Here is a 72,089-nt window from a genome sequence, read left to right as displayed (position 1 = left end):
AGTATCTGGACAAATTGTTGTGGATTTCGGGTGAAATTTAAGCAAAAATCACCGTGAAAGTGGTTTTGGAGAAAAGCACAATCTTCCTGTTCGGCAAATGCATCCAATGTCATGTTTACAGAAAGAAATATCATGTTTTCTCAGGTTTCTGAAGCTTTCTTCCTAGAAAACTCGAATGTGTGGAGGATTTGACTCCAGGTGGAACCAATTAGCGTTAGCCAGCAGAAAACAAAAAGGGTCCTGCGAAAATGCATTCAAAACCTTAAAGTCCATAGAGAATATCCAGAAAACACAAACACACACAGAGGCTGTAGCAAGTACTGGGATTGAGATAGCTACAAATCACCAGATAGTTTTGTTTTCATCCAGGAGTATCTGGACAAATTGTTGTGGATTTTGGGTGAAATTTAACCAAAAATCACCGTGAAAGTGGTTTTGGAGAAAAGCACAATCTTCCTGTTCGGCAAATGCATCCAATGTCATGTTTACAGAAAGAAATATCATGTTTTCTCAGGATTCTGAAGCTTTCTTCCTAGAAAACTCGAATGTGTGGCGTATTAGACTCCAGGTGGAACCAATTAGCGTTTGCCAGCAGAAAACAAAAAGGCTCCTGCTAAAATGCATTCAAAACCGTAAAGTCCATAGAGAATGTCCAGAAAACACAAACACACACAGAGGCTGTAGCAAGATCTGGGATTGAGATAGCCACAACACACCAGAGAGTTTTGTTTTCATCCAGGAGTATCTGGACAAATTGTTGTGGATTTCGGGTGAAATTTAAGCAAAAATCACCGTGAAAGTGGTTTTGGAGAAAAGCACAATCTTCCTGTTCGGCAAATGCATCCAATGTCATGTTTACAGAAAGAAATATCATGTTTTCTCAGGTTTCTTAAGCTGTCTTCCTAGAAAACTCCAATGTGTGGAGGATTTGACTCCAGGTGGAACCAATTAGCGTTTGCCAGCAGAAAACAAAAAGGGTCCTGCTAAAATGCATTCAAAACCGTAAAGTCCGTAGAGAATGTCCAGAAAACACAAACACACACAGAGGCTGTAGCAAGATCTGGGATTGAGATAGCTACAAATCGCCAGATAGTTTTGTTTTCATCCAGGAGTATCTGGACCAATTGTTGTGGATTTCGGGTGAAATTTAAGCAAAAATCACCGTGAAAGTGGTTTTGGAGAAAAGCACAATCTTCCTGTTCGGCAAATGCATCCAATGTCATGTTTACAGAAAGAAATATCATGTTTTCTCAGGTTTCTGAAGCTTTCTTCCTAGAAAACTCGAATGTGTGGAGGATTTGACTCCAGGTGGAACCAATTAGCGTTAGCCAGCAGAAAACAAAAAGGGTCCTGCGAAAATGCATTCAAAACCTTAAAGTCCATAGAGAATATCCAGAAAACACAAACACACACAGAGGCTGTAGCAAGTACTGGGATTGAGATAGCTACAAATCACCAGATAGTTTTGTTTTCATCCAGGAGTATCTGGACAAATTGTTGTGGATTTTGGGTGAAATTTAACCAAAAATCACCGTGAAAGTGGTTTTGGAGAAAAGCACAATCTTCCTGTTCGGCAAATGCATCCAATGTCATGTTTACAGAAAGAAATATCATGTTTTCTCAGGATTCTGAAGCTTTCTTCCTAGAAAACTCGAATGTGTGGAGGATTTGACTCCAGGTGGAACCAATTAGCGTTTGCCAGCAGAAAACAAAAAGGCTCCTGCTAAAATGCATTCAAAACCGTAAAGTCCATAGAGAATGTCCAGAAAACACAAACACACACAGAGGCTGTAGCAAGATCTGGGATTGAGATAGCCACAACACACCAGAGAGTTTTGTTTTCATCCAGGAGTATCTGGACAAATTGTTGTGGATTTCGGGTGAAATTTAAGCAAAAATCACCGTGAAAGTGGTTTTGGAGAAAAGCACAATCTTCCTGTTCGGCAAATGCATCCAATGTCATGTTTACAGAAAGAAATATCATGTTTTCTCAGGTTTCTTAAGCTGTCTTCCTAGAAAACTCCAATGTGTGGAGGATTTGACTCCAGGTGGAACCAATTAGCGTTTGCCAGCAGAAAACAAAAAGGGTCCTGCTAAAATGCATTCAAAACCGTAAAGTCCGTAGAGAATGTCCAGAAAACACAAACACACACAGAGGCTGTAGCAAGATCTGGGATTGAGATAGCTACAAATCACCAGATAGTTTTGTTTTCATCCAGGAGTATCTGGACAAATTGTTGTGGATTTCGGGTGAAATTTAAGCAAAAATCACCGTGAAAGTGGTTTTGGAGAAAAGCACAATCTTCCTGTTCGGCAAATGCATCCAATGTCATGTTTACAGAAAGAAATATCATGTTTTCTCAGGTTTCTGAAGCTTTCTTCCTAGAAAACTCGAATGTGTGGAGGATTTGACTCCAGGTGGAACCAATTAGCGTTAGCCAGCAGAAAACAAAAAGGGTCCTGCGAAAATGCATTCAAAACCTTAAAGTCCATAGAGAATATCCAGAAAACACAAACACACACAGAGGCTGTAGCAAGTACTGGGATTGAGATAGCTACAAATCACCAGATAGTTTTGTTTTCATCCAGGAGTATCTGGACAAATTGTTGTGGATTTTGGGTGAAATTTAACCAAAAATCACCGTGAAAGTGGTTTTGGAGAAAAGCACAATCTTCCTGTTCGGCAAATGCATCCAATGTCATGTTTACAGAAAGAAATATCATGTTTTCTCAGGATTCTGAAGCTTTCTTCCTAGAAAACTCGAATGTGTGGAGGATTTGACTCCAGGTGGAACCAATTAGCGTTTGCCAGCAGAAAACAAAAAGGCTCCTGCTAAAATGCATTCAAAACCGTAAAGTCCATAGAGAATGTCCAGAAAACACAAACACACACAGAGGCTGTAGCAAGATCTGGGATTGAGATAGCCACAACACACCAGAGAGTTTTGTTTTCATCCAGGAGTATCTGGACAAATTGTTGTGGATTTCGGGTGAAATTTAAGCAAAAATCACCGTGAAAGTGGTTTTGGAGAAAAGCACAATCTTCCTGTTCGGCAAATGCATCCAATGTCATGTTTACAGAAAGAAATATCATGTTTTCTCAGGTTTCTTAAGCTGTCTTCCTAGAAAACTCCAATGTGTGGAGTATTTGACTCCAGGTGGAACCAATTAGCGTTAGCCAGCAGAAAACAAAAAGGCTCCTGCTAAAATGCATTCAAAACCTTAAAGTCCATAGAGAATGTCCAGAAAACACAAACACACACAGAGGCTGTAGCAAGATCTGGGATTGAGATAGCTACAAATCACCAGATAGTTTTGTTTTCATCCAGGAGTATCTGGACCAATTGTTGTGGATTTCGGGTGAAATTTAAGCAAAAATCACCGTGAAAGTGGTTTTGGAGAAAAGCACAATCTTCCTGTTCGGCAAATGCATCCAATGTCATGTTTACAGAAAGAAATATCATGTTTTCTCAGGTTTATGAAGCTTTCTTCCTAGAAAACTCGAATGTGTGGAGGATTTGACTCCAGGTGGAACCAATTAGCGTTTGCCAGCAGAAAACAAAAAGGGTCCTGCTAAAATGCATTCAAAACCCTAAAGTCCATAGAGAATGTCCAGAAAACACAAACACACACAGAGGCTGTAGCAAGATCTGGGATTGAGATAGCTACAAATCACCAGATAGTTTTGTTTTCATCCAGGAGTATCTGGACAAATTGTTGTGGATTTCGGGTGAAATTTAACCAAAAATCACCGTGAAAGTGGTTTTGGAGAAAAGCTCAATCTTCCTGTTCGGCAAATGCATCCAATGTCATGTTTACAGAAAGAAATATCATGTTTTATCAGGTTTCTGGAGCTTTCTTCCTAGAAAACTCGAATGTGTGGAGGATTTGACTCCAGGTGGAACCAATTAGCGTTTGGCAGCTAAAAACAAAAACTTACATGCTAAAATGCATTCAAAACCGTAAAGTCCATAGAGAATATCCAGAAAACACAAACACACACAGAGGCTGTAGCAAGATCTGGGATTGAGATAGCTACAAATCACCAGATAGTTTTGTTTTCATCCAGGAGTATCTGGACCAATTGTTGTGGATTTCGGGTGAAATTTAACCAAAAATCACGGTGAAAGTGGTTTTAGAGAAAAGCACAATCTTTCTGTTCAGCAAATGAATCCAAAGTCATGTTTACAAATACAAATATCAAGTTTTCTCAGGTTTCTGGATCTTTCTTCCTAGAAAACTCGAATGTGTGGAGGATTTGACTCCAGGTGGAACCAATTAGCGTTTGCCAGCAGAAAACAAAAAGGCTCCTGCTAAAATGCATTCAAAACCTTAAAGTCCATAGAGAATTCCAGAAAACACAAACACACACAGAGGCTGTAGCAAGATCTGGGATTGAGATAGCTACAAATCACCAGATAGTTTTGTTTTCATCCAGGAGTATCTGGACAAATTGTTTGAATTTCGGTTGAAATTTAAGCAAAAATCACCGTGAAAGTGGTTTTGGAGAAAAGCACAATCTTCCTGTTCGGCAAATGCATCCAACGTCGTGTTTACAGAAAGAAATAACATGTTTTCTCAGGTTTCTGAAGCTTTCTTCCTAGAAAACTCGATTGTGTGCAGTATTTGACTCCATGTGGAACCAATTAGCGTTTGCCAGCAGAAAACAAAAAGGGTCCTGCTAAAATGCATTCAAAACCGTAAAGTCCATAGAGAATGTCCAGAAAACACAAACACACACAGAGGCTGTAGCAAGATCTGGGATTGAGATAGCTACAAATCACCAGATAGTTTTGTTTTCATCCAGGAGTATCTGGACCAATTGTTGTGGATTTCGGGTGAAATTTAAGCAAAAATCACCGTGAAAGTGGTTTTGGAGAAAAGCACAATCTTCCTGTTCGGCAAATGCATCCAATGTCATGTTTACAGAAAGAAATATCATGTTTTCTCAGGTTTATGAAGCTTTCTTCCTAGAAAACTCGAATGTGTGGAGGATTTGACTCCAGGTGGAACCAATTAGCGTTTGCCAGCCGAAAACAAAAAGGGTCCTGCTAAAATGCATTCAAAACCGTAAAGTCCATAGAGAATGTCCAGAAAACACAAACACACACAGAGGCTGTAGCAAGATCTGGGATTGAGATAGCTACAAATCACCAGATAGTTTTGTTTTCATCCAGGAGTATCTGGACAAATTGTTGTAGTTTGGAAGTCAAATTTTACCAAAAAATCACCGTGAAAGTGGTTTTGGAGAAAAGCACAATCTTTCTGTTCAGCAAATGAAGCCAATATTATGTTTACAAATGGAAATATCATGTTTTCTCAGGTTTCTGGAGCCTTCTTCCTAGAAAACTCGAATGTGTGGAGGATTTGACTCCAGGTGGAACCAATTAGCGTTTGCCAGCAGAAAACAAAAAGGGTCCTGCTAAAATGCATTCAAAACCTTAAAGTCCATAGAGAATATCCAGAAAACACAAACACACACAGAGGCTGTAGCAAGATCTGGGATTGAGATAGCTACAAATCACCAGATAGTTTTGTTTTCATCCAGGAATATCTGGACCAATTGTTGTGGATTTCGTGTGAAATTTAACCAAAAATCACCGTGAAAGTGGTTTTGGAGAAAAGCACAATCTTCCTGTTCGGCAAATGCATCCAATGTCATGTTTACAGAAAGAAATATCATGTTTTATCAGGTTTCTGGAGCTTTCTTCCTAGAAAACTCGAATGTGTGGAGGATTTGACTCCAGGTGGAACCAATTAGCGTTTGGCAGCTAAAAACAAAAACTTACATGCTAAAATGCATTCAAAACCGTAAAGTCCATAGAGAATATCCAGAAAACACAAACACACACAGAGGCTGTAGCAAGATCTGGGATTGAGATAGCTACAAATCACCAGATAGTTTTGTTTTCATCCAGGAGTATCTGGACCAATTGTTGTGGATTTCGGGTGAAATTTAACCAAAAATCACGGTGAAAGTGGTTTTAGAGAAAAGCACAATCTTTCTGTTCAGCAAATGAATCCAAAGTCATGTTTACAAATACAAATATCAAGTTTTCTCAGGATTCTGGATCTTTCTTCCTAGAAAACTCGAATGTGTGGAGTATTTGACTCCAGGTGGAACCAATTAGCGTTTGCCAGCAGAAAACAAAAAGGCTCCTGCTAAAATGCATTCAAAACCTTAAAGTCCATAAAGAATGTCCAGAAAACACAAACACACACAGAGGCTGTAGCAAGATCTGGGATTGAGATAGCTACAAATCACCAGATAGTTTTGTTTTCATCCAGGAGTATCTGGACAAATTGTTGTGGATTTCGGGTGAAATTTAACCAAAAATCACCGTGAAAGTGGTTTTGGAGAAAAGCTCAATCTTCCTGTTCGGCAAATGCATCCAATGTCATGTTTACAGAAAGAAATATCATGTTTTCTCAGATTTCTGGAGCTTTCTTCCTAGAAAACTCGAATGTGTGGAGGATTTGACTCCAGGTGGAACCAATTAGCGTTTGCCAGCCGAAAACAAAAAGGGTCCTGCTAAAATGCATTCAAAACCGTAAAGTCCATAGAGAATGTCCAGAAAACACAAACACACACAGAGGCTGTAGCAAGATCTGGGATTGAGATAGCTACAAATCACCAGATAGTTTTGTTTTCATCCAGGAGTATCTGGACCAATTGTTGTGGATTTCGGGTGAAATTTAACCAAAAATCACCGTGAAAGTGGTTTTGGAGAAAAGCACAATCTTCCTGTTCGGCAAATGCATCCAATGTCATGTTTACAGAAAGAAATATCATGTTTTCTCAGGTTTCTGGATCTTTTTTCCTAGAAAACTCGAATGTGTGGAGCATTTGACTCCAGGTGGAACCAATTAGCGTTAGCCAGCAGAAAACAAAAAGGGTCCTGCTAAAATGCATTCAAAACCTTAAATTCCATAGAGAATATCCAGAAAACACAAACACACACAGAGGCTGTAGCAAGATCTGGGATCGAGATAGCTACAAATCACCAGATAGTTTTGTTTTCATCCAGGAATATCTGGACCAATTGTTGTGGATTTCGTGTGAAATTTAACCAAAAATCACCGTGAAAGTGGTTTTGGAGAAAAGCACAATCTTCCTGTTCGGCAAATGCATCCAATGTCATGTTTACAGAAAGAAATATCATGTTTTCTCAGGTTTCTGGAGCTTTCTTCCTAGAAAACTCGAATGTGTGGAGTATTTGACTCCAGGTGTAACCAATTAGCGTTTGGCAGCTAAAAACAAAAACTTACATGCTAAAATGCATTCAAAACCGTAAAGTCCATAGAGAATATCCAGAAAACACAAACACACACAGAGGCTGTAGCAAGATCTGGGATTGAGATAGCTACAAATCACCAGATAGTTTTGTTTTCATCCAGGAGTATCTGGACAAATTGTTGTGGATTTCGGGTGAAATTTAACCAAAAATCACGGTGAAAGTGGTTTTAGAGAAAAGCACAATCTTTCTGTTCAGCAAATGAATCCAAAGTCATGTTTACAAATACAAATATCAAGTTTTCTCAGGATTCTGGATCTTTCTTCCTAGAAAACTCGAATGTGTGGAGTATTTGACTCCAGGTGGAAACAATTAGCGTTTGCCAGCAGAAAACAAAAAGGGTCCTGCTAAAATGCATTCAAAACCTTAAAGTCCATAAAGAATGTCCAGAAAACACAAACACACACAGAGGCTGTAGCAAGATCTGGGATTGAGATAGCTACAAATCACCAGATAGTTTTGTTTTCATCCAGGAGTATCTGGACAAATTGTTGTGGATTTCGGGTGAAATTTAACCAAAAATCACCGTGAAAGTGGTTTTGGAGAAAAGCTCAATCTTCCTGTTCGGCAAATGCATCCAATGTCATGTTTACAGAAAGAAATATCATGTTTTCTCAGGTTTCTGAAGCTTTCTTCCTAGAAAACTCGAATGTGTGGAGGATTTGACTCCAGGTGGAACCAATTAGCGTTTGGCAGCTAAAAACAAAAACTTACATGCTAAAATGCATTCAAAACCGTAAAGTCCATTGAGAATATCCAGAAAACACAAACACACACAGAGGCTGTAGCAAGATCTGGGATTGAGATAGCTACAAATCACCAGATAGTTTTGTTTTCATCCAGGAGTATCTGGACAAATTGTTTGGATTTCGGGTAAAATTTAAGCAAAAATCACCGTGAAAGTGGTTTTGGAGAAAAGCACAATCTTCCTGTTCGGCAAATGCATCCAATCTCATGTTTACAGAAAGAAATATCATGTTTTCTCAGGTTTCTTAAGCTGTCTTCCTAGAAAACTCGAATGTGTGGAGTATTTGACTCCAGGTGGAACCAATTAGCGTTTGCCAGCAGAAAACAAAAAGGGTCCTGCTAAAATGCATTCAAAACCCTAAAGTCCATAGAGAATGTCCAGAAAAAACAAACACACACAGAGGCTGTAGCAAGATCTGGGATCGAGATAGCTACAAATCACCAGATAGTTTTGTTTTCATCCAGGAATATCTGGACAAATTGTTGTGGATTTCGTGTGAAATTTAAGCAAAACTCACCGTGAAAGTGGTTTTGGAGAAAAGCACAATCTTCCTGTTCGGCAAATGCATCCAATGTCATGTTTACAGAAAGAAATATCATGTTTTCTCAGGTTTCTGGATCTTTCTTCCTAGAAAACTCGAATGTGTGGAGTATTTGACTCCAGGTGGAACCAATTAGCGTTTGGCAGCTAAAAACAAAAACTTACATGCTAAAATGCATTCAAAACCGTAAAGTCCATAGAGAATATCCAGAAAACACAAACACACACAGAGGCTGTAGCAAGATCTGGGATTGAGATAGCTACAAATCACCAGATAGTTTTGTTTTCATCCAGGAGTATCTGGACCAATTGTTGTGGATTTCGGGTGAAATTTAACCAAAAATCACGGTGAAAGTGGTTTTAGAGAAAAGCACAATCTTTCTGTTCAGCAAATGAATCCAAAGTCATGTTTACAAATACAAATATCAAGTTTTCTCAGGATTCTGGATCTTTCTTCCTAGAAAACTCGAATGTGTGGAGTATTTGACTCCAGGTGGAACCAATTAGCGTTTGCCAGCAGAAAACAAAAAGGCTCCTGCTAAAATGCATTCAAAACCTTAAAGTCCATAAAGAATGTCCAGAAAACACAAACACACACAGAGGCTGTAGCAAGATCTGGGATTGAGATAGCTACAAATCACCAGATAGTTTTGTTTTCATCCAGGAGTATCTGGACCAATTGTTTGAATTTCGGGTAAAATTTAACCAAAAATCACCGTGAAAGTGGTTTTGGAGCAAAGCTCAATCTTCCTGTTCGGCAAATGCATCCAATGTCATGTTTACAGAAAGAAATATCATGTTTTCTCAGGTTTCTGAAGCTTTCTTCCTAGAAAACTCGAATGTGTGGAGGATTTGACTCCAGGTGGAACCAATTAGCGTTTGGCAGCTAAAAACAAAAACTTACATGCTAAAATGCATTCAAAACCGTAAAGTCCATTGAGAATATCCAGAAAACACAAACACACACAGAGGCTGTAGCAAGATCTGGGATTGAGATAGCTACAAATCACCAGATAGTTTTGTTTTCATCCAGGAGTATCTGGACAAATTGTTTGGATTTCGGGTAAAATTTAAGCAAAAATCACCGTGAAAGTGGTTTTGGAGAAAAGCACAATCTTCCTGTTCGGCAAATGCATCCAATCTCATGTTTACAGAAAGAAATATCATGTTTTCTCAGCTTTCTTACGCTGTATTCCTAGAAAACTCGAATGTGTGGAGTATTTGACTCCAGGTGGAACCAATTAGCGTTTGCCAGCAGAAAACAAAAAGGGTCCTGCTAAAATGCATTCAAAACCTTAAATTCCATAGAGAATATCCAGAAAAAACAAACACACACAGAGGCTGTAGCAAGATCTGGGATCGAGATAGCTACAAATCACCAGATAGTTTTGTTTTCATCCAGGAATATCTGGACCAATTGTTGTGGATTTCGTGTGAAATTTAAGCAAAACTCACCGTGAAAGTGGTTTTGGAGAAAAGCACAATCTTCCTGTTCGGCAAATGCATCCAATGTCATGTTTACAGAAAGAAATATCATGTTTTCTCAGGTTTCTGGAGCTTTCTTCCTAGAAAACTCGAATGTGTGGAGTATTTGACTCCAGGTGGAACCAATTAGCGTTTGGCAGCTAAAAACAAAAACTTACATGCTAAAATGCATTCAAAACCGTAAAGTCCATAGAGAATATCCAGAAAACACAAACACACACAGAGGCTGTAGCAAGATCTGGGATTGAGATAGCTACAAATCACCAGATAGTTTTGTTTTCATCCAGGAGTATCTGGACCAATTGTTGTGGATTTCGGGTGAAATTTAACCAAAAATCACGGTGAAAGTGGTTTTAGAGAAAAGCACAATCTTTCTGTTCAGCAAATGAATCCAAAGTCATGTTTACAAATACAAATATCAAGTTTTCTCAGGATTCTGGATCTTTCTTCCTAGAAAACTCGAATGTGTGGAGTATTTGACTCCAGGTGGAACCAATTAGCGTTTGCCAGCAGAAAACAAAAAGGGTCCTGCTAAAATGCATTCAAAACCTTAAAGTCCATAAAGAATGTCCAGAAAACACAAACACACACAGAGGCTGTAGCAAGATCTGGGATTGAGATAGCTACAAATCACCAGATAGTTTTGTTTTCATCCAGGAGTATCTGGACAAATTGTTGTGGATTTCGGGTGAAATTTAACCAAAAATCACCGTGAAAGTGGTTTTGGAGAAAAGCTCAATCTTCCTGTTCGGCAAATGCATCCAATGTCATGTTTACAGAAAGAAATATCATGTTTTCTCAGGTTTCTGGAGCTTTCTTCCTAGAAAACTCGAATGTGTGGAGGATTTGACTCCAGGTGGAACCAATTAGCGTTTGGCAGCTAAAAACAAAACCTTACATGCTAAAATGCATTCAAAACCGTAAACTCCATTGAGAATATCCAGAAAACACAAACACACACAGAGGCTGTAGCAAGATCTGGGATTGAGATAGCTACAAATCACCAGATAGTTTTGTTTTCATCCAGGAGTATCTGGACAAATTGTTTGGATTTCGGGTAAAATTTAAGCAAAAATCACCGTGAAAGTGGTTTTGGAGAAAAGCACAATCTTCCTGTTCGGCAAATGCATCCAATGTCATGTTTACAGAAAGAAATATCATGTTTTCTCAGCTTTCTTACGCTGTATTCCTAGAAAACTCGAATGTGTGGAGTATTTGACTCCAGGTGGAACCAATTAGCATTTGGCAGCTAAAAACAAAATCGTACATGCTAAAATGCATTCAAAACCGTAAAGTCCATAGAGAATGTCCAGAAAACACAAACACACACAGAGGCTGTAGCAAGATCTGGGATTGAGATAGCTACAAATCACCAGATAGTTTCGTTTTCATCCAGGAGTATCTGGACAAATTGTTGTGGATTTCGGGTGAAATTTAACCAAAAATCACCGTGAAAGTCGTTTTGGAGAAAAGCACAATCTTCCTGTTCGGCAAATGCATCCAATGTCATGTTTACAGAAAGAAATATCATTTTTCTCAGGTTTCTGAAGCTTTCTTCCTAGAAAACTCGATTGTGTGCAGTATTTGACTCCAGGTGGAACCAATTAGCGTTTGCCAGCAGAAAACAAAAAGGGTCCTGCTAAAATGCATTCAAAACCTTAAATTCCATAGAGAATATCCAGAAAACACAAACACACACAGAGGCTGTAGCAAGATCTGGGATTGAGATAGCTACAAATCACCAGATAGTTTTGTTTTCATCCAGGCATATCTGGACCAATTGTTGTGGATTTCGTGTGAAATTTAACCAAAAATCACCGTGAAAGTGGTTTTGGAGAAAAGCACAATCTTCCTGTTCGGCAAATGCATCCAATGTCATGTTTACAGAAAGAAATATCATGTTTTCTCAGGTTTCTGGAGCTTTCTTCCTAGAAAACTCGAATGTGTGGAGTATTTGACTCCAGGTGGAACCAATTAGCATTTGCCAGCAGAAAACAAAAAGGGTCCTGCTAAAATGCATTCAAAACCTTAAATTCCATAGAGAATATCCAGAAAACACAAACACACACAGAGGCTGTAGCAAGATCTGGGATCGAGATAGCTACAAATCACCAGATAGTTTTGTTTTCATCCAGGAATATCTGGACCAATTGTTGTGGATTTCGGGTGAAATTTAACCAAAAATCACCGTGAATGTGGTTTTGGAGAAAAGCACAATCTCCCTGTTCGACAAATGCATCCAATGTCATGTTTACAGAAAGAAATATCATGTTTTCTCAGGTTTCTGGAGCTTTCTTCCTAGAAAACTCGAATGTGTGGAGGATTTGACTCCAGGTGGAACCAATTAGCGTTTGGCAGCTAAAAACAAAAACATACATGCTAAAATGCATTCAAAACCGTAAAGTCCATAGAGAATATCCAGAAAACACAAACACACACAGAGGCTGTAGCAAGATCTGGGATTGAGATAGCTACAAATCACCAGATAGTTTTGTTTTCATCCAGGAGTATCTGGACCAATTGTTGTGGATTTCGGGTGAAATTTAACCAAAAATCACGGTGAAAGTGGTTTTAGAGAAAAGCACAATCTTTCTGTTCAGCAAATGAATCCAAAGTCATGTTTACAAATACAAATATCAAGTTTTCTCAGGTTTCTGAAGCTTTCTTCCTAGAAAACTCGAATGTGTGGAGTATTTGACTCCAGGAGGAACCAATTAGCGTTTGCCAGCAGAAAACAAAAAGGCTCCTGCTAAAATGCATTCAAAACCTTAAAGTCCATAGAGAATGTCCAGAAAACACAAACACACACAGAGGCTGTAGCAAGATCTGGGATTGAGATAGCTACAAATCACCAGATAGTTTTGTTTTCATCCAGGAGTATCTGGACAAATTGTTGTGGATTTCGGGTGAAATTTAACCAAAAATCAACGTGAAAGTGGTTTTGGAGAAAAGCACAATCTTCCTGTTCGGCAAATGCATCCAATGTCATGTTTACAGAAAGAAATATCATTTTTCTCAGGTTTCTGAAGCTTTCTTCCTAGAAAACTCGAATGTGTGGAGGATTTGACTCCAGGTGGAACCAATTAGCGTTTGCCAGCAGAAAACAAAAAGGGTCCTGCTAAAATGCATTCAAAACCTTAAAGTCCATAGAGAATATCCAGAAAACACAAACACACACAGAGGCTGTAGCAAGATCTGGGATTGAGATACCTACAAATCACCAGATAGTTTTGTTTTCATCCAGGAGTATCTGGACAAATTGTTTGGATTTCGGGTAAAATTTAAGCAAAAATCACCGTGAAAGTGGTTTTGGAGAAAAGCACAATCTTCCTGTTCGGCAAATGCATCCAATGTCATGTTTACAGAAAGAAATATCATGTTTTCTCAGCTTTCTTACGCTGTATTCGTAGAAAACTCGAATGTGTGGAGTATTTGACTCCAGGTGGAACCAATTAGCATTTGGCAGCTAAAAACAAAAACTTACATGCTAAAATGCATTCAAAACCGTAAAGTCCATAGAGAATGTGCAGAAAACACAAACACACACAGAGGCTGTAGCAAGATCTGGGATTGAGATAGCTACAAATCACCAGATAGTTTTGTTTTCATCCAGGAGTATCTGGACAAATTGTTTGGATTTCGGGTGAAATTTAAGCAAAAATCACCGTGAAAGTGGTTTTGGAGAAAAGCACAATCTTCCTGTTCGGCAAATGCATCCAATGTCATGTTTACAGAAAGAAATATCATTTTTCTCAGGTTTCTGAAGCTTTCTTCCTAGAAAACTCGAATGTGTGGAGGATTTGACTCCAGGTGGAACCAATTAGCGTTTGCCAGCAGAAAACAAAAAGGGTCCTGCTAAAATGCATTCAAAACCGTAAAGTCCATAGAGAATATCCAGAAAACACAAACACACACAGAGGCTGTAGCAAGATCTGGGATTGAGATACCTACAAATCACCAGATAGTTTTGTTTTCATCCAGGAGTATCTGGACAAATTGTTTGGATTTCGGGTAAAATTTAAGCAAAAATCACCGTGAAAGTGGTTTTGGAGAAAAGCACAATCTTCCTGTTCGGCAAATGCATCCAATGTCATGTTTACAGAAAGAAATATCATGTTTTCTCAGCTTTCTTACGCTGTATTCCTAGAAAACTCGAATGTGTGGAGTATTTGACTCCAGGTGGAACCAATTAGCATTTGGCAGCTAAAAACAAAAACTTACATGCTAAAATGCATTCAAAACCGTAAAGTCCATAGAGAATGTGCAGAAAACACAAACACACACAGAGGCTGTAGCAAGATCTGGGATTGAGATAGCTACAAATCACCAGATAGTTTTGTTTTCATCCAGGAGTATCTGGACAAATTGTTTGGATTTCGGGTGAAATTTAAGCAAAAATCACCGTGAAAGTGGTTTTGGAGAAAAGCACAATCTTCCTGTTCGGCAAATGCATCCAATGTCATGTTTACAGAAAGAAATATCATTTTTCTCAGGTTTCTGAAGCTTTCTTCCTAGAAAACTCGAATGTGTGGAGGATTTGACTCCAGGTGGAACCAATTAGCGTTTGCCAGCAGAAAACAAAAAGGGTCCTGCTAAAATGCATTCAAAACCGTAAAGTCCATAGAGAATTCCAGAAAACACAAACACACACAGAGGCTGTAGCAAGATCTGGGATTGAGATAGCTACAAATCACCAGATAGTTTTGTTTTCATCCAGGAGTATCTGGACAAATTGTTTGAATTTCGGGTAAAATTTAACCAAAAATCACCGTGAAAGTGGTTTTGGAGAAAAGCACAGACTTCCTGTTCGGCAAATGCATCCAATGTCATGTTTACAGAAAGAAATATCATGTTTTCTCACGTTTCTGAAGCTTTCTTCCTAGAAAACTCGAATGTGTGGAGGATTTGACTCCAGGTGGAACCAATTAGCGTTTGCCAGCAGAAAACAAAAAGGGTCCTGCTAAAATGCATTCAAAACCGTAAAGTCCATAGAGAATGTCCAGAAAACACAAACACACACAGAGGCTGTAGCAAGATCTGGGATTGAGATAGCTACAAATCACCAGATAGTTTTGTTTTCATCCAGGAGTATCTGGACAAATTGTTTGGATTTCGGGTGAAATTTAACCAAAAATCACCGTGAAAGTGGTTTTGGAGAAAAGCACAATCTTCCTGTTCGGCAAATGCATCCAATGTCATGTTTACAGAAAGAAATATCATGTTTTCTCAGGTTTCTGGAGCTTTCTTCCTAGAAAACTCGAATGTGTGGAGTATTTGACTCCAGGTGGAACCAATTAGCGTTAGCCAGCAGAAAACAAAAAGGGTCCTGCGAAAATGCATTCAAAACCTTAAAGTCCATAGAGAATATCCAGAAAACACAAACACACACAGAGGCTGTAGCAAGATCTGGGATCGAGATAGCTACAAATCACCAGATAGTTTTGTTTTCATCCAGGAGTATCTGGACAAATTGTTGTAGTATCCTGGGGAAATTTAACCAGAAATCACCGTGAAAGTGGTTTTGGAGAAAAGCACAATCTTCCTGTTCGGCAAATGCATCCAATGTCATGTTTACAGAAAGAAATATCATGTTTTCTCAGGTTTCTTAAGCTGTCTTCCTAGAAAACTCCAATGTGTGGAGTATTTCACTCCAGGTGGAACCAATTAGCGTTTGCCAGCAGAAAACAAAAAGGGTCCTGCTAAAATGCATTCAAAACCTTAAATTCCATAGAGAATATCCAGAAAACACAAACACACACAGAGGCTGTAGAAAGATCTGGGATCGAGATAGCTACAAATCACCAGATAGTTTTGTTTTCATCCAGGAATATCTGGACCAATTGTTGCGGATTTCGGGTGAAATTTAACCAAAAATCACCGTGAAAGTGGTTTTGGAGAAAAGCACAATCTCCCTGTTCGACAAATGCATCCAATGTCATGTTTACAGAAAGAAATATCATGTTTTCTCAGGTTTCTGGAGCTTTCTTCCTAGAAAACTCGAATGTGTGGAGGATTTGACTCCAGGTGGAACCAATTAGCGTTTGGCAGCTAAAAACAAAAACTTGCATGTTAAAATGCATTCAAAACCGTAAAGTCCATAGAGAATATCCAGAAAACACAAACACACACAGAGGCTGTAGCAAGATCTGGGATTGAGATAGCTACAAATCACCAGATAGTTTTGTTTTCATCCAGGAGTATCTGGACCAATTGTTGTGGATTTCGGGTGAAATTTAACCAAAAATCACGGTGAAAGTGGTTTTAGAGAAAAGCACAATCTTTCTGTTCAGCAAATGAATCCAAAGTCATGTTTACAAATACAAATATCAAGTTTTCTCAGGTTTCTGGATCTTTCTTCCTAGAAAACTCGAATGTGTGGAGTATTTGACTCCAGGTGGAACCAATTAGCGTTTGCCAGCAGAAAACAAAAAGGGTCCTGCTAAAATGCATTCAAAACCTTAAAGTCCATAGAGAATATCCAGAAAACACAAACACACACAGAGGCTGTAGCAAGATCTGGGATTGAGATAGCTACAAATCACCAGATAGTTTTGTTTTCATCCAGGAGTATCTGGACAAATTGTTGTGGATTTCGGGTGAAATTTAACCAAAAATCTCCGTGAAAGTGGTTTTGGAGAAAAGCGCAATCTTCCTGTTCGGCAAATGCATCCAATGTCATGTTTACAGAAAGAAATATCATGTTTTCTCAGGTTTCTGAAGCTTTCTTCCTAGAAAACTCGAATGTGTGGAGGATTTGACTCCAGGTGGAACCAATTAGCGTTTGCCAGCAGAAAACAAAAAGGGTCCTGCTAAAATGCATTCAAAACCGTAAAGTCCATAGAGAATGTCCAGAAAACACAAACACACACAGAGGCTGTAGCAAGATCTGGGATTGAGATAGCTACAAATCACCAGATAGTTTTGTTTTCATCCAGGAGTATCTGGACAAATTGTTTGGATTTCGGGTAAACTTTAAGCAAAAATCACCGTGAAAGTGGTTTTGGAGAAAAGCACAATCTTCCTGTTCGGCAAATGCATCCAATGTCATGTTTACAGAAAGAAATATCATGTTTTCTCAGGTTTCTTAAGCTGTCTTCCTAGAAAACTCCAATGTGTGGAGTATTTGACTCCAGGTGGAACCAATTAGCATTTGGCAGCTAAAAACAAATACTTACATGATAAAATGCATTCAAAACCGTAAAGTCCATAGAGAATGTCCAGAAAACACAAACACACACAGAGGCTGTAGCAAGATCTGGGATTGAGATAGCTACAAATCACCAGATAGTTTTGTTTTCATCCAGGAGTATCTGGACAAATTGTTGTGGATTTCGGGTGAAATTTAACCGAAAATCTCCGTGAAAGTGGTTTTGGAGAAAAGCACAATCTTCCTGTTCGGCAAATGCATCCAATGTCATGTTTACAGAAAGAAATATCATGTTTTATCAAGTTTTTGAATCTTTCTTCCTAGAAAACTCGAATGTGTGGAGTATTTGACTCCAGGAGGAACCAATTAGCGTTTGCCAGCAGAAAACAAAAGGGGTCCTGCTAAAATGCATTCAAAACTTTAAAGTCCATAGAGACTATCCAGAAAACACAAACACACACAGAGGCTGTAGCAAGATCTGGGATTGAGATAGCTACAAATCACCAGATAGTTTTGTTTTCATCCAGGAGTATATGGACGAATTGTTGTGGATTTCGGGTGAAATTTAACCAAAAATCACCGTGAAAGTGGTTTTGGAGAAAAGCACAATCTTCCTGTTCGGCAAATGCATCCAATGTCATGTTTACAGAAAGAAATATCATGTTTTCTCAGGTTTCTGAAGCTTTCTTCCTAGAAAACTCGAATGTGTGGAGGATTTGACTGCAGGTGGAACCAATTAGCGTTAGCCAGTAGAAAACAAAAAGGGTCCTGCGAAAATGCATTCAAAACCTTAAAGTCCATAGAGAATATCCAGAAAACACAAACACACACAGAGGCTGTAGCAAGTACTGGGATTGAGATAGCTACAAATCACCAGATAGTTTTGTTTTCATCCAGGAGTATCTGGACAAATTGTTGTGGATTTTGGGTGAAATTTAACCAAAAATCACCGTGAAAGTGGTTTTGGAGAAAAGCACAATCTTCCTGTTCGGCAAATGCATCCAATGTCATGTTTACAGAAAGAAATATCATGTTTTCTCAGGATTCTGAAGCTTTCTTCCTAGAAAACTCGAATGTGTGGAGGATTTGACTCCAGGTGGATCCAATTAGCGTTTGCCAGCAGAAAACAAAAAGGGTCCTGCTAAAATGCATTCAAAACCGTAAAGTCCATAGAGAATGTCCAGAAAACACAAACACACACAGAGGCTGTAGCAAGATCTGGGATTGAGATAGCTACAAATCACCAGATAGTTTTGTTTTCATCCAGGAGTATCTGGACAAATTGTTGTGGATTTCGGGTGAAATTTAACCAAAAATCACCGTGAAAGTGGTTTTGGAGAAAAGCACAATCTTCCTTTTCGGCAAATGCATCCAATGTCATGTTTACAGAAAGAAATATCATGTTTTCTCAGGTTTCTTAAGCAGTCTTCCTAGAAAACTCATTTGTGTGGAGGATTTGACTCCAGGTGGAACCAATTAGCGTTTGCCAGCAGAAAACAAAAAGTGTCCTGCTAAAATGCATTCAAAACCGTAAAGTCCATAGAGAATGTCCAGAAAACACAAACACACACAGAGGCTGTAGCAAGATCTGGGATTGAGATAGCTACAAATCACCAGATAGTTTTGTTTTCATGCAGGAGTATCTGGACAAATTGTTGTGGATTTCGGGTAAACTTTAAGCAAAAATCACCGTGAAAGTGGTTTTGGAGAAAAGCACAATCTTCCTGTTCGGCAAATGCATCCAATGTCATGTTTACAGAAAGAAATATCATGTTTTCTCAGGTTTCTTAAGCTGTCTTCCTAGAAAACTCCAATGTGTGGAGTATTTGACTCCAGGTGGAACCAATTAGCGTTTGGCAGCTAAAAACAAAAACTTACATGCTAAAATGCATTCAAAACCGTAAAGTCCATAGAGAATGTCCAGAAAACACAAACACACACAGAGGCTGTAGCAAGATCTGGGATTGAGATAGCTACAAATCACCAGATAGTTTTGTTTTCATCCAGGAGTATCTGGACAAATTGTTGTGGATTTCGGGTGAAATTTAAGCAAAAATCACCGTGAAAGTGGTTTTGGAGAAAAGCACAATCTTCCTGTTCGGCAAATGCATCCAATGTCATGTTTACAGAAAGAAATATCATGTTTTATCAAGTTTTTGAATCTTTCTTCCTAGAAAACTCGAATGTGTGGAGTATTTGACTCCAGGAGGAACCAATTAGCGTTTGCCAGCAGAAAACAAAAAGGGTCCTGCTAAAATGCATTCAAAACCTTAAAGTCCATAGAGAATATCCAGAAAACACAAACACACACAGAGGCTGTAGCAAGATCTGGGATCGAGATAGCTACAAATCACCAGATAGTTTTGTTTTCATCCAGGAGTATCTGGACAAATTGTTGTAGTATCCTGGGGAAATTTAACCAGAAATCACCGTGAAAGTGGTTTTGGAGAAAAGCACAATCTTCCTGTTCGGCAAATGCATCCAATGTCATGTTTACAGAAAGAAATATCATGTTTTCTCAGGTTTCTTAAGCTGTCTTCCTAGAAAACTCCAATGTGTGGAGTATTTCACTCCAGGTGGAACCAATTAGCGTTTGCCAGCAGAAAACAAAAAGGGTCCTGCTAAAATGCATTCAAAACCTTAAATTCCATAGAGAATATCCAGAAAACACAAACACACACAGAGGCTGTAGAAAGATCTGGGATCGAGATAGCTACAAATCACCAGATAGTTTTGTTTTCATCCAGGAATATCTGGACCAATTGTTGCGGATTTCGGGTGAAATTTAACCAAAAATCACCGTGAAAGTGGTTTTGGAGAAAAGCACAATCTCCCTGTTCGACAAATGCATCCAATGTCATGTTTACAGAAAGAAATATCATGTTTTCTCAGGTTTCTGGAGCTTTCTTCCTAGAAAACTCGAATGTGTGGAGGATTTGACTCCAGGTGGAACCAATTAGCGTTTGGCAGCTAAAAACAAAAACTTACATGCTAAAATGCATTCAAAACCGTAAAGTCCATAGAGAATATCCAGAAAACACAAACACACACAGAGGCTGTAGCAAGATCTGGGATTGAGATAGCTACAAATCACCAGATAGTTTTGTTTTCATCCAGGAGTATCTGGACCAATTGTTGTGGATTTCGGGTGAAATTTAACCAAAAATCACGGTGAAAGTGGTTTTAGAGAAAAGCACAATCTTTCTGTTCAGCAAATGAATCCAAAGTCATGTTTACAAATACAAATATCAAGTTTTCTCAGGATTCTGGATCTTTCTTCCTAGAAAACTCAAATGTGTGGAGTATTTGACTCCAGGTGGAACCAATTAGCGTTTGCCAGCAGAAAACAAAAAGGGTCCTGCTAAAATGCATTCAAAACCTTAAAGTCCATAGAGAATATCCAGAAAACACAAACACACACAGAGGCTGTAGCAAGATCTGGGATTGAGATAGCTACAAATCACCAGATAGTTTTGTTTTCATCCAGGAGTATCTGGACAAATTGTTTGGATTTCGGGTAAACTTTAAGCAAAAATCACCGTGAAAGTGGTTTTGGAGAAAAGCACAATCTTCCTGTTCGGCAAATGCATCCAATGTCATGTTTACAGAAAGAAATATCATGTTTTCTCAGGTTTCTTAAGCTGTCTTCCTAGAAAACTCCAATGTGTGGAGTATTTGACTCCAGGTGGAACCAATTAGCGTTAGGCAGCTAAAAACAAAAACTTACATGCTAAAATGCATTCAAAACCGTAAAGTCCATAGAGAATGTCCAGAAAACACAAACACACACAGAGGCTGTAGCAAGATCTGGGATTGAGATAGCTACAAATCACCAGATAGTTTTGTTTTCATCCAGGAGTATCTGGACAAATTGTTGTGGATTTCGGGTGAAATTTAACCAAAAATCACCGTGAAAGTGGTTTTGGAGAAAAGCACAATCTTCCTGTTCGGCAAATGCATCCAATGTCATGTTTACAGAAAGAAATATCATGTTTTATCAAGTTTTTGAATCTTTCTTTCTAGAAAACTCGAATGTGTGGAGTATTTGACTCCAGGAGGAACCAATTAGCGTTTGCCAGCAGAAAACAAAAGGGGTCCTGCTAAAATGCATTCAAAACTTTAAAGTCCATAGAGACTATCCAGAAAACACAAACACACACAGAGGCTGTAGCAAGATCTGGGATTGAGATAGCTACAAATCACCAGATAGTTTTGTTTTCATCCAGGAGTATATGGACGAATTGTTGTGGATTTCGGGTGAAATTTAACCAAAAATCACCGTGAAAGTGGTTTTGGAGAAAAGCACAATCTTCCTGTTCGGCAAATGCATCCAATGTCATGTTTACAGAAAGAAATATCATGTTTTCTCAGGTTTCTGAAGCTTTCTTCCTAGAAAACTCGAATGTGTGGAGGATTTGACTCCAGGTGGAACCAATTAGCGTTAGCCAGCAGAAAACAAAAAGGGTCCTGCGAAAATGCATTCAAAACCTTAAAGTCCATAGAGAATATCCAGAAAACACAAACACACACAGAGGCTGTAGCAAGTACTGGGATTGAGATAGCTACAAATCACCAGATAGTTTTGTTTTCATCCAGGAGTATCTGGACAAATTGTTGTGGATTTCGGGTGAAATTTAACCAAAAATCACCGTGAAAGTGGTTTTGGAGAAAAGCACAATCTTCCTGTTCGGCAAATGCATCCAATGTCATGTTTACAGAAAGAAATATCATGTTTTCTCAGGATTCTGAAGCTTTCTTCCTAGAAAACTCGAATGTGTGGAGGATTTGACTCCAGGTGGATCCAATTAGCGTTTGCCAGCAGAAAACAAAAAGGGTCCTGCTAAAATGCATTCAAAACCGTAAAGTCCATAGAGAATGTCCAGAAAACACAAACACACACAGAGGCTGTAGCAAGATCTGGGATTGAGATAGCTACAAATCACCAGATAGTTTTGTTTTCATCCAGGAGTATCTGGACAAATTGTTGTGGATTTCGGGTGAAATTTAACCAAAAATCACCGTGAAAGTGGTTTTGGAGAAAAGCACAATCTTCCTGTTCGGCAAATGCATCCAATGTCATGTTTACAGAAAGAAATATCATGTTTTCTCAGGTTTCTTAAGCAGTCTTCCTAGAAAACTCATTTGTGTGGAGGATTTGACTCCAGGTGGAACCAATTAGCGTTTGCCAGCAGAAAACAAAAAGGGTCCTGCTAAAATGCATTCAAAACCGTAAAGTCCATAGAGAATGTCCAGAAAACACAAACACACACAGAGGCTGTAGCAAGATCTGGGATTGAGATAGCTACAAATCACCAGATAGTTTTGTTTTCATGCAGGAGTATCTGGACAAATTGTTGTGGATTTCGGGTAAACTTTAAGCAAAAATCACCGTGAAAGTGGTTTTGGAGAAAAGCACAATCTTCCTGTTCGGCAAATGCATCCAATGTCATGTTTACAGAAAGAAATATCATGTTTTCTCAGGTTTCTTAAGCTGTCTTCCTAGAAAACTCCAATGTGTGGAGTAGTTGACTCCAGGTGGAACCAATTAGCGTTTGGCAGCTAAAAACAAAAACTTACATGCTAAAATGCATTCAAAACCGTAAAGTCCATAGAGAATGTCCAGAAAACACAAACACACACAGAGGCTGTAGCAAGATCTGGGATTGAGATAGCTACAAATCACCAGATAGTTTTGTTTTCATCCAGGAGTATCTGGACCAATTGTTGTGGATTTCGGGTGAAATTTAACCAAAAATCACCGTGAAAGTGGTTTTGGAGAAAAGCACAATCTTCCTGTTCAGAAAATGCATCCAATGTCATGTTTACAGAAAGAAATATCATGTTTTCTCAGGTTTCTGAAGCTTTCTTCCTAGAAAACTCGAATGTGTGGAGGATTTGACTCCAGGTGGAACCAATTAGCGTTTGCCAGCAGAAAACAAAAAGGGTCCTGCTAAAATGCATTCAAAACCGTAAAGTCCATAGAGAATGTCCAGAAAACACAAACACACACAGAGGCTGTAGCAAGATCTGGGATCGAGATAGCTACAAATCACCAGATAGTTTTGTTTTCATCCAGGAGTATCTGGACAAATTGTTTGGATTTCGGGTAAACTTTAAGCAAAAATCACCGTGAAAGTGGTTTTGGAGAAAAGCACAATCTTCCTGTTCGGCAAATGCATCCAATGTCATGTTTACAGAAAGAAATATCATGTTTTCTCAGGTTTCTTAAGCTGTCTTCCTAGAAAACTCCAATGTGTGGAGTATTTGACTCCAGGTGGAACCAATTAGCGTTTGCCAGCAGAAAACAAAAAGGGTCCTGCTAAAATGCATTCAAAACCGTAAAGTCCATAGAGAATGTCCAGAAAACACAAACACACACAGAGGCTGTAGCAAGATCTGGGATTGAGATAGCTACAAATCACCAGATAGTTTTGTTTTCATCCAGGAGTATCTGGACAAATTGTTGTGGATTTCGGGTGAAATTTAACCAAAAATCACCGTGAAAGTGGTTTTGGAGAAAAGCACAATCTTCCTGTTCGGCAAATGCATCCAATGTCATGTTTACAGAAAGAAATATCATGTTTTCTCAGGATTCTGAAGCTTTCTTCCTAGAAAACTCGAATGTGTGGAGGATTTCACTCCAGGTGGAACCAATTAGTGTTTGCCAGCAGAAAGCAAAAAGGGTCCTGCTAAAATGCATTCAAAACCGTAAAGTCCATAGAGAATGTCCAGAAAACACAAACACACACAGAGGCTGTAGCAAGATCTGGGATTGAGATAGCTACAAATCACCAGATAGTTTTGTTTTCATCCAGGAGTATCTGGACAAATTGTTGTGGATTTAGGGTGAAATTTAACCAAAAATCACCGTGAAAGTGGTTTTGGAGAAAAGCACAATCTTCCTGTTCGGCAAATGCATCCAATGTCATGTTTACAGAAAGAAATATCATGTTTTCTCAGGTTTCTGAAGCTTTCTTCCTAGAAAACTCGAATGTGTGGAGGATTTGACTCCAGGTGGAACCAATTAGCGTTAGCCAGCAGAAAACAAAAAGGGTCCTGCGAAAATGCATTCAAAACCTTAAAGTCCATAGAGAATGTCCAGAAAACACAAACACACACAGAGGCTGTAGCAAGATCTGGGATTGAGATAGCTACAAATCACCAGATAGTTTTGTTTTCATGCAGGAGTATCTGGACAAATTGTTGTGGATTTCGGGTAAACTTTAAGCAAAAATCACCGTGAAAGTGGTTTTGGAGAAAAGCACAATCTTCCTGTTCGGCAAATGCATCCAATGTCATGTTTACAGAAAGAAATATCATCTTTTCTCAGGTTTCTTAAGCTGTCTTCCTAGAAAACTCGAATGTGTGGAGTATTTTACTCCAGGTGGAACCAATTAGCGTTTGGCAGCTAAAAACAAAAACTTACATGCTAAAATGCATTCAAAACCGTAAAGTCCATAGAGAATGTCCAGAAAACACAAACACACACAGAGGCTGTAGCAAGATCTGGGATTGAGATAGCTACAAATCACCAGATAGTTTTGTTTTCATCCAGGAGTATCTGGACAAATTGTTGTGGATTTCGGGTGAAATTTAACCAAAAATCACCGTGAAAGTGGTTTTGGAGAAAAGCACAATCTTCCTGTTCGGCAAATGCATCCAATGTCATGTTTACAGAAAGAAATATCATGTTTTATCAAGTTTTTGAATCTTTCTTCCTAGAAAACTCGAATGTGTGGAGTATTTGACTCCAGGAGGAACCAATTAGCGTTTGCCAGCAGAAAACAAAAAGGGTCCTGCTAAAATGCATTCAAAACTTTAAAGTCCATAGAGACTATCCAGAAAACACAAACACACACAGAGGCTGTAGCAAGATCTGGGATTGAGATAGCTACAAATCACCAGATAGTTTTGTTTTCATCCAGGAGTATCTGGACCAATTGTTGTGGATTTCGGGTGAAATTTAACCAAAAATCACCGTGAAAGTGGTTTTGGAGAAAAGCACAATCTTCCTGTTCGGCAAATGCATCCAATGTCATGTTTACAGAAAGAAATATCATGTTTTCTCAGGTTTCTTAAACTGTCTTCCTAGAAAACTCCAATGTGTGGAGGATTTGACTCCAGGTGGAACCAATTAGCGTTTGCCAGCAGAAAACAAAAAGGGTCCTGCGAAAATGCATTCAAAACCTTAAAGTCCGTAGAGAATGTCCAGAAAACACAAACACACACAGAGGCTGTAGCAAGATCTGGGATTGAGATAGCTACAAATCACCAGATAGTTTTGTTTTCATCCAGGAGTATCTGGACAAATTGTTGTGGATTTCGGGTGAAATTTAAGCAAAAATCACCGTGAAAGTGGTTTTGGAGAAAAGCACAATCTTCCTGTTCGGCAAATGCATCCAATGTCATGTTTACAGAAAGAAATATCATGTTTTCTCAGGTTTCTGAAGCTTTCTTCCTAGAAAACTCGAATGTGTGGAGGATTTGACTCCAGGTGGAACCAATTAGCGTTAGCCAGCAGAAAACAAAAAGGGTCCTGCGAAAATGCATTCAAAACCTTAAAGTCCATAGAGAATATCCAGAAAACACAAACACACACAGAGGCTGTAGCAAGATCTGGGATTGAGATAGCTACAAATCACCAGATAGTTTTGTTTTCATCCAGGAGTATCTGGACAAATTGTTGTACTTTTGAATCGAAATGTAACCAAAAATCACCGTGAAAGTGGTTTGGGAGAAAAGCACAATCTTCCTGTTTGGCAAATGCATCCAATGTCATGTTTACAAATACATATATCCTGTTTTCTCAGGTTTCTGGAGCTTTCTTCCTAGAAAACTCGAATGTGTGGAGGATTTAACTCCAGGTGGAACCAATTAGCGTTAGCCAGCAGAAAACAAAAAGGGTCCTGCGAAAATGCATTCAAACCCTTAAAGTCCATAGAGAATGTCCAGAAAACACAAACACACACAGAGGCTGTAGCAAGATCTGGGATTGAGATAGCTACAAATCACCAGATAGTTTTGTTTTCATGCAGGAGTATCTGGACAAATTGTTGTGGATTTCGGGTAAACTTTAAGCAAAAATCACCGTGAAAGTGGTTTTGGAGAAAAGCACAATCTTCCTGTTCGGCAAATGCATCCAATGTCATGTTTACAGAAAGAAATATCATGTTTTCTCAGGTTTCTTAAGCTGTCTTCCTAGAAAACTCGAATGTGTGGAGTATTTTACTCCAGGTGGAACCAATTAGCGTTTGGCAGCTAAAAACAAAAACTTACATGCTAAAATGCATTCAAAACCGTAAAGTCCATAGAGAATGTCCAGAAAACACAAACACACACAGAGGCTGTAGCAAGATCTGGGATTGAGATAGCTACAAATCACCAGATAGTTTTGTTTTCATCCAGGAGTATCTGGACAAATTGTTGTGGATTTCGGGTGAAATTTAACCAAAAATCACCGTGAAAGTGGTTTTGGAGAAAAGCACAATCTTCCTGTTCGGCAAATGCATCCAATGTCATGTTTACAGAAAGAAATATCATGTTTTATCAAGTTTTTGAATCTTTCTTCCTAGAAAACTCGAATGTGTGGAGTATTTGACTCCAGGAGGAACCAATTAGCGTTTGCCAGCAGAAAACAAAAAGGGTCCTGCTAAAATGCATTCAAAACTTTAAAGTCCATAGAGACTATCCAGAAAACACAAACACACACAGAGGCTGTAGCAAGATCTGGGATTGAGATAGCTACAAATCACCAGATAGTTTTGTTTTCATCCAGGAGTATCTGGACCAATTGTTGTGGATTTCGGGTGAAATTTAACCAAAAATCACCGTGAAAGTGGTTTTGGAGAAAAGCACAATCTTCCTGTTCGGCAAATGCATCCAATGTCATGTTTACAGAAAGAAATATCATGTTTTCTCAGGTTTCTTAAACTGTCTTCCTAGAAAACTCCAATGTGTGGAGGATTTGACTCCAGGTGGAACCAATTAGCGTTTGCCAGCAGAAAACAAAAAGGGTCCTGCTAAAATGCATTCAAAACCGTAAAGTCCGTAGAGAATGTCCAGAAAACACAAACACACACAGAGGCTGTAGCAAGATCTGGGATTGAGATAGCTACAAATCACCAGATAGTTTTGTTTTCATCCAGGAGTATCTGGACAAATTGTTGTGGATTTCGGGTGAAATTTAAGCAAAAATCACCGTGAAAGTGGTTTTGGAGAAAAGCACAATCTTCCTGTTCGGCAAATGCATCCAATGTCATGTTTACAGAAAGAAATATCATGTTTTCTCAGGTTTCTGAAGCTTTCTTCCTAGAAAACTCGAATGTGTGGAGGATTTGACTCCAGGTGGAACCAATTAGCGTTAGCCAGCAGAAAACAAAAAGGGTCCTGCGAAAATGCATTCAAAACCTTAAAGTCCATAGAGAATATCCAGAAAACACAAACACACACAGAGGCTGTAGCAAGATCTGGGATTGAGATAGCTACAAATCACCAGATAGTTTTGTTTTCATCCAGGAGTATCTGGACAAATTGTTGTGGATTTTGGGTGAAATTTAACCAAAAATCACCGTGAAAGTGGTTTTGGAGAAAAGCACAATCTTCCTGTTCGGCAAATGCATCCAATGTCATGTTTACAGAAAGAAATATCATGTTTTCTCAGGATTCTGAAGCTTTCTTCCTAGAAAACTCGAATGTGTGGAGGATTTGACTCCAGGTGGAACCAATTAGCGTTTGCCAGCAGAAAACAAAAAGGCTCCTGCTAAAATGCATTCAAAACCGTAAAGTCCATAGAGAATGTCCAGAAAACACAAACACACACAGAGGCTGTAGCAAGATCTGGGATTGAGATAGCCACAACACACCAGAGAGTTTTGTTTTCATCCAGGAGTATCTGGACAAATTGTTGTGGATTTCGGGTGAAATTTAAGCAAAAATCACCGTGAAAGTGGTTTTGGAGAAAAGCACAATCTTCCTGTTCGGCAAATGCATCCAATGTCATGTTTACAGAAAGAAATATCATGTTTTCTCAGGTTTCTTAAGCTGTCTTCCTAGAAAACTCCAATGTGTGGAGTATTTGACTCCAGGTGGAAGCAATTAGACTTTGCCAGCAGAAAACAAAAAGGGTCCTGCTAAAATGCATTCAAAACCTTAAAGTCCATAGAGAATGTCCAGAAAACACAAACACACACAGAGGCTGTAGCAAGATCTGGGATTGAGATAGCTACAAATCACCAGATAGTTTTGTTTTCATCCAGGAGTATCTGGACCAATTGTTGTGGATTTCGGGTGAAATTTAAGCGAAAATCACCGTGAAAGTGGTTTTGGAGAAAAGCACAATCTTCCTGTTCGGCAAATGCATCCAATGTCATGTTTACAGAAAGAAATATCATGTTTTCTCAGGTTTCTGAATCTTTCTTCCTAGAAAACTCGAATGTGTGGAGGATTTGACTCCAGGTGGAACCAATTAGCGTTTGCCAGCAGAAAACAAAAAGGGTCCTGCTAAAATGCATTCAAAACCCTAAAGTCCATAGAGAATGTCCAGAAAACACAAACACACACAGAGGCTGTAGCAAGATCTGGGATTGAGATAGCTACAAATCACCAGATAGTTTTGTTTTCATCCAGGAGTATCTGGACAAATTGTTGTGGATTTCGGGTGAAATTTAACCAAAAATCTCCGTGAAAGTGGTTTTGGAGAAAAGCACAATCTTCCTGTTCGGCAAATGCATCCAATGTCATGTTTACAGAAAGAAATATCATGTTTTCTCAGGTTTCTTAAGCTGTCTTCCTAGAAAACTCCAATGTGTGGAGATTTGACTCCAGGTGGAACCAATTAGCGTTTGCCAGCAGAAAACAAAAAGGGTCCTGCTAAAATGCATTCACAACTTTAAAGTCCATAGAGACTATCCAGAAAACACAAACACACACAGAAGCTGTAGCAAGATCTGGGATTGAGATAGCTACAAATCACCAGATAGTTTTGTTTTCATCCAGGAGTATCTGGACCAATTGTTGTGGATTTCGGGTGAAATTTAACCAAAAATCACCGTGAAAGTGGTTTTGGAGAAAAGCACAATCTTCCTGTTCGGCAAATGCATCCAATGTCATGTTTACAGAAAGAAATATCATGTTTTCTCAGGTTTCTTAAACTGTCTTCCTAGAAAACTCCAATGTGTGGAGGATTTGACTCCAGGTGGAACCAATTAGCGTTTGCCAGCAGAAAACAAAAAGGGTCCTGCTAAAATGCATTCAAAACCGTAAAGTCCATAGAGAATGTCCAGAAAACACAAACACACACAGAGGCTGTAGCAAGATCTGGGATTGAGATAGCTACAAATCACCAGATAGTTTTGTTTTCATCCAGGAGTATCTGGACAAATTGTTGTAGTTTGGAAGTCAAATTTTACCAAAAAATCACCGTGAAAGTGGTTTTGGAGAAAAGCACAATCTTTCTGTTCAGCAAATGAAGCCAATATTATGTTTACAAATGGAAATATCATGTTTTCTCAGGTTTCTGGAGCCTTCTTCCTAGAAAACTCGAATGTGTGGAGGATTTGACTCCAGGTGGAACCAATTAGCGTTTGCCAGCAGAAAACAAAAAGGGTCCTCCTAAAATGCATTCAAAACCTTAAAGTCCATAGAGAATATCCAGAAAACACAAACACACACAGAGGCTGTAGCAAGATCTGGGATTGAGATAGCTACAAATCACCAGATAGTTTTGTTTTCATCCAGGAATATCTGGACCAATTGTTGTGGATTTCGTGTGAAATTTAACCAAAAATCACCGTGAAAGTGGTTTTGGAGAAAAGCACAATCTTCCTGTTCGGCAAATGCATCCAATGTCATGTATACAGAAAGAAATATCATGTTTTCTCAGGTTTCTGGAGCTTTCTTCCTAGAAAACTCGAATGTGTGGAGGATTTGACTCCAGGTGGAACCAATTAGCGTTTGGCAGCTAAAAACAAAAACTTACATGCTAAAATGCATTCAAAACCGTAAAGTCCATAGAGAATATCCAGAAAACACAAACACACACAGAGGCTGTAGCAAGATCTGGGATTGAGATAGCTACAAATCACCAGATAGTTTTGTTTTCATCCAGGAGTATCTGGACCAATTGTTGTGGATTTCGGGTGAAATTTAACCAAAAATCACGGTGAAAGTGGTTTTAGAGAAAAGCACAATCTTTCTGTTCAGCAAATGAATCCAAAGTCATGTTTACAAATACAAATATCAAGTTTTCTCAGGATTCTGGATCTTTCTTCCTAGAAAACTCGAATGTGTGGAGTATTTGACTCCAGGTGGAACCAATTAGCGTTTGCCAGCAGAAAACAAAAAGGCTCCTGCTAAAATGCATTCAAAACCTTAAAGTCCATAAAGAATGTCCAGAAAACACAAACACACACAGAGGCTGTAGCAAGATCTGGGATTGAGATAGCTACAAATCACCAGATAGTTTTGTTTTCATCCAGGAGTATCTGGACAAATTGTTGTGGATTTCGGGTGAAATTTAACCAAAAATCACCGTGAAAGTGGTTTTGGAGAAAAGCTCAATCTTCCTGTTCGGCAAATGCATCCAATGTCATGTTTACAGAAAGAAATATCATGTTTTCTCAGATTTCTGGAGCTTTCTTCCTAGAAAACTCGAATGTGTGGAGGATTTGACTCCAGGTGGAACCAATTAGCGTTTGGCAGCTAAAAACAAAAACTTACATGCTAAAATGCATTCAAAACCGTAAAGTCCATTGAGAATATCCAGAAAACACAAACACACACAGAGGCTGTAGCAAGATCTGGGATTGAGATAGCTACAAATCACCAGATAGTTTTGTTTTCATCCAGGAGTATCTGGACAAATTGTTGTGGATTTTGGGTGAAATTTAACCAAAAATCACCGTGAAAGTGGTTTTGGAGAAAAGCACAATCTTCCTGTTCGGCAAATGCATCCAATGTCATGTTTACAGAAAGAAATATCATGCTTTCTCAGGTTTCTGGAGCTTTCTTCCTAGAAAACTCGAATGTGTGGAGGATTTGACTCCAGGTGGAACCAATTAGCGTTTGGCAGCTAAAAACAAAAACTTACATGCTAAAATGCATTCAAAACCGTAAAGTCCATAGAGAATATCCAGAAAACACAAACACACACAGAGGCTGTAGCAAGATCTGGGATTGTGATAGCTACAAATCACCAGATAGTTTTGTTTTCATCCAGGAGTATCTGGACAAATTGTTGTGGATTTTGGGTGAAATTTAACCAAAAATCACCGTGAAAGTCGTTTTGGAGAAAAGCACAATCTTTCTGTTCAGCAAATGAATCCAATGTCTTGTTTACAGAAAGAAATATCATTTTTCTCAGGTTTCTGAAGCTTTCTTCCTAGAAAACTCGAATGTGTGGAGTATTTGACTCCAGGTGGAACCAATTAGCGTTTGCCAGCAGAAAACAAAAAGGCTCCTGCTAAAATGCATTCAAAACATTAAATTCCATAGAGAATATCCAGAAAACACAAACACACACAGAGGCTGTAGCAAGATCTGGGATCGAGATAGCTACAAATCACCAGATAGTTTTGTTTTCATCCAGGAATATCTGGACCAATTGTTGTGGATTTCGTGTGAAATTTAACCAAAAATCACCGTGAAAGTGGTTTTGGAGAAAAGCACAATCTTCCTGTTCGGCAAATGCATCCAATGTCATGTTTACAGAAAGAAATATCATGTTTTCTCAGGTTTCTGGAGCTTTCTTCCTAGAAAACTCGAATGTGTGGAGTATTTGACTCCAGGTGGAACCAATTAGCGTTTGCCAGCAGAAAACAAAAAGGCTCCTGCTAAAATGCATTCAAAACCTTAAATTCCATAGAGAATATCCAGAAAACACAAACACACACAGAGGCTGTAGCAAGATCTGGGATCGAGATAGCTACAAATCACCAGATAGTTTTGTTTTCATCCAGGAATATCTGGACCAATTGTTGTGGATTTCGGGTGAAATTTAACCAAAAATCACCGTGAAAGTGGTTTTGGAGAAAATCACAATCTTCCTGTTCGGCAAATGCATCCAATGTCATGTTTACAGAAAGAAATATCATGTTTTCTCAGGTTTCTGGAGCTTTCTTCCTAGAAAGCTCGAATGTGTGGAGTATTTGACTCCAGGTGGAACCAATTAGCGTTTGGCAGCTAAAAACAAAAACTTACATGCTAAAATGCATTCAAAACCGTAAAGTCCAGAGAGAATATCCAGAAAACACAAACACACACAGAGGCTGTAGCAAGATCTGGGATTGAGATACCTACAAATCACCAGATAGTTTTGTTTTCATCCAGGAGTATCTGGACCAATTGTTGTGGATTTCGGGTGGAATTTAACCAAAAATCACGGTGAAAGTGGTTTTAGAGAAAAGCAAAATCTTTCTGTTCAGCAAATGAATCCAAAGTCATGTTTACAAATACAAATATCAAGTTTTCTCAGGTTTCTGGATCTTTCTTCCTAGAAAACTCGAATGTGTGGAGTATTTGACTCCAGGTGGAACCAATTAGCGTTTGCCAGCAGAAAACAAAAAGGCTCCTGCTAAAATGCATTCAAAACCGTAAAGTCCATAGAGAATTCCAGAAAACACAAACACACACAGAGGCTGTAGCAAGATCTGGGATTGAGATAGCTACAAATCACAAGATAGTTTTGTTTTCATCCAGGAGTATCTGGACAAATTGTTTGAATTTCGGGTAAAATTTAACCAAAAATCACCGTGAAAGTGGTTTTGGAGAAAAGCACAATCTTCCTGTTCGGCAAATGCATCCAACGTCAGGTTTACAGAAAGAAATATCATGTTTTCTCAGGTTTCTGAAGCTTTCTTCCTAGAAAACTCGATTGTGTGCAGTATTTGACTCCAGGTGGAACCAATTAGCGTTTGCCAGCAGAAAACAAAAAGGGTCCTGCTAAAATGCATTCAAAACCGTAAAGTCCATAGAGAATGTCCAGAAAACACAAACACACACAGAGGCTGTAGCAAGATCTGGGATTGAGATAGCTACAAATCACCAGATAGTTTTGTTTTCATCCAGGAGTATCTGGACCAATTGTTGTGGATTTCGGGTGAAATTTAACCAAAAATCACCGTGAAAGTGGTTTTGGAGAAAAGCACAATCTTCCTGTTCGGCAAATGCATCCAATGTCATGTTTACAGAAAGAAATATCATGTTTTCTCAGGTTTCTGAAGCTTTCTTCCTAGAAAACTCGAATGTGTGGAGTATTTGACTCCAGGTGGAACCAATTAGCGTTTGCCAGCAGAAAACAAAAAGGGTCCTGCTAAAATGCATTCAAAACCGTAAAGTCCATAGAGAATGTCCAGAAAACACAAACACACACAGAGGCTGTAGCAAGATCTGGGATTGAGATAGCTACAAATCACCAGATAGTTTTGTTTTCATCCAGGAGTATCTGGACCAATTGTTGTGGATTTCGGGTGAAATTTAACCAAAAATCACCGTGAAAGTGGTTTTGGAGAAAAGCACAATCTTCCTGTTCGGCAAATGCATCCAATGTCATGTTTACAGAAAGAAATATCATGTTTTCTCAGGTTTCTGGAGCTTTCTTCCTAGAAAACTCGAATGTGTGGAGGATTTGACTCCAGGTGGAACCAATTAGCGTTTGGCAGCTAAAAACAAAAACTTACATGCTAAAATGCATTCAAAACCGTAAAGTCCATAGAGAATATCCAGAAAACACAAACACACACAGAGGCTGTAGCAAGATCTGGGATTGAGATAGCTACAAATCACCAGATAGTTTTGTTTTCATCCAGGAGTATCTGGACCAATTGTTGTGGATTTCGGGTGAAATTTAACCAAAAATCACGGTGAAAGTGGTTTTAGAGAAAAGCACAATCTTTCTGTTCAGCAAATGAATCCAAAGTCATGTTTACAAATACAAATATCAAGTTTTCTCAGGATTCTGGATCTTTCTTCCTAGAAAACTCAAATGTGTGGAGTATTTGACTCCAGGTGGAACCAATTAGCGTTTGCCAGCAGAAAACAAAAAGGGTCCTGCTAAAATGCATCCAAAACCTTAAAGTCCATAAAGAATGTCCAGAAAACACAAACACACACAGAGGCTGTAGCAAGATCTGGGATTGAGATAGCTACAAATCACCAGATAGTTTTGTTTTCATCCAGGAGTATCTGGACAAATTGTTTGAATTTCGGGTAAAATTTAACCAAAAATCACCGTGAAAGTGGTTTTAGAGAAAAGCACAATCTTCCTGTTCGGCAAATGCATCCAACGTCATGTTTACAGAAAGAAATATCATGTTTTCTCAGGTTTCTGAAGCTTTCTTCCTAGAAAACTCGATTGTGTGCAGTATTTGACTCCAGGTGGAACCAATTAGCGTTTGCCAGCAGAAAACAAAAAGGGTCCTGCTAAAATGCATTCAAAACCGTAAAGTCCATAGAGAATGTCCAGAAAACACAAACACACACAGAGGCTGTAGCAAGATCTGGGATTGAGATAGCTACAAATCACCAGATAGTTTTGTTTTCATCCAGGAGTATCTGGACCAATTGTTGTGGATTTCGGGTGAAATTTAACCAAAAATCACCGTGAAAGTGGTTTTGGAGAAAAGCACAATCTTCCTGTTCGGCAAATGCATCCAATGTCATGTTTACAGAAAGAAATATCATGTTTTCTCAGGTTTCTGGATCTTTTTTCCTAGAAAACTCGAATGTGTGGAGCATTTGACTCCAGGTGGAACCAATTAGCGTTAGCCAGCAGAAAACAAAAAGGGTCCTGCTAAAATTCATTCAAAACCTTAAATTCCATAGAGAATATCCAGAAAACACAAACACACACAGAGGCTGTAGCAAGATCTGGGATCGAGATAGCTACAAATCACCAGATAGTTTTGTTTTCATCCAGGAATATCTGGACCAATTGTTGTGGATTTCGGGTGAAATTTAACCAAAAATCACCGTGAAAGTGGTTTTGGAGAAAAGCACAATCTTCCTGTTCGGCAAATGCATCCAATGTCATGTTTACAGAAAGAAATATCATGTTTTCTCAGGTTTCTGGAGCTTTCTTCCTAGAAAACTCGAATGTGTGGAGGATTTGACTCCAGGTGGAACCAATTAGCGTTTGGCAGCTAAAAACAAAAACTTACATGCTAAAATGCATTCAAAACCGTAAAGTCCATAGAGAATATCCAGAAAACACAAACACACACAGAGGCTGTAGCAAGATCTGGGATTGAGATAGCTACAAATCACCAGATAGTTTTCTTTTCATCCAGGAGTATCTGGACAAATTGTTGTGGATTTCGGGTGAAATTTAACCAAAAATCACGGTGAAAGTGGTTTTAGAGAAAAGCACAATCTTTCTGTTCAGCAAATGAATCCAAAGTCATGTTTACAAATACAAATATCAAGTTTTCTCAGGATTCTGGATCTTTCTTCCTAGAAAACTCAAATGTGTGGAGTATTTGACTCCAGGTGGAACCAATTAGCGTTTGCCAGCAGAAAACAAAAAGGGTCCTGCTAAAATGCATTCAAAACCTTAAAGTCCATAAAGAATGTCCAGAAAACACAAACACACACAGAGGCTGTAGCAAGATCTGGGATTGAGATAGCTACAAATCACCAGATAGTTTTGTTTTCATCCAGGAGTATCTGGACCAATTGTTGTGGATTTCGGGTGAAATTTAACCAAAAATCACGGTGAAAGTGGTTTTAGAGAAAAGCACAATCTTTCTGTTCAGCAAATGAATCCAAAGTCATGTTTACAAATACAAATATCAAGTTTTCTCAGGTTTCTGGATCTTTCTTCCTAGAAAACTCGAATGTGTGGAGTATTTGACTCCAGGTGGAACCAATTAGCGTTTGCCAGCAGAAAACAAAAAGGCTCCTGCTAAAATGCATTCAAAACCGTAAAGTCCATAGAGAATGTCCAGAAAACACAAACACACACAGAGGCTGTAGCAAGATCTGGGATTGAGATAGCTACAAATCACCAGATAGTTTTGTTTTCATCCAGGAGTATCTGGACAAATTGTTTGAATTTCGGGTAAAATTTAACCAAAAATCACCGTGAAAGTGGTTTTGGAGAAAAGCACAATCTTCCTGTTCGGCAAATGCATCCAACGTCATGTTTACAGAAAGAAATATCATGTTTTCTCAGGTTTCTGAAGCTTTCTTCCTAGAAAACTCGATTGTGTGCAGTATTTGACTCCAGGTGGAACCAATTAGCGTTTGCCAGCAGAAAACAAAAAGGGTCCTGCTAAAATGCATTCAAAACCGTAAAGTCCATAGAGAATGTCCAGAAAACACAAACACACACAGAGGCTGTAGCAAGATCTGGGATTGAGATAGCTACAAATCACCAGATAGTTTTGTTTTCATCCAGGAGTATCTGGACAAATTGTTTGAATTTCGGGTAAAATTTAACCAAAAATCACGGTGAAAGTGGTTTTGGAGAAAAGCACAATCTTCCTGTTCGGCAAATGCATCCAATGTCATGTTTACAGAAAGAAATATCATGTTTTCTCAGGTTTCTGGAGCTTTCTTCCTAGAAAACTCGAATGTGTGGAGGATTTGACTCCAGGTGGAACCAATTAGCGTTAGCCAGCAGAAAACAAAAAGGGTCCTGCTAAAATGCATTCAAAACCTTAAAGTCCATAGAGAATATCCAGAAAACACAAACACACACAGAGGCTGTAGCAAGATCTGGGATCGAGATAGCTACAAATCACCAGATAGTTTTGTTTTCATCCAGGAATATCTGGACCAATTGTTGTGGATTTCGGGTGAAATTTAACCAAAAATCACCGTGAAAGTGGTTTTGGAGAAAAGCACAATCTTCCTGTTCGGCAAATGCATCCAATGTCATGTTTACAGAAAGAAATATCATGTTTTCTCAGGTTTCTGGAGCTTTCTTCCTAGAAAACTCGAATGTGTGGAGGATTTGACTCCAGGTGGAACCAATTAGCGTTTGGCAGCTAAAAACAAAAACTTACATGCTAAAATGCATTCAAAACCGTAAAGTCCATAGAGAATATCCAGAAAACACAAACACACACAGAGGCTGTAGCAAGATCTGGGATTGAGATAGCTACAAATCACCAGATAGTTTTGTTTTCATCCAGGAGTATCTGGACCAATTGTTGTGGATTTCGGGTGAAATTTAACCAAAAATCACGGTGAAAGTGGTTTTAGAGAAAAGCACAATCTTTCTGTTCAGCAAATGAATCCAAAGTCATGTTTACAAATACAAATATCAAGTTTTCTCAGGTTTCTGGATCTTTCTTCCTAGAAAACTCGAATGTGTGGAGTATTTGACTCCAGGAGGAACAAATTAGCGTTTGCCAGCAGAAAACAAAAAGGCTCCTGCTAAAATGCATTCAAAACCTTAAAGTCCATAGAGAATGTCCAGAAAACACAAACACACACAGAGGCTGTAGCAAGATCTGGGATTGAGATAGCTACAAATCACCAGATAGTTTTCTTTTCATCCAGGAGTATCTGGACAAATTGTTGTGGATTTCGGGTGAAATTTAACCAAAAATCACCGTGAAAGTGGTTTTGGAGAAAAGCTCAATCTTCCTGTTCGGCAAATGCATCCAATGTCATGTTTACAGAAAGAAATATCATGTTTTCTCAGGTTTCTGGAGCTTTCTTCCTAGAAAACTCGAATGTGTGGAGGATTTGACTCCAGGTGGAACCAATTAGCGTTTGGCAGCTGAAAACAAAAACTTACATGCTAAAATGCATTCAAAACCGTAAAGTCCATAGAGAATATCCAGAAAACACAAACACACACAGAGGCTGTAGCAAGATCTGGGATTGAGATACCTACAAATCACCAGATAGTTTTGTTTTCATCCAGGAGTATCTGGACAAATTGTTTGGATTTCGGGTAAAATTTAAGCAAAAATCACCGTGAAAGTGGTTTTGGAGAAAAGCACAATCTTCCTGTTCGGCAAGTGCATCCAATGTCATGTTTACAGAAAGAAATATCATGTTTTCTCAGCTTTCTTACGCTGTATTCCTAGAAAACTCGAATGTGAGGAGTATTTGACTCCAGGTGGAACCAATTAGCATTTGGCAGCTAAAAACAAAAACTTACATGCTAAAATGCATTCAAAACCGTAAAGTCCATAGAGAATGTCCAGAAAACACAAACACACACAGAGGCTGTAGCAAGATCTGGGATTGAGATAGCTACAAATCACCAGTTAGTTTTGTTTTCATCCAGGAGCATCTGGACAAATTGTTGTGGATTTCGGGTGAAATTTAAGCAAAAATCACCGTGAAAGTGGTTTTGGAGAAAAGCACAATCTTCCTGTTCGGCAAATGCATCCAATGTCATGTTTACAGAAAGAAATATCATGTTTTCTCAGGTTTCTGGAGCTTTCTTCCTAGAAAACTCGAATGTGTGGAGTATTTGACTCCAGGTGGAACCAATTAGCGTTAGCCAGCAGAAAACAAAAAGGGTCCTGCTAAAATGCATTCAAAACCTTAAATTCCATAGAGAATATCCAGAAAACACAAACACACACAGAGGCTGTAGCAAGATCTGGGATCGAGATAGCTACAAATCACCAGATAGTTTTGTTTTCATCCAGGAATATCTGGACCAATTGTTGTGGATTTCGGGTGAAATTTAACCAAAAATCACCGTGAAAGTGGTTTTGGAGAAAAGCACAATCTTCCTGTTCGGCAAATGCATCCAATGTCATGTTTACAGAAAGAAATATCATGTTTTCTCATGTTTCTGAAGCCCTCTTCCTAGAAAACTCGAATGTGTGGTGGATTTCACCCCAGGTGGAACCAATTAGCTTTTGCCAGCAGAAAACAAAAAGGGTCCTGCTAAAATGCATTCAAAACCTTAAAGTCCATAGAGAATATCCAGAAAACACAAACACACACAGAGGCTGTAGCAAGATCTGGGATTGAGATAGCTACAAATCACCAGATAGTTTTGTTTTCATCCAGGAGTATCTGGACCAATTGTTGTGGATTTCGGGTGAAATTTAACCAAAAATCACGGTGAAAGTGGTTTTAGAGAAAAGCACAATCTTTCTGTTCAGCAAATGAATCCAAAGTCATGTTTACAAATACAAATATCAAGTTTTCTCAGGTTTCTGGATCTTTCTTCCTAGAAAACTCGAATGTGTGGAGTATTTGACTCCAGGAGGAACAAATTAGCGTTTGCCAGCAGAAAACAAAAAGGCTCCTGCTAAAATGCATTCAAAACCGTAAAGTCCATAGAGAATGTCCAGAAAACACAAACACACACAGAGGCTGTAGCAAGATCTGGGATTGAGATAGCTACAAATCACCAGATAGTTTTCTTTTCATCCAGGAGTATCTGGACAAATTGTTGTGGATTTCGGGTGAAATTTAACCAAAAATCACCGTGAAAGTGGTTTTGGAGAAAAGCTCAATCTTCCTGTTCGCCAAATGCATCCAATGTCATGTTTACAGAAAGAAATATCATGTTTTCTCAGGTTTCTGGAGCTTTCTTCCTAGAAAACTCGAATGTGTGGAGGATTTGACTCCAGGTGGAACCAATTAGCGTTTGGCAGCTAAAAACAAAAACTTACATGCTAAAATGCATTCAAAACCGTAAAGTCCATAGAGAATATCCAGAAAACACAAACACACACAGAGGCTGTAGCAAGATCTGGGATTGAGATACCTACAAATCACCAGATAGTTTTGTTTTCATCCAGGAGTATCTGGACAAATTGTTTGGATTTCGGGTAAAATTTAAGCAAAAATCACCGTGAAAGTGGTTTTGGAGAAAAGCACAATCTTCCTGTTCGGCAAATGCATCCAATGTCATGTTTACAGAAAGAAATATCATGTTTTCTCAGCTTTCTTACGCTGTATTCCTAGAAAACTCGAATGTGTGGAGTATTTGACTCCAGGTGGAACCAATTAGCATTTGGCAGCTAAAAACAAAAACTTACATGCTAAAATGCATTCAAAACCGTAAAGTCCATAGAGAATGTCCAGAAAACACAAACACACACAGAGGCTGTAGCAAGATCTGGGATTGAGATAGCTACAAATCACCAGTTAGTTTTGTTTTCATCCAGGAGCATCTGGACAAATTGTTGTGGATTTCGGGTGAAATTTAAGCAAAAATCACCGTGAAAGTGGTTTTGGAGAAAAGCACAATCTTCCTGTTCGGAAAATGCATCCAATGTCATGTTTACAGAAAGAAATATCATGTTTTCTCAGGTTTCTGGAGCTTTCTTCCTAGAAAACTCGAATGTGTGGAGGATTTGATTCCAGGTGGAACCAATTAGCGTTTGGCAGCTAAAAACAAAAACTTACATGCTAAAATGCATTCAAAACCGTAAAGTCCATAGAGAATGTCCAGAAAACACAAACACACACAGAGGCTGTAGCAAGATCTGGGATTGAGATAGCTACAAATCACCAGATAGTTTTGTTTTCATCCAGGAGTATCTGGACCAATTGTTGTGGATTTCGGGTGAAATTTAACCAAAAATCACCGTGAAAGTGGTTTTGGAGAAAAGCACAATCTTCCTGTTCGGCAAATGCATCCAATGTCATGTTTACAGAAAGAAATATCATGTTTTCTCAGGTTTCTGAAGCTTTCTTCCTAGAAAACTCGAATGTGCGGAGGATTTGACTCCAGGTGGAACCAATTAGCGTTTGCCGGCCGAAAACAAAAAGGGTCCTGCTAAAATGCATTCAAAACCGTAAAGTCCATAGAGAATGTCCAGAAAACACAAACACACACAGAGGCTGTAGCAAGATCTGGGATTGAGATAGCTACAAATCACCAGATAGTTTTGTTTTCATCCAGGAGTATCTGGACAAATTGTTGTGGATTTCGGGTGAAATTTAACCAAAAATCACCGTGAAAGTGGTTTTGGAGAAAAGCACAATCTTCCTGTACGGCAAATGCATCCAATGTCATGTTTACAGAAAGAAATATCATGTTTTCTCAGGTTTCTGGATCTTTCTTCCTAGAAAACTCGAATGTGTGGAGTATTTGACTCCAGGTGGAACCAATTAGCGTTAGCCAGCAGAAAACCAAAAGGGTCCTGCTAAAATGCATTCAAAAGCTTAAAGTCCATAGAGAATATCCAGAAAACACAAACACACACAGAGGCTGTAGCAAGATCTGGGATCGAGATAGCTACAAATCACCAGATAGTTTTGTTTTCATCCAGGAGTATCTGGACAAATTGTTGTAGTATCCTGGGGAAATTTAACCAGAAATCACCGTGAAAGTGGTTTTGGAGAAAAGCACAATCTTCCTGTTCGGCAAATGCATCCAATGTCATGTTTACAGAAAGAAATATCATGTTTTCTCAGGTTTCTTAAGCTGTCTTCCTAGAAAACTCGAATGTGTGGAGTATTTGACTCCAGGTGGAACCAATTAGCGTTTGCCAGCAGAAAACAAAAAGGGTCCTGCTAAAATGCATTCAAAACCTTAAATTCCATAGAGAATATCCAGAAAACACAAACACACACAGAGGCTGTAGCAAGATCTGGGATCGAGATAGCTACAAATCACCAGATAGTTTTGTTTTCATCCAGGAATATCTGGACCAATTGTTGCGGATTTCGGGTGAAATTTAACCAAAAATCACCGTGAAAGTGGTTTTGGAGAAAAGCACAATCTCCCTGTTCGGCAAATGCATCCAATGTCATGTTTACAGAAAGAAATATCATGTTTTCTCAGGTTTCTGGAGCTTTCTTCCTAGAAAACTCGAATGTGTGGAGGATTTGACTCCAGGTGGAACCAATTAGCGTTTGCCAGCAGAAAACAAAAACTTACATGCTAAAATGCATTCAAAACCGTAAAGTCCATAGAGAATGTCCAGAAAACACAAACACACACAGAGGCTGTAGCAAGATCTGGGATTGAGATAGCTACAAATCACCAGATAGTTTTCTTTTCATCCAGGAGTATCTGGACCAATTGTTGTGGATTTCGGGTGAAATTTAACCAAAAATCACGGTGAAAGTGGTTTTAGAGAAAAGCACAATCTTTCTGTTCAGCAAATGAATCCAAAGTCATGTTTACAAATACAAATATCAAGTTTTCTCAGGTTTCTGGATCTTTCTTCCTAGAAAACTCGAATGTGTGGAGTATTTGACTCCAGGTGGAACCAATTAGCGTTTGCCAGCAGAAAACAAAAAGGCTCCTGCTAAAATGCATTCAAAACCTTAAAGTCCATAGAGAATGTCCAGAAAACACAAACACACACAGAGGCTGTAGCAAGATCTGGGATTGAGATAGCTACAAATCACCAGATAGTTTTCTTTTCATCCAGGAGTATCTGGACAAATTGTTGTGGATTTCGGGTGAAATTTAACCAAAAATCTCCGTGAAAGTGGTTTTGGAGAAAAGCACAATCTTCCTGTTTGGCAAATGCATCCAATGTCATGTTTACAGAAAGAAATATCATGTTCTCTCAGGATTCTGAAGCTTTCTTCCTAGAAAACTCGAATGTGTGGAGGATTTGACTCCAGGTGGAACCAATTAGCGTTTGCCAGCAGAAAACAAAAAGGCTCCTGCTAAAATGCATTCAAAACCGTAAAGTCCATAGAGAATGTCCAGAAAACACAAACACACACAGAGGCTGTAGCAAGATCTGGGATTGAGATAGCTACAAATCACCAGATAGTTTTGTTTTCATCCAGGAGTATCTGGACAAATTGTTGTGGATTTCGGGTGAAATTTAACCAAAAATCACCGTGAAAGTGGTTTTGGAGAAAAGCACAATCTTCCTGTTCGGCAAATGCATCCAATGTCATGTTTACAGAAAGAAATATCATGTTTTCTCAGGTTTCTTAAGCTGTCTTCCTAGAAAACTCCAATGTGTGGAGTATTTGACTCCAGGTGGAACCAATTAGCGTTAGCCAGCAGAAAACAAAAAGGGTCCTGCTAAAATGCATTCAAAACCTTAAAGTCCATAGAGAATGTCCAGAAAACACAAACACACACAGAGGCTGTAGCAAGATCTGGGATTGAGATAGCTACAAATCACCAGATAGTTTTGTTTTCATCCAGGAGTATCTGGACCAATTGTTGTGGATTTCGGGTGAAATTTAACCAAAAATCACCGTGAAAGTGGTTTTGGAGAAAAGCACAATCTTCCTGTTCAGAAAATGCATCCAATGTCATGTTTACAGAAAGAAATATCATGTTTTCTCAGGTTTCTGAAGCTTTCTTCCTAGAAAACTCGAATGTGTGGAGGATTTGACTCCAGGTGGAACCAATTAGCGTTTGCCAGCAGAAAACAAAAAGGCTCCTGCTAAAATGCATTCAAAACCGTAAAGTCCATAGAGAATGTCCAGAAAACACAAACACACACAGAGGCTGTAGCAAGATCTGGGATCGAGATAGCTACAAATCACCAGATAGTTTTGTTTTCATCCAGGAATATCTGGACCAATTGTTGCGGATTTCGGGTGAAATTTAACCAAAAATCACCGTGAAAGTGGTTTTGGAGAAAAGCACAATCTCCCTGTTCGGCAAATGCATCCAATGTCATGTTTACAGAAAGAAATATCATGTTTTCTCAGGTTTCTGGAGCTTTCTTCCTAGAAAACTCGAATGTGTGGAGGATTTGACTCCAGGTGGAACCAATTAGCGTTTGCCAGCAGAAAACAAAAACTTACATGCTAAAATGCATTCAAAACCGTAAAGTCCATAGAGAATATCCAGAAAACACAAACACACACAGAGGCTGTAGCAAGATCTGGGATTGAGATAGCTACAAATCACCAGATAGTTTTCTTTTCATCCAGGAGTATCTGGACCAATTGTTGTGGATTTCGGGTGAAATTTAACCAAAAATCACGGTGAAAGTGGTTTTAGAGAAAAGCACATTCTTTCTGTTCAGCAAATGAATCCAAAGTCATGTTTACAAATACAAATATCAAGTTTTCTCAGGTTTCTGGATCTTTCTTCCTAGAAAACTCGAATGTGTGGCGTATTAGACTCCAGGTGGAACCAATTAGCGTTTGCCAGCAGAAAACAAAAAGGCTCCTGCTAAAATGCATTCAAAACCTTAAAGTCCATAGAGAATATCCAGAAAACACAAACACACACAGAGGCTGTAGCAAGATCTGGGATTGAGATAGCTACAAATCACCAGATAGTTTTCTTTTCATCCAGGAGTATCTGGACAAATTGTTGTGGATTTCGGGTGAAATTTAACCAAAAATCTCCGTGAAAGTGGTTTTGGAGAAAAGCACAATCTTCCTGTTCGGCAAATGCATCCAATGTCATGTTTAGAGAAAGAAATATCATGTTCTCTCAGGATTCTGAAGCTTTCTTCCTAGAAAACTCGAATGTGTGGAGGATTTGACTCCAGGTGGAACCAATTAGCGTTTGCCAGCAGAAAACAAAAAGGCTCCTGCTAAAATGCATTCAAAACCGTAAAGTCCATAGAGAATGTCCAGAAAACACAAACACACACAGAGGCTGTAGCAAGATCTGGGATTGAGATAGCTACAAATCACCAGATAGTTTTGTTTTCATCCAGGAGTATCTGGACAAATTGTTGTGGATTTCGGGTGAAATTTAACCAAAAATCACCGTGAAAGTGGTTTTGGAGAAAAGCACAATCTTCCTGTTCGGCAAATGCATCCAATGTCATGTTTACAGAAAGAAATATCATGTTTTCTCAGGTTTCTTAAGCTGTCTTCCTAGAAAACTCCAATGTGTGGAGTATTTGACTCCAGGTGGAACCAATTAGCGTTTGCTAGCAGAAAACAAAAAGGGTCCTGCTAAAATGCATTCAAAACCTTAAAGTCCATAGAGAATGTCCAGAAAACACAAACACACACAGAGGCTGTAGCAAGATCTGGGATTGAGATAGCTACAAATCACCAGATAGTTTTGTTTTCATCCAGGAGTATCTGGACCAATTGTTGTGGATTTCGGGTGAAATTTAACCAAAAATCACCGTGAAAGTGGTTTTGGAGAAAAGCACAATCTTCCTGTTCAGAAAATGCATCCAATGTCATGTTTACAGAAAGAAATATCATGTTTTCTCAGGTTTCTGAAGCTTTCTTCCTAGAAAACTCGAATGTGTGGAGGATTTGACTCCAGGTGGAACCAATTAGCGTTTGCCAGCAGAAAACAAAAAGGGTCCTGCTAAAATGCATTCAAAACCGTAAAGTCCATAGAGAATGTCCAGAAAACACAAACACACACAGAGGCTGTAGCAAGATCTGGGATTGAGATAGCTACAAATCACCAGATAGTTTTGTTTTCATCCAGGAGTATCTGGACAAATTGTTTGGATTTCGGGTAAACTTTAAGCAAAAATCACCGTGAAAGTGGTTTTAGAGAAAAGCACAATCTTCCTGTTCGGCAAATGCATCCAATGTCATGTTTACAGAAAGAAATATCATGTTTTCTCAGGTTTCTTAAGCTGTCTTCCTAGAAAACTCATTTGTGTGGAGGATTTGACTCCAGGTGGAACCAATTAGCGTTTGCCAGCAAAAAACAAAAAGGCTCCTGCTAAAATGCATTCAAAACCGTAAATTCCATAGAGAATGTCCAGAAAACACAAACACACACAGAGGCTGTAGCAAGATCTGGGATTGAGATAGCTACAAATCACCAGATAGTTTTGTTTTCATCCAGGAGTATCTGGACAAATTGTTGTGGATTTCGGGTGAAATTTAACCAAAAATCTCCGTGAAAGTGGTTTTGGAGAAAAGCACAATCTTCCTGTTCGGCAAATGCATCCAATGTCATGTTTACAGAAAGAAATATCATGTTTTATCAAGTTTTTGAATCTTTCTTCCTAGAAAACTCGAATGTGTGGAGTATTTGACTCCAGGTGGAACCAATTAGCGTTTGCCAGCAGAAAACAAAAAGGGTCCTGCTAAAATGCATTCAAAACTTTAGAGTCCATAGAGACTATCCAGAAAACACAAACACACACAGAGGCTGTAGCAAGATCTGGGATTGAGATAGCTACAAATCACCAGATAGTTTTGTTTTCATCCAGGAGTATCTGGACAAATTGTTGTGGATTTCGGGTGAAATTTAACCAAAAATCACCGTGAAAGTGGTTTTGGAGAAAAGCACAATCTTCCTGTTCGGTAAATGCATCCAATGTCATGTTTACAGAAAGAAATATCATGTTTTCTCAGGTTTCTGGATCTTTCTTCCTAGAAAACTCGAATGTGTGGAGGATTTGACTCCAGGTGGAACCAATTAGCGTTTGCCAGCAGAAAACAAAAAGGGTCCTGCTAAAATGCATTCAAAACCGTAAAGTCCATAGAGAATGTCCAGAAAACACAAACACACACAGAGGCTGTAGCAAGATCTGGGATTGAGATAGCTACAAATCACCAGATAGTTTTGTTTTCATCCAGGAGTATCTGGACAAATTGTTGTGGATTTCGGGTGAAATTTAAGCAAAAATCACCGTGAAAGTGGTTTTGGAGAAAAGCACAATCTTCCTGTTCGGCAAATGCATCCAATGTCATGTTTACAGAAAGAAATATCATGTTTTCTCAGGATTCTGAAGCTTTCTTCCTAGAAAACTCGAATGTGTGGAGGATTTGACTCCAGGTGGAACCAATTAGCGTTTGCCAGCAGAAAACAAAAAGGGTCCTGCTAAAATGCATTCAAAACCGTAAAGTCCATAGAGAATGTCCAGAAAACACAAACACACACAGAGGCTGTAGCAAGATCTGGGATTGAGATAGCTACAAATCACCAGATAGTTTTGTTTTCATCCAGGAGTATCTGGACAAATTGTTGTGGATTTCGGGTGAAATTTAACCAAAAATCACCGTGAAAGTGGTTTTGGAGAAAAGCACAATCTTCCTGTTCGGCAAATGCATCCAATGTCATGTTTACAGAAAGAAATATCATGTTTTCTCAGGTTTCTGAAGCTTTCTTCCTAGAAAGCTCGAATGTGTTGAGGATTTGACTCCAGGTGGAACCAATTAGCGTTAGCCAGCAGAAAACAAAAAGGGTCCTGCGAAAATGCATTCAAAACCTTAAAGTTCATAGAGAATATCCAGAAAACACAAGCAAACACAGAGGCTGTAGCAAGTACTGGGATTGAGATAGCTACAAATCACCAGATAGTTTTGTTTTCATCCAGGAGTATCTGGACAAATTGTTGTGGATTTTGGGTGAAATTTAACCAAAAATCACCGTGAAAGTGGTTTTGGAGAAAAGCACAATCTTCCTGTTCGGCAAATGCATCCAATGTCATGTTTACAGAAAGAAATATCATGTTTTCTCAGGATTCTGAAGCTTTCTTCCTCGAAAACTGGAATGTGTGGAGGATTTGACTCCAGGTGGAACCAATTAGCGTTTGCCAGCAGAAAACAAAAAGGGTCCTGCTAAAATGCATTCAAAACCGTAAAGTCCATAGAGAATGTCCAGAAAACACAAACACACACAGAGGCTGTAGCAAGATCTGGGATTGAGATAGCTACAAATCACCAGATAGTTTTGTTTTCATCCAGGAGTATCTGGACAAATTGTTGTGGATTTCGGGTGAAATTTAACCAAAAATCACCGTGAAAGTGGTTTTGGAGAAAAGCACAATCTTCCTGTTCGGCAAATGCATCCAATGTCATGTTTACAGAAAGAAATATCATGTTTTCTCAGGTTTCTTAAGCTGTCTTCCTAGAAAACTCCAATGTGTGGAGTATTTGACTCCAGGTGGAACCAATTAGCGTTTGCCAGCAGAAAACAAAAAGGCTCCTGCTAAAATGCATTCAAAACCTTAAAGTCCATAGAGAATGTCCAGAAAACACAAACACACACAGAGGCTGTAGCAAGATCTGGGATTGAGATAGCTACAAATCACCAGATAGTATTGTTTTCATCCAGGAATATCTGGACCAATTGTTGTGGATTTCGGGTGAAGTTTAAGCAAAAATCACCGTGAAAGTGGTTTTGGAGAAAAGCACAATCTTCCTGTTCGGCAAATGCATCCAATGTCATGTTTACAGAAAGAAATATCATGTTTTCTCAGGTTTCTGGATCTTTCTTCCTAGAAAACTCGAATGTGTGGAGGATTTGACTCCAGGTGGAACCAATTAGCGTTTGCCAGCAGAAAACAAAAAGGGTCCTGCTAAAATGCATTCAAAACCGTAAAGTCCATAGAGAATGTCCAGAAAACACAAACACACACAGAGGCTGTAGCAAGATCTGGGATTGAGATAGCTACAAATCACCAGATAGTTTTGTTTTCATCCAGGAGTATCTGGACAAATTGTTGTGGATTTTGGGTGAAATTTAACCAAAAATCTCCGTGAAAGTGGTTTTGGAGAAAAGCACAATCTTCCTGTTCGGCAAATGCATCCAATGTCATGTTTACAGAAAGAAATATCATGTTTTATCAAGTTTATGAATCTTTCTTCCTAGAAAACTCGAATGTGTGGAGTATTTGACTCCAGGAGGAACCAATTAGCGTTTGCCAGCAGAAAACAAAAAGGGTCCTGCTAAAATGCATTCAAAACCTTAAAGTCCATAGAGACTATCCAGAAAACACAAACACACACAGAGGCTGTAGCAAGATCTGGGATTGAGATAGCTACAAATCACCAGATAGTTTTGTTTTCATCCAGGAGTATCTGGACCAATTGTTGTGGATTTCGGGTGAAATTTAACCAAAAATCACCGTGAAAGTGGTTTTGGAGAAAAGCACAATCTTCCTGTTCGGCAAATGCATCCAATGTCATGTTTACAGAAAGAAATATCATGTTTTCTCAGGTTTCTGGAGCTTTCTTCCTAGAAAACTCGAATGTGTGGAGTATTTGACTCCAGGTGGAACCAATTAGCCTTTGGCAGCTAAAAACAAAAACTTACATGCTAACATGCATTCAAAACCGTAAAGTCCATAGAGAATGTCCAGAAAACACAAGCACACACAGAGGCTGTAGCAAGATCTGGGATTGAGATAGCTACAAATCACCAGATAGTTTTGTTTTCATCCAGGAGTATCTGGACAAATTGTTGTGGATTTCGGGTGAAATTTAAGCAAAAATCACCGTGAAAGTGATTTTGGAGAAAAGCACAATCTTCCTGTTCGGCAAATGCATCCAATGTCATGTTTACAGAAAGAAATATCATGTTTTCTCAGGTTTCTGGAGCTTTCTTCCTAGAAAACTCGACTGTGTGGAGTATTTGACTCCAGGTGGAACCAATTAGCGTTAGCCAGCAGAAAACAAAAAGGGTCCTGCTAAAATGCATTCAAAACTTTAAAGTCCATAGAGAATATCCAGAAAACACAAACACACACAGAGGCTGTAGCAAGATCTGGGATTGAGATAGCTACAAATCACCAGATAGTTTTGTTTTCATCCAGGAGTATCTGGACCAATTGTTGTGGATTTCGGGTGAAATTTAACCAAAAATCACCGTGAAAGTGGTTTTGGAGAAAAGCACAATCTTCCTGTTCAGCAAATGAATCCAAAGTCATGTTTACAAATACAAATATCATGTTTTCTCAGGTTTCTGAAGCTTTCTTCCTAGAAAACTCGAATGTGTGGAGGATTTGACTCCAGGTGGAACCAATTAGCGTTTGCCAGCAGAAAACAAAAAGGGTCCTGCTAAAATGCATTCAAAACCGTAAAGTCCATAGAGAATGTCCAGAAAACACAAACACACACAGAGGCTGTAGCAAGATCAGGGATTGAGATAGCTACAAATCACCAGATAGTTTTGTTTTCATCCAGGAGTATCTGGACAAATTGCTGTGGATTTCGGGTGAAATTTAACCAAAAATCACCGTGAAAGTGGTTTTGGAGAAAAGCACAATCTTCCTGTTCGGCAAATGCATCCAATGTCATGTTTACAGAAAGAAATATCATGTTTTCTCAGGTTTCTGAAGCTTTCTTCCTAGAAAGCTCGAATGTGTGGAGGATTTGACTCCAGGTGGAACCAATTAGCGTTAGCCAGCAGAAAACAAAAAGGGTCCTGCGAAAATGCATTCAAAACCTTAAAGTCCATAGAGAATGTCCAGAAAACACAAACACACACAGAGGCTGTAGCAAGATCTGGGATTGAGATAGCTACAAATCACCAGATAGTATTGTTTTCATCCAGGAATATCTGGACCAATTGTTGTGGATTTCGGGTGAAGTTTAAGCAAAAATCACCGTGAAAGTGGTTTTGGAGAAAAGCACAATCTTCCTGTTCGGCAAATGCATCCAATGTCATGTTTACAGAAAGAAATATCATGTTTTCTCAGGTTTCTGAATCTTTCTTCCTAGAAAACTCGAATGTGTGGAGGATTTGACTCCAGGTGGAACCAATTAGCGTTTGCCAGCAGAAAACAAAAAGGGTCCTGCTAAAATGCATTCAAAACCGTAAAGTCCATAGAGAATGTCCAGAAAACACAAACACACACAGAGGCTGTAGCAAGATCTGGGATTGAGATAGCTACAAATCACCAGATAGTTTTGTTTTCATCCAGGAGTATCTGGACAAATTGTTGTGGATTTTGGGTGAAATTTAACCAAAAATCTCCGTGAAAGTGGTTTTGGAGAAAAGCACAATCTTCCTGTTCGGCAAATGCATCCAATGTCATGTTTACAGAAAGAAATATCATGTTTTATCAAGTTTATGAATCTTTCTTCCTAGAAAACTCGAATGTGTGGAGTATTTGACTCCAGGAGGAACCAATTAGCGTTTGCCAGCAGAAAACAAAAAGGGTCCTGCTAAAATGCATTCAAAACTTTAAAGTCCATAGAGACTATCCAGAAAACACAAACAGACACAGAGGCTGTAGCAAGATCTGGGATTGAGATAGCTACAAATCACCAGATAGTTTTGTTTTCATCCAGGAGTATCTGGACCAATTGTTGTGGATTTCGGGTGAAATTTAACCAAAAATCACCGTGAAAGTGGTTTTGGAGAAAAGCACAATCTTCCTGTTCGGCAAATGCATCCAATGTCATGTTTACAGAAAGAAATATCATGTTTTCTCAGGTTTCTGGAGCTTTCTTCCTAGAAAACTCGAATGTGTGGAGTATTTGACTCCAGGTGGAACCAATTAGCCTTTGGCAGCTAAAAACAAAAACTTACATGCTAACATGCATTCAAAACCGTAAAGTCCATAGAGAATGTCCAGAAAACACAAGCACACACAGAGGCTGTAGCAAGATCTGGGATTGAGATAGCTACAAATCACCAGATAGTTTTGTTTTCATCCAGGAGTATCTGGACAAATTGTTGTGGATTTCGGGTGAAATTTAAGCAAAAATCACCGTGAAAGTGATTTTGGAGAAAAGCACAATCTTCCTGTTCGGCAAATGCATCCAATGTCATGTTTACAGAAAGAAATATCATGTTTTCTCAGGTTTCTGGAGCTTTCTTCCTAGAAAACTCGACTGTGTGGAGTATTTGACTCCAGGTGGAACCAATTAGCGTTAGCCAGCAGAAAACAAAAAGGGTCCTGCGAAAATGCATTCAAAACTTTAAAGTCCATAGAGAATATCCAGAAAACACAAACACACACAGAGGCTGTAGCAAGATCTGGGATTGAGATAGCTACAAATCACCAGATAGTTTTGTTTTCATCCAGGAGTATCTGGACCAATTGTTGTGGATGTCGGGTGAAATTTAACCAAAAATCACCGTGAAAGTGGTTTTGGAGAAAAGCACAATCTTCCTGTTCGGCACATGCATCCAATGTCATGTTTACAGAAAGAAATATCATGTTTTCTCAGGTTTCTTAAGCAGTCTTCCTAGAAAACTCCAATGTGTGGAGGATTTGACTCCAGGTTGAACCAATTAGCGTTTGCCAGCAGAAAACAAAAAGGGTCCTGCTAAAATGCATTCAAAACCGTAAAGTCCATAGAGAATGTCCAGAAAACACAAACACACACAGAGGCTGTAGCAAGATCTGGGATTGAGATAGCTACAAATCACCAGATAGTTTTGTTTTCATCCAGGAGTATCTGGACAAATTGTTTGGATTTCGGGTAAACTTTAAGCAAAAATCACCGTGAAAGTGGTTTTGGAGAAAAGCACAATCTTCCTGTTCGGCAAATGCATCCAATGTCATGTTTACAGAAAGAAATATCATGTTTTCTCAGGTTTCTGGAGCTTTCTTCCGAGAAAACTCGAATGTGTGGAGGATTTGACTCCAGGTGGAACCAATTAGCGTTAGCCAGCAGAAAACAAAAAGGGTCCTGCGAAAATGCATTCAAAACCTTAAAGTCCATAGAGAATGTCCAGAAAACACAAACACACACAGAGGCTGTAGCAAGATCTGGGATTGAGATAGCTACAAATCACCAGATAGTTTTGTTTTCATCCAGGAGTATCTGGACAAATTGTTGTGGATTTCGGGTGAAATTTAACCAAAAATCACCGTGAAAGTGGTTTTGGAGAAAAGCACAATCTTCCTGTTCGGCAAATGCATCCAATGTCATGTTTACAGAAAGAAATATCAAGTTTTCTCAGGATTCTGAAGCTTTCTTCCTGGAAAACACGAATGTGTGGAGGATTTGACTCCAGGTGGAACCAATTAGCGTTTGCCAGCAGAAAACAAAAAGGGTCCTGCAAAAATGCATTCAAAACCGTAAAGTCCATAGAGAATGTCCAGAAAACACAAACACACACAGAGGCTGTAGCAAGATCTGGGATTGAGATAGCTACAAATCACCAGATAGTTTTGTTTTCATCCAGGAGTATCTGGACAAATTTTTGTGGATTTCGGGTGAAATTTAACCAAAAATGACCGTGAAAGTGGTTTTGGAGAAAAGCACAATCTTCCTGTTCGGCAAATGCATCCAATGTCATGTTTACAGAAAGAAATATCATGTTTTCTCAGGTTTCTTAAGCTGTCTTCCTAGAAAACTCCAATGTGTGGAGTATTTGACTCCAGGTGGAACCAATTAGCGTTTGCCAGCAGAAAACAAAAAGGCTTCTGCTAAAATGCATTCAAAACTTTAAAGTCCATAGAGAATGTCCAGAAAACACAAACACACACAGAGGCTGTAGCAAGATCTGGGATTGAGATAGCTACAAATCACCAGATAGTTTTGTTTTCATCCAGGAGTATCTGGACCAATTGTTGTGGATTTCGGGTGAAATTTAACCAAAAATCACCGTGAAAGTGGTTTTGGAGAAAAGCACAATCTTCCTGTTCGGCAAATGCATCCAATGTCATGTTTACAGAAAGAAATATCATGTTTTCTCAGGTTTCTGGATCTTTCTTCCTAGAAAACTCGAATGTGTGGAGTATTTGACTCCAGGTGTAACCAATTAGCGTTAGCCAGCAGAAAACAAAAAGGGTCCTGCGAAAATGCATTCAAAACTTTAAAGTCCATAGAGAATATCCAGAAAACACAAACACACACAGAGGCTGTAGCAAGATCTGGGATTGAGATAGCTACAAATCACCAGATAGTTTTGTTTTCATCCAGGAGTATCTGGACCAATTGTTTGGATTTCGGGTGAAATTTAACCAAAAATCACCGTGAAAGTGGTTTTGGAGAAAAGCACAATCTTCCTGTTCGGCAAATGCATCCAATGTTTTGTTTACAGAAAGAAATATCATGTTTTCTCAGGATTCTGAAGCTTTCTTCCTAGAAAACTCGAATGTGTGGAGGATTTGACTCCAGGTGGAACCAATTAGCGTTTGCCAGCAGAAAACAAAAACTTACATGCTAAAATGCATTCAAAACCGTAAAGTCCATAGAGAATGTCCAGAAAACACAAACACACACAGAGGCTGTAGCAAGATCTGGGATTGAGATAGCTACAAATCACCAGGTACTTTTGTTTTCATCCAGGAGTATCTGGACAAATTGTTGTGGATTTCAGGTGAAATTTAACCAAAAATCACCGTGAAAGTGGTTTTGGAGAAAAGCACAATCTTCCTGTTCGGCAAATGCATCCAATGTCATGTTTACAGAAAGAAATATCATGTTTTCTCAGGATTCTGAAGCTTTCTTCCTAGAAAACTCGAATGTGTGGAGGATGTGACTCCAGGTGGAACCAATTAGCATTTGCCAGCAGAAAACAAAAAGGGTCCTGCTAAAATGCATTCAAAACCGTAAAGTCCATAGAGAATGTCCAGAAAACACAAACACACACAGAGGCTGTAGCAAGATCTGGGATTGAGATAGCTACAAATCACCAGATAGTTTTGTTTTCATCCAGGCGTATCTGGACAAATTGTTGTGGATTTCGGGTGAAATTTAACCAAAAATGACCGTGAAAGTGGTTTTGCAGAAAAGCACAATCTTTCTGTTCAGCAAATGAATCCAATGTCATGTTTACAGAAAGAAATATCATTTTTCTCAGGTTTCTGAAGCTTTCTTCCTAGAAAACTCGAATGTGTGGAGTATTTGACTCCAGGTGGAACCAATTAGCGTTTGCCAGCAGAAAACAAAAAGGCTCCTGCTAAAATGCATTCAAAACCTTAAAGTCCATAGAGAATATCCAGAAAACACAAACACACACAGAGGCTGTAGCAAGATCTGGGATCGAGATAGCTACAAATCACCAGATAGTTTTGTTTTCATCCAGAGTATCTGGACAAATTGTTGTAGTATCCCATGTAAATTTAACCAGAAATCACCGTGAAAGTGGTTTTGGAGAAAAGCACAATCTTCCTGTTCGGCAAATGCATCCAATGTCATGTTTACAGAAAGAAATATCATGTTTTCTCAGGTTTCTGAAGCTTTCTTCCGAGAAAACTCGAATGTGTGGCGTATTAGACTCCAGGTGGAACCAATTAGAGTTTGCCAGCTGAAAACAAAAACGTACATGCTAAAAGGCATTCAAAACCGTAAAGTCCATAGAGAATGTCCAGAAAACACAAACAAACACAGAGGCTGTAGCAAGATCTGGGATTGAGATAGCCACAACACACCAGAGAGTTTTGTTTTCATCCAGAGTATCTGGACAAATTGTTGTAGTATCACATGGAAATTTAACCAGAAATCACCGTGAAAGTGATTTTGGAGAAAAGCACAATCTTCCTGTTCGGCAAATGCATCCAATGTCATGTTTACAGAAAGAAATATCATGTTTTCTCAGGTTTCTGAAGCTTTCTTCCTAGAAAACTCGAATGTGTGGCGTATTAGACTCCAGGTGGAACCAATTAGCGTTTGCCAGCTGAAAACAAAAACGTACATGCTAAAATGCATTCAAAACCCTAAAGTCCATAGAGAATGTCCAGAAAACACAAACAAACACAGAGGCTGTAGCAAGATCTGGGATTGAGATAGCCACAACACACCAGATAGTTTTGTTTTCATCCAGAGTATCTGGACATATTGTTGTAGTATCACATGGAAATTTAACCAGAAATCACCGTGAAAGTGATTTTGGAGAAAAGCACAATCTTCCTGTTCGGCAAATGCATCCAATGTCATGTTTACAGAAAGAAATATCATGTTTTCTCAGGTTTCTGAAGCTTTCTTCCGAGAAAACTCGAATGTGTGGCGTATTAGACTCCAGGTGGAACCAATTAGCGTTTGCTAGCTGAAAATAAAAACTTACACGCTGAAATGCATTCAAAACTTAAAGTCCATAGAGAATGTCCAGAAAACACAAACAAACACGGAGGCTCTAGCAAGATCTGGGATTGAGATATCCACAACACACCAGAGAGTTTTGTTTTCATCCAGGAGTATCTGGACAAATTGTTGTGGATTTCGTGTGAAATTTAACTAAAAATCACGGTGAAAGTGGTTTTGGAGAAAAGCACAATCTTCCTGTTCGGCAAATGCATCCAATGTCATGTTTACAGAAAGAAATATCATGTTTTCTCAGGTTTCTGAAGCTTTCTTCCGAGAAAACTCGAATGTGTGGCGTATTAGACTCCAGGTGGAACCAATTAGCGTTTGCCAGCTGAAAACAAAAACGTACATGCTAAAATGCATTCAGAACTTAAAGTCCATAGAGAATGTCCAGAAAACACAAACAAACACAGAGGCTGTAGCAAGATCTGGGATTGAGATAGCCACAACACACCAGATAGTTTTGTTTTCATGCAGGAGTATCTGGAAAAAATGTTGTAGTATCCCGGTGAAATTTAACCAAAATTCACCATGAAAGTGGTTTGGAGAAAAGCACAATCTTCCTGTTCGGCAAATGCATCCAATGTCATGTTTACAGAAAGAAATATCAAGTTTTCTCAGGATTCTGAAGCTTTCTTCCTGGAAAACACGAATGTGTGGAGGATTTGACTCCAGGTGGAACCAATTAGCGTTTGCCAGCAGAAAACAAAAAGGGTCCTGCTAAAATGCATTCAAAACCGTAAAGTCCATAGAGAATGTCCAGAAAACACAAACACACACAGAGGCTGTAGCAGGATCTGGGATTGAGATAGCTACAAATCACCAGATAGTTTTGTTTTCATCCAGGAGTATCTGGACAAATTTTTGTGGATTTCGGGTGAAATTTAACCAAAAATGACCGTGAAAGTGGTTTTGGAGAAAAGCACAATCTTCCTGTTCGGCAAATGCATCCAATGTCATGTTTACAGAAAGAAATATCATGTTTTCTCAGGTTTCTTAAGCTGTCTTCCTAGAAAACTCCAATGTGTGGAGTATTTGACTCCAGGTGGAACCAATTAGCGTTTGCCAGCAGAAAACAAAAAGGCTTCTGCTAAAATGCATTCAAAACTTTAAAGTCCATAGAGAATGTCCAGAAAACACAAACACACACAGAGGCTGTAGCAAGATCTGGGATTGAGATAGCTACAAATCACCAGATAGTTTTGTTTTCATCCAGGAGTATCTGGACCAATTGTTGTGGATTTCGGGTGAAATTTAACCAAAAATCACCGTGAAAGTGGTTTTGGAGAAAAGCACAATCTTCCTGTTCGGCACATGCATCCAATGTCATGTTTACAGAAAGAAATATCATGTTTTCTCAGGTTTCTTAAGCAGTCTTCCTAGAAAACTCCAATGTGTGGAGGATTTGACTCCAGGTTGAACCAATTAGCGTTTGCCAGCAGAAAACAAAAAGGGTCCTGCTAAAATGCATTCAAAACCGTAAAGTCCATAGAGAATGTCCAGAAAACACAAACACACACAGAGGCTGTAGCAAGATCTGGGATTGAGATAGCTACAAATCACCAGATAGTTTTGTTTTCATCCAGGAGTATCTGGACAAATTGTTTGGATTTCGGGTAAACTTTAAGCAAAAATCACCGTGAAAGTGGTTTTGGAGAAAAGCACAATCTTCCTGTTCGGCAAATGCATCCAATGTCATGTTTACAGAAAGAAATATCATGTTTTCTCAGGTTTCTGGAGCTTTCTTCCGAGAAAACTCGAATGTGTGGAGGATTTGACTCCAGGTGGAACCAATTAGCGTTAGCCAGCAGAAAACAAAAAGGGTCCTGCGAAAATGCATTCAAAACCTTAAAGTCCATAGAGAATGTCCAGAAAACACAAACACACACAGAGGCTGTAGCAAGATCTGGGATTGAGATAGCTACAAATCACCAGATAGTTTTGTTTTCATCCAGGAGTATCTGGACAAATTGTTGTGGATTTCGGGTGAAATTTAACCAAAAATCACCGTGAAAGTGGTTTTGGAGAAAAGCACAATCTTCCTGTTCGGCAAATGCATCCAATGTCATGTTTACAGAAAGAAATATCAAGTTTTCTCAGGATTCTGAAGCTTTCTTCCTGGAAAACACGAATGTGTGGAGGATTTGACTCCAGGTGGAACCAATTAGCGTTTGCCAGCAGAAAACAAAAAGGGTCCTGCTAAAATGCATTCAAAACCGTAAAGTCCATAGAGAATGTCCAGAAAACACAAACACACACAGAGGCTGTAGCAAGATCTGGGATTGAGATAGCTACAAATCACCAGATAGTTTTGTTTTCATCCAGGAGTATCTGGACAAATTTTTGTGGATTTCGGGTGAAATTTAACCAAAAATGACCGTGAAAGTGGTTTTGGAGAAAAGCACAATCTTCCTGTTCGGCAAATGCATCCAATGTCATGTTTACAGAAAGAAATATCATGTTTTCTCAGGTTTCTTAAGCTGTCTTCCTAGAAAACTCCAATGTGTGGAGTATTTGACTCCAGGTGGAACCAATTAGCGTTTGCCAGCAGAAAACAAAAAGGCTTCTGCTAAAATGCATTCAAAACTTTAAAGTCCATAGAGAATGTCCAGAAAACACAAACACACACAGAGGCTGTAGCAAGATCTGGGATTGAGATAGCTACAAATCACCAGATAGTTTTGTTTTCATCCAGGAGTATCTGGACCAATTGTTGTGGATTTCGGGTGAAATTTAACCAAAAATCACCGTGAAAGTGGTTTTGGAGAAAAGCACAATCTTCCTGTTCGGCAAATGCATCCAATGTCATGTTTACAGAAAGAAATATCATGTTTTCTCAGGTTTCTGGATCTTTCTTCCTAGAAAACTCGAATGTGTGGAGTATTTGACTCCAGGTGTAACCAATTAGCGTTAGCCAGCAGAAAACAAAAAGGGTCCTGCGAAAATGCATTCAAAACTTTAAAGTCCATAGAGAATATCCAGAAAACACAAACACACACAGAGGCTGTAGCAAGATCTGGGATTGAGATAGCTACAAATCACCAGATAGTTTTGTTTTCATCCAGGAGTATCTGGACCAATTGTTTGGATTTCGGGTGAAATTTAACCAAAAATCACCGTGAAAGTGGTTTTGGAGAAAAGCACAATCTTCCTGTTCGGCAAATGCATCCAATGTTTTGTTTACAGAAAGAAATATCATGTTTTCTCAGGATTCTGAAGCTTTCTTCCTAGAAAACTCGAATGTGTGGAGGATTTGACTCCAGGTGGAACCAATTAGCGTTTGCCAGCAGAAAACAAAAACTTACATGCTAAAATGCATTCAAAACCGTAAAGTCCATAGAGAATGTCCAGAAAACACAAACACACACAGAGGCTGTAGCAAGATCTGGGATTGAGATAGCTACAAATCACCAGGTACTTTTGTTTTCATCCAGGAGTATCTGGACAAATTGTTGTGGATTTCAGGTGAAATTTAACCAAAAATCACCGTGAAAGTGGTTTTGGAGAAAAGCACAATCTTCCTGTTCGGCAAATGCATCCAATGTCATGTTTACAGAAAGAAATATCATGTTTTCTCAGGATTCTGAAGCTTTCTTCCTAGAAAACTCGAATGTGTGGAGGATGTGACTCCAGGTGGAACCAATTAGCATTTGCCAGCAGAAAACAAAAAGGGTCCTGCTAAAATGCATTCAAAACCGTAAAGTCCATAGAGAATGTCCAGAAAACACAAACACACACAGAGGCTGTAGCAAGATCTGGGATTGAGATAGCTACAAATCACCAGATAGTTTTGTTTTCATCCAGGCGTATCTGGACAAATTGTTGTGGATTTCGGGTGAAATTTAACCAAAAATGACCGTGAAAGTGGTTTTGCAGAAAAGCACAATCTTTCTGTTCAGCAAATGAATCCAATGTCATGTTTACAGAAAGAAATATCATTTTTCTCAGGTTTCTGAAGCTTTCTTCCTAGAAAACTCGAATGTGTGGAGTATTTGACTCCAGGTGGAACCAATTAGCGTTTGCCAGCAGAAAACAAAAACTTACATGCTAAAATGCATTCAAAACCGTAAAGTCCATAGAGAATATCCAGAAAACACAAACACACACAGAGGCTGTAGCAAGATCTGGGATCGAGATAGCTACAAATCACCAGATAGTTTTGTTTTCATCCAGAGTATCTGGACAAATTGTTGTAGTATCCCATGTAAATTTAACCAGAAATCACCGTGAAAGTGGTTTTGGAGAAAAGCACAATCTTCCTGTTCGGCAAATGCATCCAATGTCATGTTTACAGAAAGAAATATCATGTTTTCTCAGGTTTCTGAAGCTTTCTTCCGAGAAAACTCGAATGTGTGGCGTATTAGACTCCAGGTGGAACCAATTAGAGTTTGCCAGCTGAAAACAAAAACGTACATGCTAAAAGGCATTCAAAACCGTAAAGTCCATAGAGAATGTCCAGAAAACACAAACAAACACAGAGGCTGTAGCAAGATCTGGGATTGAGATAGCCACAACACACCAGAGAGTTTTGTTTTCATCCAGAGTATCTGGACAAATTGTTGTAGTATCACATGGAAATTTAACCAGAAATCACCGTGAAAGTGATTTTGGAGAAAAGCACAATCTTCCTGTTCGGCAAATGCATCCAATGTCATGTTTACAGAAAGAAATATCATGTTTTCTCAGGTTTCTGAAGCTTTCTTCCTAGAAAACTCGAATGTGTGGCGTATTAGACTCCAGGTGGAACCAATTAGCGTTTGCCAGCTGAAAACAAAAACGTACATGCTAAAATGCATTCAAAACCCTAAAGTCCATAGAGAATGTCCAGAAAACACAAACAAACACAGAGGCTGTAGCAAGATCTGGGATTGAGATAGCCACAACACACCAGATAGTTTTGTTTTCATCCAGAGTATCTGGACATATTGTTGTAGTATCACATGGAAATTTAACCAGAAATCACCGTGAAAGTGATTTTGGAGAAAAGCACAATCTTCCTGTTCGGCAAATGCATCCAATGTCATGTTTACAGAAAGAAATATCATGTTTTCTCAGGTTTCTGAAGCTTTCTTCCGAGAAAACTCGAATGTGTGGCGTATTAGACTCCAGGTGGAACCAATTAGCGTTTGCTAGCTGAAAATAAAAACTTACAAGCTGAAATGCATTCAAAACTTAAAGTCCATAGAGAATGTCCAGAAAACACAAACAAACACGGAGGCTCTAGCAAGATCTGGGATTGAGATATCCACAACACACCAGAGAGTTTTGTTTTCATCCAGGAGTATCTGGACAAATTGTTGTGGATTTCGTGTGAAATTTAACTAAAAATCACGGTGAAAGTGGTTTTGGAGAAAAGCACAATCTTCCTGTTCGGCAAATGCATCCAATGTCATGTTTACAGAAAGAAATATCATGTTTTCTCAGGTTTCTGAAGCTTTCTTCCGAGAAAACTCGAATGTGTGGCGTATTAGACTCCAGGTGGAACCAATTAGCGTTTGCCAGCTGAAAACAAAAACGTACATGCTAAAATGCATTCAGAACTTAAAGTCCATAGAGAATGTCCAGAAAACACAAACAAACACAGAGGCTGTAGCAAGATCTGGGATTGAGATAGCCACAACACACCAGATAGTTTTGTTTTCATGCAGGAGTATCTGGAAAAAATGTTGTAGTATCCCGGTGAAATTTAACCAAAATTCACCATGAAAGTGGTTTGGAGAAAAGCACAATCTTCCTGTTCGGCAAATGCATCCAATGTCATGTTTACAGAAAGAAATATCAAGTTTTCTCAGGATTCTGAAGCTTTCTTCCTGGAAAACACGAATGTGTGGAGGATTTGACTCCAGGTGGAACCAATTAGCGTTTGCCAGCAGAAAACAAAAAGGGTCCTGCTAAAATGCATTCAAAACCGTAAAGTCCATAGAGAATGTCCAGAAAACACAAACACACACAGAGGCTGTAGCAGGATCTGGGATTGAGATAGCTACAAATCACCAGATAGTTTTGTTTTCATCCAGGAGTATCTGGACAAATTTTTGTGGATTTCGGGTGAAATTTAACCAAAAATGACCGTGAAAGTGGTTTTGGAGAAAAGCACAATCTTCCTGGTCGGCAAATGCATCCAATGTCATGTTTACAGAAAGAAATATCATGTTTTCTCAGGTTTCTTAAGCTGTCTTCCTAGAAAACTCCAATGTGTGGAGTATTTGACTCCAGGTGGAACCAATTAGCGTTTGCCAGCAGAAAACAAAAAGGCTTCTGCTAAAATGCATTCAAAACTTTAAAGTCCATAGAGAATGTCCAGAAAACACAAACACACACAGAGGCTGTAGCAAGATCTGGGATTGAGATAGCTACAAATCACCAGATAGTTTTGTTTTCATCCAGGAGTATCTGGACCAATTGTTGTGGATTTCGGGTGAAATTTAACCAAAAATCACCGTGAAAGTGGTTTTGGAGAAAAGCACAATCTTCCTGTTCGGCAAATGCATCCAATGTCATGTTTACAGAAAGAAATATCATGTTTTCTCAGGTTTCTGGATCTTTCTTCCTAGAAAACTCGAATGTGTGGAGTATTTGACTCCAGGTGTAACCAATTAGCGTTAGCCAGCAGAAAACAAAAAGGGTCCTGCTAAAATGCATTCAAAACCTTAAAGTCCATAGAGAATATCCAGAAAACACAAACACACACAGAGGCTGTAGCAAGATCTGGGATTGAGATAGCTACAAATCACCAGATAGTTTTGTTTTCATTCAGGAGTATCTGGAAAAATTGTTTGGATTTCGGGTGAAATTTAACCAAAAATCACCGTGAAAGTGGTTTTGGAGAAAAGCACAATCTTCCTGTTCGGCAAATGCATCCAATGTTTTGTTTACAGAAAGAAATATCATGTTTTCTCAGGATTCTGAAGCTTTCTTCCTAGAAAACTCGAATGTGTGGAGGATTTGACTCCAGGTGGAACCAATTAGCGTTTGCCAGCAGAAAACAAAAAGGGTCCTGCTAAAATGCATTCAAAACCGTAAAGTCCATAGAGAATGTCCAGAAAACACAAACACACACAGAGGCTGTAGCAAGATCTGGGATTGAGATAGCTACAAATCACCAGATAGTTTTGTTTTCATCCAGGCGTATCTGGACAAATTTTTGTGGATTTCGGGTGAAATTTAACCAAAAATGACCGTGAAAGTGGTTTTGCAGAAAAGCACAATCTTTCTGTTCAGCAAATGAATCCAATGTCATGTTTACAGAAAGAAATATCATTTTTCTCAGGTTTCTGAAGCTTTCTTCCTAGAAAACTCGAATGTGTGGAGTATTTGACTCCAGGTGGAACCAATTAGCGTTTGCCAGCAGAAAACAAAAAGGCTCCTGCTAAAATGCATTCAAAACCTTAAAGTCCATAGAGAATATCCAGAAAACACAAACACACACAGAGGCTGTAGCAAGATCTGGGATCGAGATAGATATAAATCACCAGATTGTTTTGTTTTCATCCAGGAATATCTGGACCAATTGTTCTGTATTTCGTGTGAAATTTAACCAAAAATCACCGTGAAAGTGGTTTTGGAGAAAAGCACAATCTTCCTGTTCGGCAAATGCATCCAATGTCATGTTTACAGAAAGAAATATCATGTTTTCTCAGGTTTCTGAAGCTTTCTTCCTAGAAAACTCGAATGTGTGGAGGATTTGACTCCAGGTGGAACCAATTATCATTTGGCAGCAGAACACAAAACCAGTCCTGCTAAATTGCATTCAAAACCTTAAAGTCCATAGAGAATATCCAGAAAACACAAACACACACAGAGGCTGTAGCAAGATCTGGGATCGAGATAGCTACAAATCACCAGATAGTTTTGTTTTCATCCAGGAGTATCTGGACAAATTGTTGTGGATTTCGGGTGAAATTTAAGCAAAAATGACCGTGAAAGTGGTTTTGGAGAAAAGCACAATCTTCCTGTTCGGCAAATGCATCCAATGTCATGTTTACAGAAAGAAATATCATGTTTTATCAGGTTTCTGGAGCTTTCTTCCTAGAAAACTCGAATGTGTGGAGTATTTGACTCCAGGTGGAACCAATTAGCGTTTGCCAGCAGAAAACAAAAATGGTCCTGCGAAAATGCATTCACAACCATAAAGTCCATAGAGAATGTCCAGAAAACACAAACACACACAGAGGCTGTAGCAAGATCTGGGATTGAGATAGCTACAAATCACCAGATAGTTTTGTTTTCATCCAGGAGTATCTGGACAAATTGTTGTGGATTTCGGGTGAAATTTAACCAAAAATCTCCGTGAAAGTGGTTTTGGAGAAAAGCACAATCTTCCTGTTCGGCAAATGCATCCAATGTCATGTTTACAGAAAGAAATATCATGTTTTATCAAGTTTTTGAATCTTTCTTCCTAGAAAACTCGAATGTGTGGAGTATTTGACTCCAGGAGGAACCAATTAGCGTTTGCCAGCAGAAAACAAAAAGGGTCCTGCTAAAATGCATTCAAAACTTTAAAGTACATAGAGATTATCCAGAAAGCACAAACACACAGAGAGGCTGTAGCAAGATCTGGGATTGAGATAGCTACAAATCACCAGATAGTTTTTTTTCATCCAGGAGTATATGGACGAATTGTTGTGGATTTCGGGTGAAATTTAACTAAAAATCACGGTGAAAGTGGTTTTGGAGAAAAGCACAATCTTCCTTTTCGGCAAATGCATCCAATGTCATGTTTACAGAAAGAAATATCATGTTTTCTCAGGTTTCTGAAGCTTTCTTCCTAGAAAACTCGAATGTGTGGAGGATTTGACTCCAGGTGGAACCAATTAGCGTTTGCCAGCAGAAAACAAAAAGGGTCCTGCTAAAATGCATTCAAAACCTTAAAGTCCATAGAGAATATCCAGAAAACACAAACACACACAGAGGCTGTAGCAAGATCTGGGATTGAGATAGCTACAAATCACCAGATAGTTTTGTTTTCATTCAGGAGTATCTGGACAAATTGTTTGGATTTCGGGTGAAATTTAACCAAAAATCACCGTGAAAGTGGTTTTGGAGAAAAGCACAATCTTCCTGTTCGGCAAATGCATCCAATGTCATGTTTACAGAAAGAAATATCAAGTTTTCTCAGGTTTCTTAAGCTGTCTTCCTAGAAAACTCCAATGTGTGGAGTATTTGACTCCAGGTGGAACCAATTAGCGTTTGGCAGCAGAAAACAAAAAGGGTCCTGCTAAAATGCATTCAAAACCGTAAAGTCCATAGAGAATGTCCAGAAAACACAAACAAACACAGAGGCTGTAGCAAGATCTGTGATTGAGATAGCCACAACACACCAGAGAGTTTTTTTTCATCCAAGAGTATCTGGATAAATTGTTGTGGATTTCAGGTGATATTTAACCAAATATCACGGTGAAAGTAGTTTTGGAGAAAAGCACAATCTTCCTGTTCGGCAAATGCATCCAATGTCATGTTTACAGAAAGAAATATGTTTCCTCAGGTTTCTGAAGCTTTCTTCCTAGAAAACTCGAATGTGTGGCATATTAGACTCCAGGTGGAACCAATTAGCGTTTGCCAGCTGAAAACAAAAACTTACATGCTAAAATGCTTTCAAAACTGTAAAGTCCATAGAGAATGTCCAGAAAACACAAACAAACACAGAGGCTGTAGCAAGATCTGGGATTGAGATAGCCACAACACACCAGATAGTTTTGTTTTCATCCAGAGTATCTGGACAAATTGTTGTAGTATCCCACGTAAATTTAACCAGAAATCACCGTGAAAGTGATTTTGGAGAAAAGCACAATCTTCCTGTTCGGCAAATGCATCCAATGTCATGTTTACAGAAAGAAATATCATGTTTTCTCAGTTTTCTGAAGCTTTCTTCCTAGAAAACTCGAATGTGTGGCGTATTAGAATCCAGGTGGAACCAATTAGAGTTTGCCAGCTGAAAACAAAAACGTACATGCTAAAATGCATTCAAAACCGTAAAGTCCATAGAGAATGTCCAGAAAACACAAACAAACACAGAGGCTGTAGCAAGATCTGGGATTGAGATAGCCGCAACACACCAGAGAGTTTTGTTTTCATCCAGGAGTATCTGGACAAATTGTTGTGGATTTCGGGTGAAATTTAACTAAAAATCACCGTGAAAGTGGTTTTGGAGAAAAGCACAATCTTCCTGTTCGGCAAATGCATCCAATGTCATGTTTACAGAAAGAAATATCATGTTTTCTCAGGTTTCTGAAGCTTTCTTCCGAGAAAACTCGAATGTGTGGCGTATTACACTCCAGGTGGAACCAATTAGCGTTTGCCAGCTGAAAACAAAAACTTACACGCTGAAATGCATTCAAAACTTAAAGTCCATAGAGAATGTCCAGAAAACACAAACAAACACGGACGCTCTAACAAGATCTTGGATTGAGATAGCTACAAATCGCCAGATAGTTTTGTTTTCATCCAGGAATATATGGACTAATGTTGTAATATCCCGGTAAAATTTAACCAAAAATCACCGTGAAAGTGGTATTGGAGAAAAGCACAATCTTCCTATTCGGCAAATGCATCCAATATCATGTTTACAGAAAGAAATATCATGTTTTCTCAGGTTTCTGAAGCTTTCTTCCTAGAAAACTCGAATGTGTGGCGTATTAGACTCCAAGTGGAACCAATTAGCGTTTGCCAGCTGAAAACAAAAACTTACACGCTGAAATGCATTCAAAACTTAAAGTCCATAGAGAATGTCCAGAAAACACAAACACACACAGAGGCTGTAGCAAGATCTGGGATTGAGATAGCCGCAACACACCAGAGAGTTTTGTTTTCATCCAGGAGTATCTGGACAAATTGTTGTGGATTTCGGGTGAAATTTAACTAAAAATCACCGTGAAAGTGGTTTTGGAGAAAAGCACAATCTTCCTGTTCGGCAAATGCATCCAATGTCATGTTTACAGAAAGAAATATCATGTTTTCTCAGTTTTCTGAAGCTTTCTTCCTAGAAAACTCGAATGTGTGGCGTATTAGAATCCAGGTGGAACCAATTAGAGTTTGCCAGCTGAAAACAAAAATGTACATGCTAAAATGCATTCAAAACCGTAAAGTCCATAGAGAATGTCCAGAAAACACAAACAAACACAGAGGCTGTAGCAAGATCTGGGATTGAGATAGCCACAACACACCAGATAGTTTTGTTTTCATCCAGGAATATATGGACTAATGTTGTAATATCCCGGTAAAATTTAACCAAAAATCACCGTGAAAGTGGTATTGGAGAAAAGCACAATCTTCCTGTTCGGCAAATGCATCCAATGTCATGTTTACAGAAAGAAATATCATGTTTTCTCAGGTTTCTGAAGCTTTCTTCCTAGAAAACTCGAATGTGTGGCGTATTAGACTCCAAGTGGAACCAATTAGCGTTTGCCAGCTGAAAACAAAAACTTACACGCTGAAATGCGTTCAAAACTTAAAGTCCATAGAGAATGTCCAGAAAACACAAACAAACACAGAGGCTGTAGCAAGATCTGGGATTGAGATAGCCGCAACACACCAGAGAGTTTTGTTTTCATCCAGGAGTATCTGGACAAATTGTTGTGGATTTCGGGTGAAATTTAACTAAAAATCACCGTGAAAGTGGTTTTGGAGAAAAGCACAATCTTCCTGTTCGGCAAATGCATCCAATGTCATGTTTACAGAAAGAAATATCATGTTTTCTCAGGTTTCTGAAGCTTTCTTCCGAGAAAACTCGAATGTGTGGCGTATTACACTCCAGGTGGAACCAATTAGCGTTTGCCAGCTGAAAACAAAAACTTACACGCTGAAATGCATTCAAAACTTAAAGTCCATAGAGAATGTCCAGAAAACACAAACAAACACGGAGGCTCTAACAAGATCTTGGATTGAGATAGCTACAAATCGCCAGATAGTTTTGTTTTCATCCAGGAATATATGGACTAATGTTGTAATATCCCGGTAAAATTTAACCAAAAATCACCGTGAAAGTGGTATTGGAGAAAAGCACAATCTTCCTGTTCGGCAAATGCATCCAATATCATGTTTACAGAAAGAAATATCATGTTTTCTCAGGTTTCTGAAGCTTTCTTCCTAGAAAACTCGAATGTGTGGCGTATTAGACTCCAAGTGGAACCAATTAGCGTTTGCCAGCTGAAAACAAAAACTTACACGCTGAAATGCATTCAAAACTTAAAGTCCATAGAGAATGTCCAGAAAACACAAACACACACAGAGGCTGTAGCAAGATCTGGGATTGAGATAGCCGCAACACACCAGAGAGTTTTGTTTTCATCCAGGAGTATCTGGACAAATTGTTGTGGATTTCGGGTGAAATTTAACTAAAAATCACCGTGAAAGTGGTTTTGGAGAAAAGCACAATCTTCCTGTTCGGCAAATACATCCAATGTCATGTTTACAGAAAGAAATATCATGTTTTCTCAGGTTTCTGAAGCTTTCTTCCTAGAAAACTCGAATGTGTGGAGTATTTGACTCCAGGAGGAACCAATTAGCGTTTGCCAGCAGAAAACAAAAAGGGTCCTGCTAAAATGCATTCAAAACTTTAAAGTACATAGAGACTATCCAGAAAGCACAAACACACAGAGAGGCTATAGCAAGATCTGGGATTGAGATAGCTACAAATCACCAGATAGTTTTTTTTCATCCAGGAGTATATGGACGAATTGTTGTGGATTTCGGGTGAAATTTAACTAAAAATCACGGTGAAAGTGGTTTTGGAGAAAAGCACAATCTTCCTTTTCGGCAAATGCATCCAATGTCATGTTTACAGAAAGAAATATCATGTTTTCTCAGGTTTCTTAAGCTTTCTTCCTAGAAAACTCGAATGTGTGGAGGATTTGACTCCAGGTGGAACCAATTAGCGTTTGCCAGCAGAAAACAAAAAGGGTCCTGCTAAAATGCATTCAAAACCTTAAAGTCCATAGAGAATATCCAGAAAACACAAACACACACAGAGGCTGTAGCAAGATCTGGGATTGAGATAGCTACAAATCACCAGATAGTTTTGTTTTCATTCAGGAGTATCTGGACAAATTGTTTGGATTTCGGGTGAAATTTAACCAAAAATCACCGTGAAAGTGGTTTTGGAGAAAAGCACAATCTTCCTTTTCGGCAAATGCATCCAATGTCATGTTTACAGAAAGAAATATCATGTTTCCTCAGGTTTCTGAAGCTTTCTTCCTAGAAAACTCGAATGTGTGGCGTATTAGACTCCAGGTGGAACCAATTAGCGTTTGCCAGCTGAAAACAAAAACGTACATGCTAAAATGCATTCAAAACCGTAAAGTCCATAGAGAATGTCCAGAAAACACAAACAAACACAGAGGCTGTAGCAAGATCTGTGATTGAGATAGCCACAACACACCAGAGAGTTTTGTTTTCATCCAGAGTATCTGGACAAATTGTTGTAGTATCACATGGAAATTTAACCAGAAATCACCGTGAAAGTGATTTTGGAGAAAAGCACAATCTTCCTGTTCGGCAAATGCATCCAATGTCATGTTTACAGAAAGAAATATCATGTTTGCTCAGGTTTCTGAAGCTTTCTTCCTAGAAAACTCGAATGTGTGGCGTATTAGACTCCAGGTGGAACCAATTAGCGTTTGCCAGCTGAAAACAAAAACTTACACGCTGAAATGCATTCAAAACTTAAAGTCCATAGAGAATGTCCAGAAAACACAAACAAACACGGAGGCTCTAACAAGATCTGGGATTGAGATAGCTACAAATCGCCAGATAGTTTTGTTTTCATCCAGGAATATATGGACTAATGTTGTAATATCCCGGTAAAATTTAACCAAAAATCACCGTGAAAGTGGTATTGGAGAAAAGCACAATCTTCCTATTCGGCAAATGCATCCAATATCATGTTTACAGAAAGAAATATCATGTTTTCTCAGGTTTCTGAAGCTTTCTTCCTAGAAAACTCGAATGTGTGGCGTATTAGACTCCAAGTGGAACCAATTAGCGTTTGCCAGCTGAAAACAAAATCTTACACGCTGAAATGCATTCAAAACTTAAAGTCCATAGAGAATGTCCAGAAAACACAAACACACACAGAGGCTGTAGCAAGATCTGGGATTGAGATAGCCGCAACACACCAGAGAGTTTTGTTTTCATCCAGGAGTATCTGGACAAATTGTTGTGGATTTCGGGTGAAATTTAACTAAAAATCACCGTGAAAGTGGTTTTGGAGAAAAGCACAATCTTCCTGTTCGGCAAATGCATCCAATGTCATGTTTACAGAAAGAAATATCATGTTTTCTCAGGTTTCTGAAGCTTTCTTCCTAGAAAACTCGAATGTGTGGAGTATTTGACTCCAGGAGGAACCAATTAGCGTTTGCCAGCAGAAAACAAAAAGGGTCCTGCTAAAATGCATTCAAAACTTTAAAGTACATAGAGACTATCCAGAAAGCACAAACACACAGAGAGGCTATAGCAAGATCTGGGATTGAGATAGCTACAAATCACCAGATAGTTTTTTTTCATCCAGGAGTATATGGACGAATTGTTGTGGATTTCGGGTGAAATTTAACTAAAAATCACCGTGAAAGTGGTTTTGGAGAAAAGCACAATCTTCCTTTTCGGCAAATGCATCCAATGTCATGTTTACAGAAAGAAATATCATGTTTTCTCAGGTTTCTGAAGCTTTCTTCCTAGAAAACTCGAATGTGTGGAGGATTTGACTCCAGGTGGAACCAATTAGCGTTTGCCAGCAGAAAACAAAAAGGGTCCTGCTAAAATGCATTCAAAACCTTAAAGTCCATAGAGAATATCCAGAAAACACAAACACACACAGAGGCTGTAGCAAGATCTGGGATTGAGATAGCTACAAATCACCAGATAGTTTTGTTTTCATTCAGGAGTATCTGGACAAATTGTTTGGATTTCGGGTGAAATTTAACCAAAAATCACCGTGAAAGTGGTTTTGGAGAAAAGCACAATCTTCCTGTTCGGCAAATGCATCCAATGTCATGTTTATAGAAAGAAATATCAAGTTTTCTCAGGTTTCTTAAGCTGTCTTCCTAGAAAACTCCAATGTGTGGAGTATTTGACTCCAGGTGGATCCAATTAGCGTTTGGCAGCAGAAAACAATAAGGGTCCTGCTAAAATGCATTCAAAACCGTAAAGTCCATAGAGAATGTCCAGAAAACACAAACAAACACAGAGGCTGTAGCAAGATCTGTGATTGAGATAGCCACAACACACCAGAGAGTTTTGTTTTCATCCAGAGTATCTGGACAAATTGTTGTGGATTTCAGGTGATATTTAACCAAAAATCACGGTGAAAGTAGTTTTGGAGAAAAGCACAATCTTCCTGTTCGGCAAATGCATCCAATGTCATGTTTACAGAAAGAAATATCATGTTTCCTCAGGTTTCTGAAGCTTTCTTCCTAGAAAACTCGAATGTGTGGCGTATTAGACTCCAGGTGGAACCAATTAGCGTTTGCCAGCTGAAAACAAAAACGTACATGCTAAAATGCATTCAGAACTTAAAGTCCATAGAGAATGTCCAGAAAACACAAACAAACACAGAGGCTCTAGCAAGATCTGGGATTGAGATAGCCACAACACACCAGAGAGTTTTGTTTTCATCCAGGAGTATCTGGACATATTGTTGTGGATTTCAGGTGAAATTTAACCAAAAATCACGGTGAAAGTAGTTTTGGAGAAAAGCACAATCTTCCTATTCGGCAAATGCATCCAATGTCATGTTTACAGAAAGAAATATCATGTTTCCTCAGGTTTCTGAAGCTTTCTTCCTAGAAAACTCGAATGTGTGGCGTATTAGACTCCAGGTGGAACCAATTAGCGTTTGCCAGCTGAAAACAAAAACGTACATGCTAAAATGCATTCAAAACCGTAAAGTCCATAGAGAATGTCCAGAAAACACAAACAAACACAGAGGCTGTAGCAAGATCTGTGATTGAGATATCCACAACACACCAGATAGTTTTGTTTTCATCCAGAGTATCTGGACAAATTGTTGTAGTATCACATGGAAATTTAACCAGAAACCACCGTGAAAGTGATTTTGGAGAAAAGCACAATCTTCCTGTTCGGCAAATGCATCCAATGTCATGTTTACAGAAAGAAATATCATGTTTCCTCAGGTTTCTGAAGCTTTCTTCCTAGAAAACTCGAATGTGTGGCGTATTAGACTCCAGGTGGAACCAATTAGCGTTTGCCAGCTGAAACCAAATCTTACACGCTGAAATGCATTCAAAACTTAAAGTCCATAGAGAATGTCCAGAAAACACAAACAAACACGGAGGCTCTAACAAGATCTGGGATTGAGATAGCTACAAATCGCCAGATAGTTTTGTTTTCATCCAGGAATATATGGACTAAT

This window comes from Oryctolagus cuniculus, chromosome 20, assembly GCF_051225735.1.
Source record: "Oryctolagus cuniculus isolate XC-2025 breed Fujian yellow rabbit chromosome 20, ASM5122573v1, whole genome shotgun sequence".
Classification (NCBI taxonomy): domain Eukaryota; kingdom Metazoa; phylum Chordata; class Mammalia; order Lagomorpha; family Leporidae; genus Oryctolagus; species Oryctolagus cuniculus.
Note: the sequence above shows the minus strand (reverse complement) of the source record.